Raw genomic sequence first — 72,089 nt, forward strand, 5'->3', positions numbered from 1 at the left:
AGAGGGTCGTGCTTTTATCCTGTCCTATCTTGTCCTGCCTGTCTATGTGCCCGTTGCCTGTTGATCTTTGATTGATTGAGTGTTTTATTTGAACATGTAAAAAAAAAAAGAAAAAAGAAAAAAAGAATAACAGGAAGAGAATATGTATGTACCTAAATCATAAATTCCTACATACTTACAATATAATTAAAAATGCCAAATAAAAAAAGAACATACACTTCTCTATACACACTTCCAAAATTATTATAAAGATTATTATAAAGAATTAAGTACTTCAAATAGAAATAACAAAACAATTTCACATGTTCAAAAAGGAGTAGGAAGAAGTTCGAAAAACTTTTCTAGTCCTACCCCCCCATCTCTATTTTTCCCTTAATTAACACAAATAGAATCGTTGCTTTACATATTTACATAAACATACACTATATATCTACTTCCAGTACTTATATTCACATATTTCACAGATGCATACATTCATAACTACAGTACGTATACACAATTCTATCATCTTCTTTTCCATTTATCTATATTACACCCAATAAAACCCATCCAAACTAGACTTTTTATATAATCCCAAAAACATACGGTCAGTATACGATACTAACATCTCAATTCCTTTTCATATCCCTTCAATAATTTAATTTTAAATATTCTCTTAAAATTACTCATTGTTGTACATGTTTTCATCTCTTCACTACAGTTATTCCATACATGAACTCCTTTGGTTGTAATACAGTGATTCTTAACATTTGTTCTTATAATTTTCCTTTGTAATACCAAATGTCCTCTCAGATTGTACTTGCTCTCTCTCATTTGAAACAACCCTTGGATACTTTTTGATAATTGTTGATTATATATTTTATACATAATTTGAGCAGTTTTAAGTTCTACCAAATCTCTGCATTTTAGTGCTTTTATTTAGATGAAAAGTGGGTTAGTTGGTGCTCTATAAGTAGTTTTATTTACAATTCTTAAGGCTCTCTTTTGAAGTATAAATATAGATTTAGTGTTCGTTTTGTATAAAGTACTGAGTAATAAAATCGCGAGTCCCAGTCACTCCGACCCCGCCTTCTTCCTTCCACACCCACACACAGTCAACGAACCGAATTACAATTACAATTAAAATTGATTTGTACATGTTATGCATGTAAAGCAAAATAATGAAACTACAAGGTTTAGAAAGACTTTAATGCTGATATTTGGCACCAGTTTTGACTGACAGCAGAAGTTCAGGAGTCTTTACTCCAATAATAGGCGGGATGTCCAGTAAATGACCTGATCGTCCAGTTAGGCTTTGTTTTGTGATAATGACCGGCTGACTGTGCATTAGATTTACTGTTGAATGACATGGTTCATGTTAGTTTATCATAGTATGATGATCAATTACTACAATACATTTGATCTTCTTGCTGTTCTTGTTGTCCTCATACACCTGAAAGAGAAAACAGATTTAGTTGATCTGCAGTGTGTGTCAGTCCGAGTGTTTGAGATTCACATCACCTTAATCACAGCAGTACAGGCGCACATCATTGAGAGCGGAGTCATCTCCTGCTCCCTGTTTCCCTTCTATCTTCGTGCTGAGGCCGCAGATTCCTGTTCCCTTACACGTTGGGCTCCAGTCGCCCCAGTAACCCCAGGATGTGCCGTCACCCTCTAGCGAAAAACCTGGACTGCATTTGAACCTGGAAAAAATTCAGATGTGACAATATTATGATGCAATATCTGATTGTGCTGTTGGATAGAATGTCAGTCACATGATCACAGCCCAGTCACATCCACGGACAGCAACTGAGACTTAGGCTGCGTCCGAAATCGCGTACTATCTGAGTAGGTACTACATTTGAATTTTAACGAACTTCGCAACCATTAAAAAATTATGTTCTATATAGTATGAATGAATGTAGTATGAATGTAATCCCGACATACTACAACCGTCATGTTGTCATGATCATGTGACCTACCAGCGTCAGTTGCGTCCCTTCACCTCCATTCATAAATCGTCTCCCGTGGCCTCATGGGATAGTAAAGTGTCCATCCTATGCGCACTTCAGAATCTCACCGGATGTAGTAGGTCATCCGGGTACTTTTCACATACTGTTTTTCGAATACTATGAATTCGGACATACTACTCTGTTGGTGTACTGTTTTTCGCATACTATATATTAGAGAAGTATTCGATTTCGGACGCAGCTTGAGAGTCTGATATTACAGTGTTTTACAATCACTAGGACACATTTCTCAATACTTGGGTCACTTTTTCAAAACTCTTCACACAGTTCTTCTAACACACTTTCAGCTTGGCACAACAGTTAATTTCACATTCAATATGCATTAAAACTACCAAAACACTTCATTCATGTCTCAAATCAACTCATTCTTCCAGAACACTAGCAAAGGTTTGACCAACAAACACACTTTAGCACTCATAAAACACAGACCTAATACACTAACATCAGATAGCATTAGGGTAAACGTACCTATGATTAAGCACACTACTATCTTTTAGCTCAGATTATAAAAAGAAAAACCCTAACTGCAACGTTCGTTGATCAATAGTTCTGTGTTGGTATTTTTTATATTTCTTTTTCTGTGGGCGGACATGCAGTAAGTTATGCTGCGTCCCAATTCGCCTACTTAGACTACGACCTAAAAGTATGTAGGCTACTCTTTTTGTGAAGAAAAAGTACATACTTTTTATACTACTTCGTCATCTATAACGGACTCTGTTGCTTAGTTACGTGAATCGCATCACCATTTAAACTGCCCTGTCAATCATCGTCACAGTTTAAAGTCCTTCAGCTGTCAACTGATCACCACCTGGTGGTGAGTTGGATCTGATAGTGGGGGAGGAAGCTGGACAGACTCGGCAGACCCAAATGTACTGTGAGGGTCTGTTGGGAACGTTTGGCCGAGCCCCCTGTCAGAGAGATCTTCAACTCCCACCTCCGGCGGAGCTTCGACCAGATCCCGAGGGAGTCTGACGATATTGAGTCCGAGTGGACCATGTTCTCCACCTCCAATGTCGATGCGGCCGCGCTGAGCTGTGGCCGTAAGGTCTGCCAATCTGAAGAAGGAGTCCTATCGGGCCTGGCGGGCTTGTGGGACTCCAGAGGCAGCTGACAGATACCGGCAGGCCAAGCGGACTGCAGCCCGGGTAGTCATGGAGGCAAAAAATCGGTTGGCCTCGAAGAGATTCTGGCAAACTGTTTGACGCCTCAGGAGGGGGAAGCAGTGCCCTACCAACACTGTTAAAAGTGGAGATGGGCACCTGTTAACCTCAACTGGGGATATCGTCAGGTGGTGGAAGGAATACTTCGAGAATCCCACCGACATGTCTTCCTAGAGGAAGCAGTGGCTGAGGACTCGGAGGAGGAGTCGTCCATCACCCGGGTTGAAGTCATCGAGGTAGTTAAAAAGCTCCTCGGTGGCAAGGCACCGGGGGTGGATGAGATCTGCCCTGAGTACCTCAAGTCTCTGGATTTTGTGGGGCTGTCTTGGCTGACACGCCTCTGCAGCATCGCATGGCGGTCGGGGACAGTGCCTCTGGGATGGCAGACCGGGGTGGTGGTTCCTCTTTTTAAGAAGGGGGACCGGAGGGTGTGTTCCAACTATAGGGGGATCACACTTCTCAGCCTCCCCGGGAAAGTCTATGCCAGGGTACTGGAGAGGAGAATCCGGCCGATAGTGGAACCTCGGATTCAGGAGGAACAGTGTGGTTTTCGTCCTGGTCGCGGAACACTGGACCAGCTCTATACCCTTTCCAGGGTGCTGGAGGGTTCATGGGAGTTTGCCCAACCAGTCCACATTGTGTTTTGTGGATTTGGAGAAGGCATTCGTTCCTCGTGGCATCCTGTGGAGGGTGCTCTGGGAGTTTGGGGTCGGCAGCCCCCTGCTTAGGGCTGTTCGGTCCCTGTACGACCGGAGTTAGAGTTTGGTTCGCATTGCCGGCAGTAAGTCAGACCTGTTCCCGGTGCATGTTGGACTCCGGCAGGGCTGCCCTTTGTCACCGGTTCTGTTCATAATTTTTATGGACAGAATTTCTAGGGGCAGCCAAGGGCCGGAGAGTGTCCGGTTTGGGGACCATACGATTTGGTCGCTGCTTTTTGCAGATGATGTTGTCGTGTTGGCCTCTTCAGACCAGGACCTTCAGCGTGCACTGGGACGGTTTGCAGCCGAGTGTGAAGTGGCTGGGATGCGAATCAGCACTTCATGAGTCTGAGGCCATGGTTCTCAGTCGGAAAAGGGTGGATTGCCCACTTCAGTTTGGTGGAGAGTTCCTGCCTCAAGTGGAGTTCAGGTATCTCGTGGTCTTGTTCACGAGTGAGGGAAGGATGGAACGGGAGATTGACAGACGGATCGGTGCAGCTTCTGCAGTAATGCAGTCGATGTACCAGTCTGTCGTGGTAAAGAAGGAGCTGAGTTGTAAGGCAAAGCTCTCGATTTACCGGTCGATCTACGTTCCTACTCTCACCTATGGTCATGATTTGTAGGTCATGACCGAAAGGACAAGATCCCGGATACAGGCTGCTGAAATTAGCTTTCTCCGCAGGGTGGCTGGGCGCTCCCTTACAGATAGAGCTCGGTCACTCGGGAGGAGCTCAGAGTAGAGCCGTTGCTCCTCCACATTGAGAGGAGCCAGCTGAGGTGGCTCGGGCATCTATTTCGGATGCCTCCTGGACGCCTTCCCAGGGAGGTGTTCTGGGCACGTCCCACTGGGAGGAGGCCCCGGGAAAGACCTAGGACACGCTGGAGGGATTATGTCTCCCGGCTGGCCTGGGAACGCCTCAGGGTTCCCCCGGAAGAGCTGGAGGAAGTGGCCTCTCTGTCTGGGCATCTCTGATTAGACTGTTGCCCCTGTGACCCGGCCCTGGATAAGCGGAAGATGATGGATGGATGGATGGATGGATGGATGGATATATTATAAATTTACAGATTATTGATGTTCTGTGGTTTTACACTGCTGTCATTTTTAAAGACTTAATATTATTGTAAGGTGAGCCTAAAGGGTCGCTACTATGAAAATCACAGCTTCAGTGTGACATCAATAAGAAAAGGTATTATTTGATAGATATTTTTAATAATAGCTGTTCATATTAAAACATGATCTTAATGGGAACAGGGGTGTGCTTAAAGGGTATATGTATCCATTAAGCACAGACTTTTTGCATTTAATGATGTACATCTTAATGTAAATGCTTTTTTCATTTAAAATAAAATAAAATATTATTGTGTGAAAGATTAATATTTTATTTTAACATAACTTCTTGTACTCAAACCAATACCCTGTGCACTAAAATGTCTCAATGTAGATTTTTTTGGTATATTTACCCTATACAATCATTTATTTTGTAAAATTTCTTTACAAATCCAGAATAACACTTTCCAGTGTTTATAATTCACTGCAGTTTATGTCACATGACCCATGTTTACATTACAGTACAAAATTATTCCCAAGTTTTCCTCTTTTGAATGGATGGTAATGAATTGAAAGACTAACATCTGTGTAGGTGTTCATCTAGTATCTTTGAAATTTCACATTTCTGTCTCATACATTTTTGTGTTTTGTTAGGTTTTGAACTTAAGTGTAAAAGTTTTGAGAAGAGTATGTAAACATGTGCACATTGCCCTGTAGGTTCATAAAGTTTTGGTGGTGTTTGTGTCTAAGTGAGAGAAGAACTCATGTAAATTGATCATTGAATGCATTTTGTGCCAAAGCAATGATAAATGAGCCACAGTTTATCCCTCACAGATTTCTGTTGTGATCCCTGTGTGAAGAGTTTTGAAAAAGTGAAGTATTGAGAAATGTGTCCTTGCGATTGTAAACTGTAACTGAACAGCTGATGGGGAAACTGAGTCTTTAAATAGCAAAATAAAACCAGGATGACTTATAGCACCACATGCTCACCTGATGTTGTTTGCGGCCGTGTCATCTCCAGCTCCTTGGGGAGATTCGACTCTCAGCTGGAAAGCGCTCAAATATCCAGAAGAACACCATTTGACATCTGTCCACTGACCCCAGCTGAAGAAAAGACACAAAGAGATTTCTCAGTCAAATCTATTATTTTCAAGAAAATCCTCAATTTACTTCTCTAGCTTAAAATGTAATGCAAGAATAGTTAATAATCTGAGTCCATTACTATCCGATGTCGGACTCAATCGAGGAGATGTAATTTGAGGGTGAAACTTCTCTGGACCGATCGGCACAGTAAAGACGAATCCCATTGAGCGCTGTATCATCACCAACAATAGATTTTTCCACCTTAAAAAAACAACAACAACATTGAGACAATCTTCCATTTGAAAGAGAGTCAACTCTAACCCAACCCATAGTAACATTTCTCTTCATGCTCTTTAGTTTTACACAGACACTTTAAATTTCAGGTGCAGTTTCCTGGAGATAATTAAATAACGAACAGCAACTCCACAGTTTTGAATCTTTGAAGCACTAAAACACCCCATATTAGCAAAATAGAGTCAATGCCCAACTTACCCTCAGACTAAACCCTGTGGTGTACGTTCCACTTGGACACATGCTCCTATACCTCCAAGTCCCCCAGCGCCCTCCATTCAGCACACTCAGCTCTGAACTGAATCCTCTGTTTATGATCTGCTCAGAACGACTCTCTGTGGTCTGCTGAACGCTCACATGCTGCCCAATAATGGCTAGCAGTGAAAACGCGATGAAAAAGAAGTGATGCATTGCTACAGCTCTGGCCTGATTGAGAGATGAATTTTCAGATTATCTGCAGCCTCAAAGCGATCAGTGATCAGTTGTAAACGGGCGGCTCAACCCCTGTGATGTGAGAGTGATCAGGCAGACTCAGAGACAGTGCAGTACCACAACACTCTCGAGTGAAGCCTCAGATTTATACACAAGATTGAGCTGAATCATCCATGATGGCCATCCAATCACAGTACTCAAAGATCAACCCGTTCCCTATATGGCATATTAATTTGTTTTGTCTTTGTTTAACAGTGTGTACTTTGATCTTTACACCTTTGACCATATTATTTATTATGCTCAGGTTAGGTAAAGTAAATCGGGTCAGGGACAATTTGGTCAGAAGACTTCTCTGTGGGATGTAATTGCTCAAAGCATTAAAACACTAAAAATCAAAGCCTCTGTAGTTTTAGTAATCAATTAAATTTATTTTTAATGGTTACTTTATTTACTTAAATGTATTTAATTATTAAAGAGTAAAATACAATAATAATGCTTTGAATCAAAGGTGTAGTCAGCTCTGGGCTTCTAGGCTTCGGGGGCCTCTGATTACTTTCATATGTTAAGTATGTTTGTTTAGTTATTCATTTCTTTTTCATTTGGGGATTGTAGGGGGAGGGTGCCATTTTTGTTTGTACTCCCTCTTTTTCTCCTGTTTATGGGTAGACAAGGAGAAAGGGAAGTTTCATGTCATTTATTTTGACATTTATTTCCTGTCCACGTTTAGAGTCCAGCGCCGTCTCCTGTCCATGTCCAGAGATGGCTCCAGGCCATGACCCCATAGCTCTGCCCAAGAAAAAAAAAGTGTGTGCAGTAGGTACCTGGATAAGGCCATGGAGGCCACGCCTCTGTGGTCCCTTGAACTTCCTGCATCGCCATGGCTTCCTGAACTTCCTGCACCGCCACGGTCCCCTGAACTTCCTGCACCGCCATGGCTTCCTGAACTTCCTGCACCTCCATGGTCCCCTAAACTTCCTGCACCGCCATGGTTTCCTGAACTTCCTGCACCGCCACGGTCACCTGAACTGCCTGCACCTTCATGGCTTCCTGAACTTCGAACTTCCTGCACCGCCTTGGCTTCCTGTACTTCCTGCACCGCCTCGGTCACCTCAACTTCCTGCACCACCATGGCTTCCTGAACTGCCTGCACCGCCACGGTCCCCTGAACTTCCTGCACCGCCATGGCATCCTGAACTTCCTGCACCTCCATGGCTTCCTGAGCTTCCTGCACCACCACGGTCCCCTGAACTTCCTGCACCGCCTCGGTCACCTCAACTTCCTGCACCTCCATGGCTTCCTGAACTGCCTGCACCGCCACGGTCCCCTGAACTTCCTGCACCGCCAGGGCTTCCTGAACTTCCTGCACCGCCAGGGCTTCCTGAACTTCCTGCACCTCCATGGCTTCCTGAACTTCCTGCACTGCCAGGGCTTCCTGAACTTCCTGCACCTCCATGGCTTCCTGAACTTCCTGCACCGCCACAGTCCCCTGAACTGCCTGCACCTCCACGGTCCCCTGAACGTCCTGCACAGCCATGGCTTCCTGATCTTCCTGCACCGCCACAGTCCCCTGAACTGCCTGCACCTCCACGGTCCCCTGAACGTCCTGCACTGCCATGGCTTCCTGAACTTCCTGCACCTCCATGGCTTCCTGAACTTCCTGCACCGCCACGGTCCCCTGAACTTCCTGCACCGCCATGACTTCCTGAACTTCCTGCACCGCCACGGTCCCCTGAACTTCCTGCACTGCCATGGCTTCCTGAACTTCCTGCACCTCCATGGCTTCCTGAACTTCCTGCACCGCCATGGCTTCCTGAACTTCCTGCACCTCCATGGCTTCCTGAACTTCCTGCATCGCCACGGTCCCCTGAACTTCCTGCACCGCCATGACTTCCTGAACTTCCTGCACCGCCATGGCTTCCTGAACTTCCTGCACCGCCACGGTCCCCTGAACTTCCTGCACCGCCACGGTCACCTGAACTTCCTGCACAGCCATGGCTTCCTGAACTTCCTGCACCGCCACAGTCCCCTGAACTGCCTGCACCTCCACGGTCCCCTGAACTTCCTGCACCGCCATGGCTTCCTGAACTTCCTGCACCACCACGGTCCGCTGAACTGCCTGCACCGCCATGGCTTCCTAAACTTCCTGCACCGCCACGGTCCCCTGAACTTCCTGCACCGCCATGGCTTCCTAAACTTCCTGCACCGCCACGGTCCCCTGAACTTCCTGCACCGCCATGGCTTCCTGAACTTCCTGCACCGCCACGGTCCCCTGAACTGCCTGCATCTCCACGGTCCCCTGAACTTCCTGCACCGCCATGGCTTCCTAAACTTCCTGCACCGCCACGGTCCCCTGAACTTCCTGCACCGCCATGGCTTCCTGAACTTCCTGCACCACCACGGTCCCCTGAACTTCCTGCACCGCCATGACTTCCTGAACTTCCTGCACCGCCATGATTTTCTGAACTTCCTGCATCGCCACGGTCCCCTGAACTTCCTGCACCGCCACAGTCCCCTGAACTTCCTGCACCGCCACGGTCCCCTGAACTTCCTGCACCGCCAAGGCTTCCTGAACTTCCTGCACCGCCACGGTCCCCTGAACTTCCTGCACCGCCACGGTCCCCTGAACTTCCTGCACCGCCACGGCTTCCTGAACTTCCTGCACCGCCACGGTCCCCTGAACTTCCTGCACCACCACGGCTTCCTGAACTTCCTGCACCGCCATGGCTTCCTGAACTTCCTGCACCGCCACGGTCCCCTGAACTTCCTGCACCACCACGGCTTCCTGAACTTCCTGCACCGCCATGGCTTCCTGAACTTCCTGCACCGCCACGGTCCCCTGAACTTCCTGCACAGCCATGGCTTCCTGATCTTCCTGCACCGCCATGGCTTCCTGAACTTCCTGCACCGCCATGGCTTCCTGAACTTCCTGCACAGCCATGGCTTCCTGAACTTCCTGCACCGCCACGGTCCCCTGAACTTCCTGCACAGCCATGGCTTCCTGATCTTCCTGCAACGCCATGGCTTCCTGAACTTCCTGCACTGCCATGGCTTCCTGAACTTCCTGCAAATCCAAGGCTTCCTGAACTTCCTGCACCTCCAAGGCTTCCTGAACTTCCTGCACCTCCAAGGCTTCCTGAACTGCCTGCACCTCCATGGCTTCCTGAACTGCCTGCACCGCCATGGCTTCCTGAACTTCCTGCACCGCCATGGCTTCCTGAACTGCCTGCACCGCCATGGCTTCCTGAACTGCCTGTACCTCCAGATTATCCGCATGACAGCGATCACGTGTGTTTCATGTTTATTTTATAAAACCTTCAGTTCCACTAATGCTCTCAAATCTGTTTTTTATAACAGTAAAAACTCCGTTCATGTGGTCGTGATGTTATATTGTCATGTTTATCAAAATAAAACTGATAAAAAATGTAGACCACACGTCATTGATAGTGTAGGCTTATATGTTGAACTTTATTCAAGCCAAGCCAAAGGCGACAGTGGCAAGGATCCAAAACTCCGTCAGGTGGCATAATGGAGAAAAATAAACCTTGGGAGAAACCAGGCTCAGTCGGGGTATCAGTTCTCCTCTGGCCATCATGCCCTGTCGGTGAGGCAATTATTAGATAGGAATATTTAAAAGATCAGAGTCCTCATGCTGGAGACGGTTTATTGAGGATGTCGTGTCAATAAGGCAATTTATTAGATTGTGTGTGTGTGTGAAGATCAATGTGGGACGTTGACCCTCTATTAAAAGCGTGATCTAAGTCAAACTTACACAGGAAATAGAACATCTAAATGTTATCATTGTAAATGATCAGTGGCTAAAGACCAGATTTGATAAATATTATGATACTATGGTTCCAGACAGTGACACACACGCACGCACGCACGCACGCACGCACGCACGCACATATGGCGCTCGGAATGTACCATTCGGCGACGAGACTGACAAGCACGACAGACAACACACGTGTATACGTGCGTGTACGTCTCCATTTGTTTTATATGGAGACGTACACGCAAATATTACGTCACGTACACACGTCAGCAACGTGTAGCAGTTGATCTATGCAGACGTCACGGCGGCGTCACGTTAGAAGTAAATGTGTGGATTACGTCTGAACGTCTGAACGTCACAACGATCTAAATTGACAAATGTGACTACGTGCGTGTGACATGCGTGTGGAGAACGTCTGCACGTCTGCCCGTCTGCACGTCTGCCCGTCTGCCCGTCTGCACGTCTGCCCGTCTGAACGTCTGCACGTCTGCCCGTCTGAACGTCTAATGCAAAATAAATTGTACGGGCCCCCCTAACCCCGCCCCACCAAGTAGGCTACATCGAGGCATTTATATTAATAAATATCAAGTAGCCATATAGCCTATTGCTTATTGTTCATTCATCATTAGGCCTAAGGTAAATGAAATCTTCTTGTAAAGTGTTACGCTTAAAAACAATGTTTTGCCTGATAGAGACAAATATATGGTTGATTAAAAAAAAAGATAATTGGTATTGAAGATAATTGTTTAGTAATCTTCTGTTTTATGACATTAACTAATTTAGCACACTTTATCCACTAAAACATTAATTCAGTTTTAACAAGTCAAGTTGGTTTCACAAGTCAAAAAAAGAAGAGAAAACCCACACAAATCTCTTTTCATTCATTCATTGTTAACGTGTCTGTTAAACAACAATAAAATAAATACTAAAGCTGCAAACGCGAAGGAAATAAATGATGATCGTATTTTAACAAGCTATTGTACTCCTGCCTTGAAAACGTGTACTTCATTAACTGCGATATTGCTAAGTGAATGCTCGTTTTTACTGTAATTTTTATATTTATGTAACAAACTTGTTTTATTCCCCTGATTTAAAGATTTAGTGTAGCATTTATGAGTGTTTTGCGTGTGCTTAAGAGCAGAGTAGAGCTATGTATCTGTAAAGGCCTAAATAGGTTTACAGGAACAGGACCGGCATGCAGACGATTACTAAAGTCATACTCTGACCATTTAAATCCATAATTTTGTTGTTGAGATATGCTACAAATGATAGGCTATTAGGCGACCAACTTTTTGTTTTTATTTAAAAAAAAATATATTTTTTTAATTTTCATTTGACTCATTTATCTTGTTATGGAATATAACTTTTCCCAAGATGCACTGAACAAATCTCTAAGGCATTTACAGCACTTCAGATATTTAAAAAAAATCAAATGTATATTGAACATTGCTCCTTTCAGAAACTGCTTATGCATTGTTGTATTCGGTACAGAATGAACAGAAATACATGACTGCTTCCTAGACATCAGGGAGTGGACATGCTAATGAGAAAATAACTGTGCCTCTGCAGCCATCTACTGATTATAGTCATTAAATAGTAATATATATATATATATAATCCTCCTGCTCAAACATAAATGCATCACTGGACATGCACCGCCATATCTACAGGAACTCCTCACTCTGAAATCCTCCACCAGCAGCCTCAGATCATCAGGCCACCTGCTTCTTCAACTTCCAGTACCATGACTGAGCTATACTCGGCTGGGGAACCGCCTCCCCAGAGCTGAGAGCAGGAGAGAGCTTGGACAATTCTAAAGCTGAACTGAAGATTTTTCTGTTCAGAAAGGCTTTTATGTGGTGATTATTTGTATTGGTCTATATTTTTAGTGTTTCATTTTTGTTATTTTTCCCTTTTTCCATTGTTGCACTTTGAGATTCGTTGGAATGAAAAGTGTGTTATAAAAAAAAATCCATTATTATTATTATAGTGGTAATTTCAGGTCATTTTAGTGTCAAGTGTTTTATTTCATGCAGGTGAAAACAATATGCATCTATTTGCACATCTTACTTTACTTATCTGGGATGTCAATTTCAGAGAACTGGCAGTTAAAACATTAAAATGTAACACACAAAAAAGGTGCTATATGACAATAAAAGTGGTTCTTGGCTTGTAATCATATGGGAACCTTTTTAAGTGCTGTAGCACTAATCTTGGTCTTCAGGGGTTCTTCAGTGATTCTTTGGCTGAGCTGATAGCACCACCATATACAGAACATGTGAAAATATGCTGCAATATAGACCCACAAGTGGTTCCCCTATGATTACGACCAAGAACCACTTTTAGTGCCTATAGCACTATTTTTTTTTTTTTTAGAGTGCATGTCATGGGAACCAACAACGTCACATATATTTAGGCTGTATTTCTTATATAAGAAATATATCCGCTTTACGTCATGCGGTTCTTTGCCTCTACGTCATGGCTAGCCGTGGATTATCCCTTACTTAACGCAGCCACTTTAAATTCACATAATGTTTCACTTCTTGGTAATAGAATTTGGAAAATATTTATATACATGAAACTTAACTGCCAATTGAGACAAAAGTTGAGGAAAAATATCAAGTAAAACACAAATTTGGAAATATTTATTTAATATGTGCAGTTTTTTGCTTATAAAAAATTAATCATTAGAAAACCAGAATGCCTGCAGATAAACTTTTAATGACTGTTAATTTCACACAATAGTCAATGAAAATATAGTTCCAAACAGCACCACAGCAGAAAACACTTGCACTTGTCTAAGAGGTGTAGTTGTGTGGGTGTTATTAAATATATATTTGTGTTTTTGAAAGAAGAGGTTGAACATTTTCCAGTAATCTTAATAGAACAGTTCATTGCTGCCATCTACTGGCGGTTTTAAATGTATTTTTCAAATGAGCTTTAAAGACGTTCATAAAACGATATCCACTATAGAGAGACTCTTTTTACCCATTATTGTATATTTCATAACCCCTAGTTCACACATAATTGATCATGTAAAATAATTTAAAGCTTTTTACTGTTGTGAGATTAGTTTTTTTTTAATCACAAACCTAAACAGTATTTTCTTGATATTCTTCAAGAATGTTAAATATATGGCTATGCACTATAATGTTATAGCTATGAATGTGCTTTTACTTAATCTAAATTACTACTTCATCTAAATTACTTAATCAATTTTTTTTTAATTCTCCAAAAAATATAATTTTAACATTTCAAAACATACAAATGTTTCACATAAAATTCTTTGAAAAATTCCATAACATCATGAAACAGTTATAAAATGTTTAACATCAGGTAAGATAACATTCAAATCAAGGATTTTGAACATTGAAGAAGAAGGGGTAAAAATAATAATAAAATAAAATAAGAATACCAACAACAACAAACAACAAAAAGAAGGGTATATTAGTGTACTCAAATTAAAGAAGAGGAGTTTAATTCTTTGTAAATCTCCATAGTTCTATTGCTTTGCGGTTTCAGAGTCCTTGTAACGTTTCAAAGTAATTCTTCAGATCAGCCTTGAAATGGGTAATATTGGGAATCCTACCAGACCATTTACATTTATGTATGTAGAACTTACCAAGTAATATTTAATCTATTTTAATAATAGCTTAATTATCGGGCATTTGACGTTCAGACGGGCAGACGTACAGACGTGCAGACGTTCAGACGGGCAGACGTGTAGACGTGCAGACGTTCAGACGGGCAGACGTACAGACGGGCAGACGTACAGACGGGCAGACGTACAGACGGGCAGACGTGTAGACGTGCAGACGGGCAGACGTTCAGACGTGTAGACGTTCTCCACACGCATGTCACACGCACGTTAACACGTCTTTAAGCGTGGTTATATGGCGTTCCGATGGGTTCTTTAATATGACTTTGCAACATGCACTCGTCTCAACGAACGTCTCACTCAACGTCTTAACTTTTTTTTTTATTCTGCTATTTATTCCATTCAATTTAAGACGCAGACGAGGCGTAGACGTGACGTAGACGTCACGCAGACGTCACGCAAATCACGTGTGGCAGTGAAGTGTCCACTCAGACGTTACGCGTCATTCACGTGTAGCAGTGAAGTTATAATTTAATTTTTTCGCTAACACGTAGTATAACACGCTACTCAACACGGCTCAGTGCAGTGTGTCAGCGAATGTACAATTTACTTTCACTTCACTCATTCCTCTCAATGAACGTGACATTTGCGTCTGTCTTATACCGTGACGTCTGCGTCTGTGATTTTATTTGAGTGTGTAAATGCGTGTGTGAATTCTTGTTTAATCCCACAAAGATAATACGTGGAGAAACGTTTTTGATAGCCTTTATAGGCCTATATATATATATATATATATATATATATATATATATATATATATATATATATATATATATATATATATATATATATATATATATATATATATATATATATATATTTGGGGTTGTTATTGTGTTTTTATCATGTATAATTTTAATGTAGCCTACTACAACACTAGTTGGACAACAGTGATCGCCAACTCGATCAGGATCGCATTTACTGGTAAATAAAGAATAGAATAGAATAGAATAGAATAGAATAGAATAGAATAGAATAGAATAGAATAGAATGTCTGATTTCCGAGATAATAGCCTGCAATAACTATTATTAACACAAAACAGTTTATGTCCTATATGCCTCGCTATTTTACTGTAGTTCGTCGATTATTTCTTTAGGCCTATTTCTTTATTTCATTTGATTTATTTAAACAGCAGCATAATTCATAATTCATAATCATAATGCAGTGTTTCGTTTCTAGAATGCTATATTGTTTAGTTATCAGCATATTTTTATTCCTAATGTTCAGCTTTACATAGGCCTATTAGTTATTGAACAGTTCATTTATTTAGCTTATTGTTCAATTGCAGTTACGAAGGTTTTACTATTATAATCAGACTTTTTATCATGCAAACAGTCCTGGCTCCCATGGCCCTGACCAATTTGCTGCCCTAGCCAAAATTTGACTTGGTGCCCCGTGTATCAAGGTTGAGCACTACATGTTATCAGTCTAAGTTGTATAAGTTGTATAAACTATAAAGTTGCATTAGTATTAATATAAAGTTAAGTCCTTTTTTACAGTCATTTTATGGTTTAGAATGTTTCCATAAACACTGATATCACCCTGTGCAGGTCTTAAATGCCTTAAAATAGATTTTTAGTATAGGTGATTAATAAATCATTTCGCATATTTTTAATGCCTAAAAATTAACGTTTCCATATCTTTTCATTTAATTGTTTATTCATGTATAGTAATGATTTATAAAAAGAAAACTAAAACCAGTGTGAAATAAATGTTAAAAGCAGGAATAAGAAATGAATTGTACAATTGTAATTTTCCTGCAGGTACTAAACATCTGCAATGTTTAGTGTCCACAAATGACAACGGACCTTTCGCAAAAACAGTAGTATGAAACAGAGCTTACAATTTTTTTTTTATTTTTTTTTTTTACATTTTAAGAAACCCAATCAATAAATAGACTCACTGTTTTGTGACTTTACTGTGTAGCCTATAGTCTCAGTTCAAGCAGTAGGCTATACGTGCACTGATCGATTTTCTCTTCTAGCACATGAATAGCCTATGTTAAGTGTGATAAAAACCAAGGCAGAATTGAAAGAGTATCCCTGGCTATAAAATGTTAATTCTCTGCTAAATTATATGCTAAATAATAATAATGAACTGCTCGTCTTTCTCTTTTACATTTACATGTATTCAATTTGCAGACTCTTTTCTCCAAAGTTTGAGGAATAAGGCATAGGGAGGGATTTGGAGGTGCAACTGTTTTTAAAATTTGGTATTTGGAATAAAAAAGCTATAGCTACACAAGCAAGGTAAAATCACTTAATTGCTAATAAAACATAATTGAAGATCAGCGGGGAAAAAATAATAAAGAATGAATTGTGTGGAATGTACTGGAAACCCGGCAAACGCAGACGTCACGTTCGGCAGACGCTGGCGAAACGCTCGGCAGACGCAGACGTCACGTTCGGCAGACGCAGACGAGACGTTCATTGAGACGAGTGCATGTTGCAAAGTCATATTAAAGAACCCATCGGAACGCCATATGGTTAGGAAAGAAATGACACAAAGCGAGCGCCATACGCACACACACACACACACACAGGGGCGTAAATTTCATCTAACAGTTGGGGGGGACAATAAACATGAAATTTCTCAAGAGCAATTTTTGAAGGGGACACAAATAATCCAGCCAAAATCGTACTTGTAAGGATATGTGTACAAAAAAAAAAAAAAAAAAAAAATATATATATATATATATATATATATATAGCCTATAGTACTTATTTGGCGTTTTGGTGTACTGAAAAATGATCTAATGTCCGTTTTTCTTTTATCTGTCATTTTATCTGACCAACAACTCAAAGCGATAGTTGTTTAAATACGATTAGGTTCACCACGCAGTCATATTATAATTATTAAATTATCTTGCGTCCTCCACATAGTATTTTATAGGCCTACTTGATATTCAGATATTTAGATATTCAACTGCAGCAAGCCCTCTGATCTGCCACTTATTATCATAGTGAGCAAAACCCTACAGCCGTGCGCATATACTTTCGGATTATAATTAGCGCCAATTTTTTGAATTTGGGGGCGGGTTGTTTGAATTTTGGGTTCATTAGCCTATTATTCGTAATGAAAAACACAACAACAAAACAGTACAATGACACAGTCCCTTAAATAGGCGCTTTTACATTTCGCTTTGAAAGCAAATCATCCGCGATCATCTTGTCTGTCAGCTGTTTGCTCGTTCGGCTCGTGCTGTATTGAGCAGACACGTTCAGTTTTTAATTGTAGTGTCTGTTCTCTAACTGAACTAAATTATTTTATAACTATAAAAACGAAAACGACGGTGGCCCGGGGCGGTGCCGCGGTGGGCAAGGGATGTTAACAGTGTTTTGCCTGATCTGTATTAAAGAGAAAAGAATCACTTCATCTGATGTTTAAAGTGAATAAAATAGCCTTGACAGCTACTTACTGGTGTTTCACAACTGCTATCTGAAGAGCTTTGTTCTCTCCCCAAACTTGTGTGGTAGTTTTACGGGTAACGTTAGTGCGCGGTGCGCGGTGGATCAAACCACTCTGGGGCTAGGGGGGACTCAAAATGTTTCTAAACTTAAAACGCATTTTTTTTGTCCCGTTTGCGTTTGTATTGTTTTAGCACGTACACATTTATTTTAAGTATATATTGTTATATTATTTACAATACTCAGCATGGTTTTTAGGGGGGGACAGCCCTCAGATTGGGGGGGTCCTGTCCCCCCCGTCCCCCCCGCGATTTACGCCCCTGCACACACACACACACACACACACACACACACACACACACACACACACACACACACACACACACACACACACACACACACACACACACACACACACACACACACACACACACACACACACACACACAGGGGGGGTTTTGTGAAATGTGGGGACTTCCATAGGCGTAATGGTTTTTATACCGTACAAACCATATTTTCTATCCCCCTACACTGCCCCTACCCCTAAACCTACCCATCACACACACACACACACACACACACACACACACACACACACACACACACACACACACACACACACACACACACACACACACACACACACACACACACACACACACACACACACACACACACACACACACACACACACACACACAAACTCACTCACTCACACACCAAATGAACAGAGAAAACACTTAGTTTGTTGCAGAGAGAAGCAATCGAACGACAGGGAAGACAGCAACTGTGTGAGTACTGTGTGGCGGAAGGGAATTTGCCACCACCTTGTGGGGGGAATGTTCAGCACTTAACTAAGGAAGACTGGAAGACTGAGTGAGCAACAGGATCCTAGTCCTCCCACCAAACACTTTTAGTCTTTTTACAACTCTGTGCTGTAATAGTATGTTGTGCCTATTGTGTTGCAATGTGTAAATGCTCAAGAGGCGGTGAGGTGGGCTCCAGGATTTACTCAATACACGGCAGCCACCTGAAGTGTGTGTGCAGAAAACTCAGTGGTAAGTGTTGTTGTCTGCAAAACCCACCATCCCTGTGTCTAACAAGATAGGTAAGACGCCCCCACTCCTTAGTATAAGTGACTCAAAGTTAGCATAGACAGTTTCAGCTTAACTAAAAAAAAAATGTATTTGTAATAAATGAATGGAGATTATCATTCCCTGTTTTAACAGGAGCAGATCAAATTCAAGTTCAGTCAAGTCAAAATTAAATAAAAATGTAGAAAACAATAAAAAGTGAAAATCAACTAATTTGTCTCAGTTTCAATTCCATCACCACAAAATAACAATCAGTGTCCTCTTTTCACAACACTGAAATATTTCACATATATATTCAAGTTATCTCAAGCTTCCAAATAAAGTTCACTTTGAAGTTCAAAGTGATCATAAAGCTCAGTCCAATTAAAAAATCCAGAAAAATAAATGGAAAAGTTAAACTCTGTCCATCATGAGTTTACAAAAAAATCCAAAAAGTTCAGGAATGTGCACAGAAGAAAGTATATGAATCCCTTTGCAGGAAAATTCACGAATCACAGTTCCATGAATGGCAACTGTATGATTTAACAGTTCAGTTCCGATCACTCACTGAAAGAAAACAGTTTGCTTACCAGTGTTCAGGAGAAAGAGAGGAAAATAGTGTACTTCACCACTCTTAGTTCGTGGACGAGGCACTGAATGATGAGCAACGGATGGCAGGGTAATGTCTCTTCACTCAATAACCCACAGCGATTGTCCCCGCGATCCTGGCGACAACGGCTTGATCCAACGAGGCTGCAATCTCAGCTGATGAAGGCGTATTGAGAAGACGAACAACACACGGCCCAAGTTCGTTTGAACAAATTAAACAAAAACTGTGTTTGAAAACCAAGCGGCAACCTCCCACAGTTTCTCTTGAAGCCAATACGGAAGTGACTTAAACTGCAATTCCTCGGCTGGCCTCGCTGGCCTCGCTAGGACTCCAGAAGGAGTAGAATCTCATTGAGCCTCATGTTAAAATGCCCAACTTTACAGCAGAAAAAAAACATGTTTACAGTCTTGTACAAATTGTGGTTTTGGTCTATACGGCTAATTTTGCCCTTCATGACAACTGTGAGGGGGATTAATTTTTTTATAACTCATTCGTTTACATTATATAAAGCCTTACATTTCTGCATAATTAAGGGCGTGGCCACTTTGAGTGACAGGTGGATAACCATTTATCTGCTGTCTGTTAGTCATCGCGTCACCTCACCTCCACCCACGTCCCGTCTCTTTGCCCATTTGCTGTTATCCGGGAGTGACGCGCTGCCAAGATGGCAATGGTCAGCGCGTCCCTACTTTACGCTTCAAACCGGCTCTTCAGAATCCTACGGGTTACGTCACGGACACTACGTCCATATTTTTTACAATCTATGTTGAAAACAAAGAAAACACAGGAGTGTTCCACTCCTATGGCAAATCACTTGCTTACTGCTAGCAGGCCTTCTACACAGCTGTACGCACACACACAGACACCGCGGTAAACTCGTCTGTCACGTTCAACAACTCCCCGGTCCTAGAAAAGCTTCGACAACACCACCTGTACCTCAAGCTGGAGAAATGTGAGTTCCATATCCCCTCTGTGCAATTCCTAGGTTATGTCATCGACCAACATGGAAGCCAGATGAACCAGAGGAAGGTGGAAGCTATCAGAGACTGGCCCTTACCGACGACCGTGAAGGAGCTCCAGAGTTTCCTGGGATTCGCCAACTTCTATCATCGCTTCGTGCTCAGCTTCAGTTTACTCAGTGCACCCCTCACTTCACTCCTCAGAGGTCGGCCCAAGTCCCTGTCCTGGAACCCAACTGCCCGAGAAGCATTCCATCAGCTCCGAGAAGCCTTCCAAACCTCCCCGATCCTTGTGCATCCCAATCCAGATCTCCCATTCATTGTCGAAGTGGATGCCTCGTCTACAGGAGTTGTGGCGGTACTGTCTCAGCGGCAGGGTGATCCTCCACGACTCCATCCATGTGCCTTCGTCTCTAAGAAGCTATCCCCGACATCGGGAACAGAGAGTTGCTAGCCATCAAGCTCGCTTTGGAAGAGTGGAGACACTGGCTGGAGGAGGCTAATCATCAGTTTGAGGTCATCACGGATCATCGCAATCTCGAGTACCTACGTGAGGCCAAAAGACGGAATCCCCGTCAAGCCCACTGGGCTCTATTCTTCATTACATTTCATGGTATCCTACCGGCCCGGAACCAAGAACTGCAAGGCCGACCTTATCCCGGCTGTACCAGCTCACTCCAGAAAGCTCCGATCCAGAACCAGTCCTCCCTCCAGCCATGATTGTGAGTCCCTTGCAATGGTCCCTGAATCAACGCATTACCCAAGACAACCGCACCGAACCTGCTCTGTCAGGAGGTCTTGAGGGGCTTCTCTATGTTCCACCTGCCCACCGTCAGCCCCTCATGGACTTAGCTCATACATCTCAAGGCTCTGGACACCCAGGCAGTGTAAGAACCCTCTCGCACCTACAACAGCAATACTGGTGGTCCTCCATGCCTCAGGATGTCTCCTGGTATGTCAAGGGATGCTCAGTTTGTGCCATTGCCAACACTCCTAAGAAGCTCCCCGAAGGAAAACTTGTGGACTTTATAACGGACTTACCATCCTCCAAAAACTTCACCTGTGTGTTCGTCATAGTAGATTGTTTCTCCAAGGCCTGAAAACTTTCCCTCAAAGGCCTACCTACTGCATTCGAAGCCGCAGAGACCCTGTTCCAACACGTGTTTCGTCACGTCAGGATTCCCGAGGATATCGTCTCAGACCGTGGACCACAGTTCATCTCCAGGGTATGGCAGGCCTTCTTTAAGCTCCTAGAAGTGTCGGTCAGTCTCTCATCCGGATACCACCCTCAGACCAATGGCCAAACTTAGAGGAAGATCCAGGAGATCGGGAGATATCTGAGGGCCTACTGTCATCAGAACCAGGACAGCTAGAGCCAATACCTCCCCTGGGCCGAGTATGCCCAGAACTTCCTCCGTCAGACCACCACTGGGCTCACCCCGTTTCAATGTATCCTGGGCTATCAACCTCCTCTTTTCTCTTGGTCGGGTGAGCCCTCGGAGGTTCTAGCTGTCAATCACTCGTTCCAACAGAGCGAGAGGGTGTGGGACTCAGCTCATGTCCATCTCCAGCAGGCAGTTCGGAGACACAAGACTCAAGCTGACACCCATAGAGGTCCAACTCCACAGTACCAGCCTGGCCAGAAGGTATGGCTCTCGACTCGAGACATCCGTCTCCGGCTGCCCTGCCCTCACCTACTGTCTCAACCTCCCAGCACAGTATCGCATCTCACCATCTTTCCATGTCTCCCTATTGAAACCTCACAGTGAATGTGAGGGACCGAACAGTCAAGGTAAGGACGGCAATGAAAGATATAGTTTCCCAAAAAATTATTTAATATAAATTCAGGCTTCTACACAAAGATTCAAAAAAGGAAAGTAAAGTCCAAATAAACAAATCAAATGTTTAGGCCTATAACTGAGGTCAAAACAAAACTCAAATAACTAAATACATTTGAGAACCAACCTAAAATGACCTACTAATGAAATATCAGGGACACATTTATACAAATGGACTAGTCCACATTAACACACAAGGGGACCCTTGTCTTCTCCCTCCACAGATCCTGGTGATGATGCGGTACCTCCTCCTCCTGTTGTCATCGAGGAGGAGACCATCTATTGGGTGTGGGCGATCCTGGACTCACGACGATGGGGTCCTAGGATCGAGTACCTCGTGGACTGGGAGAATTACGGTCTGGAGGAACGTTCCTGGGTCCATCGTAACGACATCCTTGATCCCGCACTCCTCACCCAGTTCCACGCAGAACATCCGGACCGCCCAGCTCCTCGGGTTGAGGTAGACCCCGTCATCGTCCCATCCAGTCGTCAGGAGCCGTCCGTGGAGGAGGGGGAACTGTCACAGAGTCACAGCCTCCACCCGCCAATGCACTGGCATCGTCAACAGATCTCCGCCCACTCGTTCATAATCCCTAGGGTACTGATCACCTGCACCTGCACCTCATCTATGACACTATAAGAGTAAACTCTCCCTGCACACCCTTGTCTGGTCTCGTCAATCTTACCTGCTGCTTACCTCGATCTCCCTTTGTCTCCAGTTCTGTGGTCCCCTTGTGTCTCCTTGTGTGTTCCATTCATCCAACCTCCCTCTACGTATCATCCAGCTAAGTGACTGTTAAGTGCTAGTGCTCATCATACCTGCTTCCTTTGTTTACCTGTGTCCGTGTCTCTGTTTATTAAATATTAACATTATCCTCTGCCTCCGTCTGTATCCTGACACTAACCACACATCATACACCATATTAAAGTCACCCCCCAATATAATAAAATTAGTATAATACTTTGATTTAATTTCCTCTAATATCAGTGAAATTTCTGAAATGAAAAGTTTGTTTTGGGATAGATTGTTATAACCATATACATTGCCTAAGATAATGTAACAATGTTCAGTTTTTTGAACACAAAATAACCAATGTCCATCCAAGCTAGATCTTGACTCCAGACGTTTTCCACGGAAATTGTTGAAAAGAAAAGCAACTCCTCCTGAGCGATGTGCCATGAGGAAATAAAATTGGTTCACCACATTGATTAGACCAAAAAGAACAATCACTGCCACTTGAATGAGTTTCCTGCAAAAGAACATACTGAGCTTTTCTTTCTTTACAAAACAAAAGTATACTTTTTGTACTGTCTCTTAGACCCCTAGCGTTTAGTGAAAGAAAAGAAATGCAACTGTAAATAAAACATGATAAACAATCCCTATTGAGGATAAAATAACACTGGTTATTTGAATTTAACACAAACCCAAAACTAAATAATATGAATTGATGCTCTGGCAGATGAGTTTCATATTCAGTTCTCACTACTCAGCCTCTTCTTAGTGTCATGGCAGTTTTCAACCCACACTTTGATTTGTAAATCATTGTGATAAAAACTGCCTAAAATGACAGAAACTATCTTTAGGAAACAATTATTTGAAGTGTAATAAAACATTTTGTGTGTCTCGCGTCCATTCTAATACATGGAGAGGAGGGATTTATGAGCTCTATTGGGACCAACCTCGGGTCTCAGTTTCTGAGAGGAGAGCCGCAGGCTTGGTTAAGGGCGTTTTCACACCTAGCTTGGTTGGTCCGGATTTTCGGACTTTTCAGTTTGGTCTGAATCAAAATTACAGATGTGAAACCTCCCCCTGACCACGGTCCTGACCAAACAGACGAATTTTGGTCCGACGAAAAGAGTAACTTTTATGTAACTTAATGTAACTTTTTTTTAAATCATCCTTGCGACCTGCACTGTAAAAAAAATTCAAATCTCCAATTGAAAATTTTCTAGTGACCGATCACATCTAAATTGTTCAGTTGGCCAAATTGAATTTCTGTGAATTGATGCAATTAAATTCACAGACATTCAACTTGGCTAAATGAAAAATTTAGATGTGATCAGTCACTAAAAAAAATTCAATTGGAGGCCTGATTTTTTTTTACAGTGTGCCCTAGACTGTTGCGCTCGCATCTCTTCCATACTTTTGCAAAGTTTGTGCACGACGCTGCTTTATAAACGCAGCACTCGTTTAAAAAAGAAAAGAACAGCATTAAAAAAACCCGGTTCTCTACACCTGCATGTCGCGTGTGAATGGCCCTAAACCGATGAAAATATAAACAGCGCATTTTTATTTCAGTGCTGTTATTTAAACAGTCAGCTTGCCTCCTAGCCTACATTCAGTTTACAGCATCAACAGCAAGCCAAAGAGGGCAAGGTTTCAACTGAACTATGCATTTGCATTAAACACTTAGCTACATTATGTTCTAGCTCTGTCCAGGGCCGTTTCTAGCCATTTTGACGCCCTAGGCGAAATCCTTATTGGCACCCCCCAGCCAAATCTTAAAGCTACACTGTGTAACTTTTTTTGTTTATTCTTAGCTAAAAACACTTAGTTCTTTCAAAAATGTATGTGCTCATTAATGTATATTTACTTCTTTCAAGTAATAAAGTATTCTCGTAAGTTTATAATATGCCATTGAAAATACATACGGGTGAGGGTTCGAATGCGGGTCGCCATGTTGCCCCTCCATCTTGAAAGTACATTAGCCAAAGAGGGACATACCCGTGAATTCAAGCTTTGCCTTTCGCGTTTTAACACTCGATGGCACCGTGTCGAATGTGGACGAGGTCGAACTGGAAGCCATATTAATCTTGGACTAAATCGGCCACCGTAGGAGTTAAAACGAAATCGGAATTGAGAGGAAGAGAAACTAATATTCACTGGATGGTCATATACCTTTTAACCACTAGATGGGGGAAAATATCACACAGTGTAGCTTTAAAAAGCAACATGGTATTATTGGTATTAATTTTAATCCTTATTAACAAAAACATACATACATACATACCATTTTGGAACTGTAATCCTTATTAACAAATATATATAAATACAATTTGGAAACTAGGCCTACGTATAAAAGCTGTTCCAGTCACATGAAAGTAACAAGAATAAATATTGATTCAGTGCGGTCTTTGTTTCTCATTGACGCTTGAACTTCTCCTTTAAATAACGCAACGCTATGTCCTGTACGACACTACTGAATGAATCGATTCAGCTTCAACACCACCTGTAAAGATGCATTAAATTCGACAAAGCGGTGTAATAAAGGATAATAAATATTGTGAATTAGCACATTTTATTATACTATTTTTAAATTGGCTATTGAAGTTTTATATGGGACAATTACACACTGATCCTTTAACAATGCATCAGTGCAAAAACACACACCTTTTGGAGGTGCAAGAGAAGAAAGCTTAGAGTCTAAATATGATATCATGAAATGCTAAAGTGAGTGTGGTTAGCTACATCTTGCCTCTATAATACACACCGAGCAATATAACACTATCTGCCCATTTCACTGCGTGATTTCTCGACTGCCAAAAATACGGCCCTAACAAAATACAGATTTGTGCACTTTTTATTGTACCTTTTTTTAATTGGCCTTTGAATTTAGCTTTATTGTGTGGTTAAAAAAAACGTTACCTTGCCAAAGCTTTGACCGAGCTCTTTGATATAATGGTGTTGAGCGCTCCAAATGCAAACTTTACAAAGAAACATTCAGACAGTAATTGACAGGACTCTGATCCAATAGTGTTAGGGGAACCATTGGGGGCGGCAATCATATTTCAGGGTGGCCTTGACACCCTTTACACACACCCCTGATATGCGCATCTTCAGCTGATGGCGCCCTAGGCGACCGCCTTTGCCTATGCCTAAAAACGGCCCTGGCTCTGTCCATGCAATAAATGCATGGTCTAAAATGAGTTTAAGCTAATTTCAACTTGGCATGAATAAAAAAATCAAAAAAATCAAATCAGAGCTGCATATTTATATTTACAAGATACATATTCGCGAATACAACATCTCATAATACTTTAACGCAAATATTCTGCCCGTTTTCATTCGTGTGACTGCACCCTCTGCTTTAGACTGAAACGCTGCGCCGTTCTTTTAGAGACAAATTAAAGTAATTAATAAATTAAAAAAATATTTATTTAAGAGGAAATTTCTGGCGTTATTTTTCTGATTGTTTGGGGCATTCTATTAGCCTGGCTCCGCCCTCCTAAGTACTTCCGTTCAATTTTCATTTTCCTTCAGTACTACGTCTGAGACAGAGCCGTTTAAAAACAGAGTTACGACACTCCCATAGACCTCCATAGGAACTGAGGAATGCGGAAGTAAAGCGTGTCACGGAGAGACCAATAGTTCCAAACAACCAATAGTTCCAGCATCGAACCCCATTCATTTCAGATTTTCGCGCGTGTCTCAGCTGTTGAATTCTACAATGATCGTGCTTTAGGTCTCGGCGTAGTTCTCAAAATGGGGCTAAAGTGTGCATTTCATGGATTCCCGAACGCCGGATCTGCTCATATTCTCACGCATGCGTCGTGGAGACACACACGGAAGACAAGAACAAGTTGGATAAAGGTGTTATTTTGATTTTTTTTTGCGCACAAAAACTATTGTCGTCGCATCGTAAAATTATTGTAGAGTCACTGTGGTGAGATGGAGTTTGTAACGACGTTTTTAGTGCCTTTTCTGGGTCTTGTGAGTGGTGAAGGAGTTGGCTGAAGCAGTTAGTCTCCCACCACCCGCGAGAAAAACCCCCAGGCTGAATTACCAACTGCTTTTGACAAACACCAATGTCGTGTGGTAATGTAATTGCTCTCCGAATCCACATCTGAGTTTAATATATCACTTCAAAATTCACTGTTTATAACCTTTTTAGACCCCTACAGAGCACTGTGCGGTTGTGTGAGCTGTAATTTGCATTTCTAGACTTGCATTTCTTTAAATGCTGGCAATTGTTTACAAGAGCAAAATATTGAATCACCGCTCAAAATAAAAAGCATGTAAACATTTGAATTGGGCTGTTATTCACGGCAGCATTTATTCTCATCATACCAAGCATATGACATTTTATTTACTGCATATACAATCATGTTATGATTGCATGAGATATGCACCACGAGAACAGCGCGTTCTGATCACAAAACTCTCCTCTCCACCGTTAAATCGCAATCCGATTCCGAATGCACAAGGTTATCACTGACACTGAGGTGGTGTGACTGCACGGTTAATGTGAGAAAGGAAAACGGCGCGTGACATACGTCACGACCAAACGTTAACAAATGGTTAGGCAGATCCAGAGTGACTCTTGGCAGATCCAATAGTTTTAAACTTCAGAGTTCCCGCCTTCAAGGAAGTAAACGCTTGTCAATGGAGAGTGGCCAGACTCTGTGTACAAATGAAATGTACGAGAGTCTGGTAAAACCAGGCTAGCATTCCCCTTCATCAAAACTTTTAACACAGAGCCCATGTCAAATGGTTTTAATTAATGCACAAATAGTAACAACAAATGAACACCATCAGTTCCTAAATTCTGATTGGGTGGGCAAGGCAGGCGTTTGGGTGGGCCCATGACTAGAACCGGCCCCTGTTTGACAGTAAGCCCCGCCTTCTTTGATCTGATTGGCCATCTCGATCACTTTGACGAGCGCTGTTAGACCAGTGAGGTAGAGCAGCATAATTTTAACATGGTCATCCTAAAAACAATCAGCTCTACTCATTCTACATTAAAAGGGAAGATAAGACAAAACGAGAATATTAATTGTATTTTTTATTCATAACTCAGTAAGAAACGGGGGCGCCCCCGTAAAAGCCCCCCCCCCCTCCTTGCTGAAAACAGCAGTACATGAGCACGTCATTGAGAGCGGTGTCATCTCCATCTACTTGTGGCTCTTCTATCTTCGTCTTAAGGCCGCAGATTCCTTTCCCCCCACACGTTGGACTCCAGTTGCCCCAGTCACCCCAAGGTGTGCCATCACCCTCCAGCTCAGAACCACCACTGCATTTGAACCTGGATGAAAAAATTAAATGTGACATTAAGATATGCAATTGTGCTGTTGGATAGAATGTCAGTCATGTGATCGCCTGCAGCCTCTTGCATTCATTTATAAAAAAAAAAAACGAACAAACCGCATGATGGGAGAATCCTTAAATAGCTAAATAAAACCAGGATGACTTCTAGCACCACATGCTCACCTGATGTTGTTTGCAGCTGTGTCATCTCCAGCTCCTTGGTAAGATTCGACTCTCAGCTTGAAAGCTGACAAGAACCCAGAAGGACACAATTTCATACGTTTCCACTGACCCCAGCTGAAGAAAAGACAGGTTTCTCGATCAAATCAAAATCCTCAATTTACTTAGCTTAAACACTTAATGCAAGAAGTGTTCATACAAGTCCATTACTATCCTATGCCGGACTCAATCGAAGTGATGTCAGAGGAGGAATAAACTTCTTTGGACCGATCGGCACAGTGAAGACGAATCCCATTGAGCGCTGTATCATCACCATTAATAGGATCTTCCACCTTAAAACATTGAGACAATCTTACAGTTGAAAGAGTTAACTCTAACCCAACCCATAGTAACATTTACAGGGTTTCTGTAGGTTTTATGAAAGTATATTTTAAGTTTAAATTTAAAATGTAAGGAATAAATTGAAGGGAACACAACACGTCAATATATCAATATACAATATAATGCATTAGTGACGTCCATAACTTTAATTTTACAAAAAAAAAAAAAAAACAGCTTAAAGTTTGAGATAAGAAGTCTCTGGAAGTCTTGTGAAAGTGATTTTATGAATAACAGGTGTGCCAGTGGGTTCTTACCTTAATTCCAAAAGAAGTCTAAAAACCACTTAATTGTGTTCAATATTTCAGAAAACAAGACTTAATGTCTTCATTTTGCATGTCAAGTAAATGTGTCTTGATTTAGAGATTTGTACTGGAACAAAAATCCTGAGGAAGAACATTTTTATTGCAGTGCATTAAATGTAGGGTCCTATGAAATCTGTTTGTTTTTTTTATTTGTTTTTATAGTTTAGTCTGTTTTATTTTTTCTGGACTCTGCTTTTATGGCAAATTAAATTTTGCAGACCCTCTCATCTTCAGAACACAAATGAATAGATTTGAATTAAATCGGAAAGAGAGCAACTACTTTGATGCCAGAGATCGTAATAGGAATCAAGTGGTTAATTCCGATTTTACTGAAGGGACTCAATCGCTTTATATGATGAACGAAAGTCTTACGGGTTCAGAACGACATTAGGGCGAGAAAATGAAGACAGAATTTAACTTTTGGGTGAACTGTCCCTTCAAGTGTTCTGACCTACTTTTGATTTATTCATCCAAAATTGTATTTGTGAAGGTCATATTAAAGGGGCTATATGCAACTTTTTCCCCAAAATAAACGTAACAATAGCCTTTTTATTTTACCATTTATGACTCAAACATCTCCTGATGAGCATACTGACACCTTGTCCGCTCACAGTGGGTGCACCTATAAGCCTGTAACCTATTTTTCCTATTTTCTGGCGGGTCGTTTTTTTCCCGCGCTGTCTGCGGATGGGACGTCACCACCGCTGCGAGAGCGAGCAGAAAATAAGAGCAGTTCTGTTTTTTGGCCACAGGTGTCAGTCACGAGTTTAAATTTCAGAAAAACGCATATAGCCCCTTTTATGCTGCGTTCACACCAAATGCGAATAGAGCGTCTGGCGCGAGTGATTTCAATGTTAAGTCAATGGAAAGACGCGTTGACGCGCGTCTGGAGGTCTTGCGGCGCGGAAGGCGCATTTTGCGGGGCGCGAAAGACGCGAATCCGCCTCATTCGTGCGTCCAGTGCGCGCGAATGGCGCGAATTGAGCGTCTTGCGCGATACGCGCGTTACACGCGAATGGTGCTTTTGTGCATTCATGCGTTTGAAGCGAATTCGCGTCTGACGCCCGAGTTGAAAATTTTTAAATTTGGCGTCAATTCGCGCCGCGTTAACCAATCAGGAGCCTGCTTGCTGCTGTCACGTGGTAAAGTGACGTGTATGAGAAACCCTGCATAAATTAAAAATTGTACTATTGTGTCACAAAATGTAGTTTTAAGACTTTTTCAGGTGGGAATGTAGTTGTTTAAAGCTCAAATCTGTGGTTTATTTATAAAGAGAGCGCCTATTTAAAAAAATAATCTTGTGTTTTTGGAGTTGTGAGATCCAGGCGATCACCGGGCAATCACTGCTCATAACCCCGGCGAAGGCAGCCTTTCCTCGGCCAGTCCTTCTGGCGTCTGCCGCTGGCTCTGATGTCCTGTAGTGGTTCGTTTTTTGTAGATCTAACGGCCGAGCTTTGCTCTCATGAATCTATAATTTGTTGTCTGCCAAATCGTTTTGACTGAGGGCAAAGAGAAGTTTCATAACTTTATATTTTAAGGATATTTAAATATACATGTAGTGAAGATAATGTAGGAGTTGCCTGGACCACATTTGTGTGGCTATTAATGTTTAATATATATGTTTAATGAAAATGAAAAGAGGCAGAGTGGTGTTTTATGACATTTCTCCTGGAGTGCCTTGAACGCGCGTCAATTTCTCTTCATGCTCTTTAGACATGCTCTAACACATACACTTTAAAAATCAGGTGCAGTTTCCTGGAGATAATTAAATAACGAACAGCAACTCCACAGTTAATGAACATTTGAAGCACTAAAACACCCCATATTAGCAAAATAGAGTACATGCCCAAACTTACCCTCAGACTAAACCCTACGGCGTACGTCCCACTGGGACACATGCTCGTAGTCCTCCAAGTTCCCCAGCGCTCTCCATTCGGCACAGTCAGCTCTGAGATTAAACTCCGCTCAACACGTCTCTCTGTGGTCTGAACGCTCACATGCTGCCCAATAATGGCTAGCATTGAAAACGCAATGGAAAAGAAGTGATGCATTGCTACAGCTCTGACCTGATTGAGAGATGAATCTTCAGATTGTGAGAATGATCAGGCAGACTCAGAGACAGTGCAGAACCACAACACTCTCAAGTTTATTAAGGAATAATCATCATGTTTATACACAAGATTGAGCTGATCAATGAAGTCCAGGCCATCCAATCACAGCACTCAAAGATCAACCCCTACCATATATGGCATCTTAACAAATCACAGGTAGTCAGTTCTAACAGGTGTTCTGAAATACTCGGAGATTTTCTGTGAAACTGGGCGGAGCTAACATGAATATTCACGAGTTTCCTGTTTCGTGTTAAAGCGCCACTGAAAATATTAGTTTCAGCGACCAATGAAGTTAAGCTTCTTTTATTGATAGCCTAACTGTTTAAGTGCTCAATAGTTTGTACACAGCAAAATAATTGAATGATTACAGACAGTGATTTGTCAGTGGCCTGTCGTTTAGTAAATGAGTTTTGTTGGAGCTATTTTCTTGTTTTGTAATTAAGTTAATAATTAAATTACTTTATTTTTGTTTTACTTTAACTAATTTGCATGATTATTTTATGGATGTAGATACAGAACGTTAATGTTATTATTTTCATTAATTTGAGCTATTTTTTATGTTTTATTTTGATAGTACTGACTGAGCACCTGTTTGTATGTATATATTGGTGATTACACTTAGGACGAGCAGGCACTGGGAAAGGTTGTTGGTTTTTACCAGGGAAAGAAAGGCTGCAGACACCATTTGTTTGTATGCTTGCTCAAATGGAAATAAACCGCATAAACGATATGGTTGCCTGGATATTGGTTTTATTGTATCCTGCGTAAGATACTATCTTTAAGTGCCTCAGTGGCCGTTTGATTATTTGTTTGATTTAAGTTAAGGACAAATCGCCACAACACAAAGTAAAAACCTCACCTTAATCTGGACATTCATGTCAATGGACTTCATGGAAAGAGGATTGAGGAGTATGTTGTTGAAAAACACGTTGTTGTCTGGAAAGCAGTGGTCTACGGACATCACAGGAAGCCATTCAACAGTCGGTATGTGAAAAATGTTTACTTTGAAGCTGTATTGGAAGACGGCTTAGCTATTGGAGCATTTGGATTCATTTTTGGAGGTTGAATATTGGAAGTCTTAAAGAGTTTGAGGGACTTTGGAGGATGTAGCGGTTGCGCAATACCTCCACAGGGACCTCCACGTCATTCATTCATAGGAAAGCTTTGTCATTGAAGCGACTTAATGCAAAAAATGATGTTTTCTCGCTCTATGGCAAACAAATTGTGTGAAAATTGAACAAAAAAAGAAAAAAAAAAAGAAAAGAGGGAAAAACAATGTCGCAACAATCTTACACATCAAAAGCCAAGAGTGACGTTGTGTCCACGCACTCGGTAAAAAGAAGTTTCAAGTTCACAGAAAAAGGATTGGCATTTTTTGCAAAAACGTGTCAAGAAAAGAGGTCTTTGAAATGCAAGCAGGCTAAGAGGTACATGGAACAAATTGGTGCCTTGATGGAGTCCACTGACAATGTGAGCTCGGTGCAATCTCAGTTGGGAAAATGTATTAAGTGTTATGAGGAAGCTAATGACACGCATGAATCCTTCTTGAATTTGAATATGCCCGAGAGTGAAGTTCAAAGACAAAATAATTATTTTCATGCAAAAATGACCATGTTCCGTGATTTCACTGAGGAAGTAAAGAGCTGGTTGTCTAAGGCTGCTCACCCATATGTACAATCCGTTGATACTGAGGCCAACCATCCTGATAACCAAAGTGTAACTTCTGATGGTATTAGACCTGAAGACAGTGCATCTAACATCTCATTGGTAAAGGAGAATAAATCCAGATTACACTCTCAAATATCAAGAGTATCCTCAACTTCATCTACAAGGATAAAAGCAGAAGCTGATAAAGCAGCACTTATGGAACGCATGACTGCATTAAAAAGAAAACATTTGTTAGAAGCCAAAGAAGAGGAATTAAGGAAGGAAAAGGAAAAATTGGCTCTGGAAACTGACCTGGCGGCCGCCAATGCTAAGCTCCGTGTGCTGGAAATTAATTCAAAATGTGGCTCTAAAGGATCTGACGGAATGAATTCCTATTTTGAAAGGAACAAGCAAAGTACAGGCCGCCTGAATCCGCACGCTGACCATTTTACTCCAGAAAAAATTGACATAAAGAATATTCACAGTGAATCTCATTCTGAGTCACAGGCTCAGATTGTCAGGTCTAAAAAGGTGGAAATGAAACAATCAGACACCAGACTTGCAACAGGTGATATACAAACACAAAGGACACAAACGGTTCATGATGCTCAGCAAATAGGACATCTATCCTATCTTAACTCAGCCTGCAATGATAAATCTCAGAAGGATATTGTGAGCATTATGCAACGACAGAATGATATTACCACACTGTTGGTTCAGCAAAATTTAGCCTCTGCTCTGCCAATGAGAAATATTCCTGTGTTTGATGGTGATCCTCTTCAGTTTCTAACCTTTATTAGAGCTTTTGAAAACTGTGTAGAAGAAAAGACGGATAATACAAAGGATTGCTTGAACTTTTTGGAACAGTACACCAGGGGTCAGCCAAGAGACCTGGTGAAAAGTTGTCAGCACTTGCCTCCTCAGCAGGGATACCAAAGAGCTAAATCCCTTCTCGCAGAACATTTTGGCAATGAGCACAAAGTTGCCTCGGCTTATATGGACAAGATTCTCACATGGCCTCTCATTAAGCCAGAGGACGTGAACGCACTGCAATCATTTTCTCTGTTTCTTAGAGGTTGTTCCAATTTAACACAACAAGTCATGTATATGAAGGAGTTGGACATGCCATCCAACCTCAGAAGCCTGGTGATGAAATTGCCTTATAAACTAAGAGAAAAGTGGAGAAACGTTGCATGCGATCTGCAGGAGCAAAGTGGAAACAGGGCTGTATTTACTGACCTTGTGACCTTTGTTGAAAGACAAGTAAGAATTATCTCTGACCCTTTGTTTGGTAATATACAGGATTGTCAACCTACCAGCTATACTAAAACCTCCAACGCTGGCCATGCAAAGCAGAGAAGAACTGGAAGCACTTTTGCAACCAGTGTCAGTTCAGTAAAGGAAGGAGATAACGTCTACAGTGATGATAAGATCAAGTCCTTGTTTGCCCAAAGTAATCTTAAATGTCTCCTCTGCCAACAGAACAATCACGCTCTGGATAAATGCTCACGGTTTAAGTTAAAGATGCACCGGGACAAGATAAATTTCATAAAGGAAAATGGAATTTGTTTTGGTTGCTTAAAGATTGGTCACATGAGCAAAGACTGTAAGAGTCATTTGGTTTGTAGTGTGTGTCACCAGAAGCACCCATCAGTCCTTCACATTGAGGCAAGGGGTACCTCAGTCAAAGAAGCACAGGAATCTGGGAGCCTTCCACTAAAAGTGTCAACTGGACAACAGACATGTGGTCATTTAGGGGCTGGTGAAGAGGATGATGCTGTCTTCTCAATTGTTGCAGTTCAGGTTAAAAGCCACATGAGTAATACAGTTGTGCAGACCTACGCATTTCTGGATCCTGGGAGTTCAGGTACTTTCTGTACTGTTGATTTGGCAAGGAGACTAGGCCTAAGAGGAAAGCCAACAAACATTTTATTAAGGACAATGGGTCAGAAGAAGATTGTGAGTACTAATGGTCTGACTGGCTAACGGATCTTCAAAAGATGATTGGATTCCAGGTTGATCGCTGCATTAAACCTTCTGATTTTGGAACATCCGTAACAGCACAAATTCATAACTTTTCAGATGCCAGTCAAGCTGGATACGGTACAGTATCTTACCTGAGATTGAAAGATGATCATAAAATACATGTTTCATTTCTGGTGGGAAAGACTAGAGTTACGCCTCTGAAGCAAGTTACCATTCCTCGTCTGGAGCTCACAGCAGCAGTTCTAGCCGTCCGAATGGATCGAATGCTTCAGAAAGAGTTACAGTGGCCGCTGGAGAGGTCAGTGTTTTGGACAGATAGCACAACTGTCCTTAAGTATATCTGCAATGAAACTAGACGTTTCCATACCTTCGTTGCAAATAGGGTTTCGGTTATTAGAGAAGCCACAGAGGTTGACCAGTGGAAATATGTGGGCTCTAAAATCAATCCTGCCTGTAAAGTATGGAATAGGGGTTCGTTTTAGGATGGGAGCACTACAGAAAGATTCCGGCCAGAGAATCCTTTATCAGCTTTATTTCAAGATCAGGATGCCAATATACAAGTTCAAGTGTATGTGGTCTAAACAGGGAGAAAGAAAAAGAAATAATGCAATGGTAATAATAACTGATTAATAAACAAATAAAGGAATACTATACTATGCTCATTGTCATCACTCACAACAGTACAGTACATAAATTAATAATTTACGTTAATACAGTGCAACAAAATATGTCACTATATGCCCTTTAATATCTGTACTGCTGCACCTTTAAGTGGCTATGCAGACTGACACTGTATCACTATAACACTCGATGCAGGTAGCACAAATAAACAGTAAATGCACTGTACTCGAACACAGAAGCATATTTCTAAATAACTAACATGAATAAGGTCTAAATCGACATATAGAGGGCTAATTATTGCATACAGCAAACATGTTGCGCGATCAACAACACGATCTGACATCATGACTACACTAATTAGTCACGCAGTTCAACAAATAAAACTAGTTCGCGTGAACATACATACATTTCACAATATTCATCACAACGCAGTACAAACATGCAACAGTAGTAGGAACTTACTTGCTTTTCATAGAACGCACACTAATTAAAGAAAAGGGTCTCTGAATCTTCTCTCATCATCCCTGAACACAAACCGTCTGAGCAGCGCGCTGTATTTCCTGTCCAGGCGCAGTTCACGTGATGGAGCGTTCAAACGCACTTAGAAAACCTCAGCGCTGAACAAATAGGCTTTCAGACTCTGCCGATGCAGCGTCCCGTGGTCTGAAAGCAGAGGAATTTCTCACACACCAGAAGTGGATTAAAGGTCCAGAGTTCCTCTCTTTGCCAGAGAAGGAGTGGCCAATCACTGATGTGGATTTAGCTGTGATTCCCTCTGAGGACCCAGAGGTCAAAAGAGAAGTAGCTGTGAATGCTATTGTTAAGCACTCAGAAGATCCCACAGACTATCTCATTAATTATTTCTCATCTTGGAGGAAGCTTAAAACATCTGTTGCCTGGTTTATCCAGCTTAAAAGAGTTATTTTGCTCCAGAGCCAAAAGAGAGAAGAGTTTAAATCTACTGCAAGTGACAGAGACGTAGGAGGCAAAGGGGTTGTTGAACAGAAACTTCAGAGCTTCAAAGCCACTCTTGGAGGGAAATCTTTAACTCCAGAAAGTTATGATGAAGCAGAAAAGGCAATACTTTGTTTTGCTCAAAACCGTAGGTTTAAGAGTGAAATTGCCACCCTGAAGAAAGGTTTGGTTAGTGTCTCTAAGGACAGTGCATTGTACAAGTTGGATCCTATATTGGAAGGCGATCTTCTCAGAGTCGGGGGTCTCTTACACAAGTCTGCATTGCCATCAGAGATTAAACATCCTGTTATCCTTTCCAAAGATTTGCATGTTTCCCAACTGATTTTACGTCACCTCCATCAACAGCAAGGACATGCGGGTAGAAACCACATGTTGAATAAGCTCAGACAGAGATATTGGATAATTAATGCCAACTCTGCTGCAAGAAGAATATTTTCAGAATGTACAACTTGTAGACGTTACAGAGGAAGAATTGGAGAGCAGAAGATGGCAGACTTACCTGAAGAGAGGGTTATGCCAGATAAGGCTCCTTTTACAGATGTGGGAGTTGATTATTTCGGGCCCATAGAAATTAAAAGAGGAAGAAGCTCTCTAAAAAGGTATGGAGTGCTTTTCACTTGTTTGACCAGTCGGGCAATACACCTGGAAGTGGCATACTCTTTGGATACGGATTCCTGCATTAATGCTTTGCGGAGATTCATTTGTAGAAGAGGTCCGGTGTTTAGCCTAAGGTCAGACAATGGCACGAATTTCATTGGAGCAAACAAAGAGTTAAAACAAAGTCTGGCCGCTTTAAATAATGCAAAGATCCAAGGTGCTTTGATGCAAGATGGGATTAAGTGGAGCTTTAATACACCTACAGCCTCACATCAAGGCGGTGTTTGGGAGCGCCTGATCCGCTCAGTAAGAAGCATACTCACTTCAGTTTTTGGGCAGCAGGTTTTGGGTGATGAAGGCCTGCAGACACTGTTTTGTGAGGTAGAGGCAATACTAAACGACAGACCCATTACAAAGGTCTCTGATGACCCTAATGACCTTGAGGCCCTCACACCAAACCATATTCTTCTGCTAAAAGGAAAGCCCATCCTTCCACCAGGACTCTTTGCACCAAGTGACTTGTATATCAGGAGAAGATGGAAGCAAGTACAGTACATTGCCGAACTTTTCTGGAAAAGATGGACGTTTGAATACTTACTTCTAATGCAGGAAAGATAAAAATGGGCTGTACCAAGAAGAAGTTTCTCTCCTGGGGATATTGTCATCATTGCTGTAGCCACGGCACCGAGAGGGTCCTGGATGATGGGTCGAGTTCTGAGTGTTAAGTCTGACTCCAAAGGATTGGTTCGCTCTGTGCTCCTCCAAACTAAGACCAGCGTCTTGGAGAGACCTATAACGAAGATCTGTCTGCTTCTGGAGGCCATAGTGTAGCATCATGGACATATATTCTTTCTTTTCTTTCTTCTCTTCTATTCTTCTTCTGTTTTGTTTCTTTTCTAGATAGCCACGGGAAGAAGATCAGAAGAATTTATGTATTATAGTTAGAGCTAAGCTAGATAGTAGCTCCGTTACAGGAAAAAAGTAATTGTGGGTTTACACAGTTCACAATTAGGGGCTGGAATGTTGGAGCTATTTTCTTGTTTTGTAATTAAGTTAATAATTAAATTACTTTATTTTTGTTTTACTTTAACTAATTTGCATGATTATTTTATGGATGTAGATACAGAACGTTAATGTTATTATTTTCATTAATTTGAGCTATTTTTTATGTTTTATTTTGATAGTACTGACTGAGCACCTGTTTGTATGTATATATTGGTGATTACACTTAGGACGAGCAGGCACTGGGAAAGGTTGTTGGTTTTTACCAGGGAAAGAAAGGCTGCAGACACCATTTGTTTGTGTGCTTGCTCAAATGGAAATAAACCGCATAAACGATATGGTTGCCTGGATATTGGTTTTATTGTATCCTGCGTAAGATACTATCTTTAAGTGCCTCAGTGGCCGTTTGATTATTTGTTTGATTTAAGTTAAGGACAAATCGCCACAACAAGTTTGTTTGTTTTAATTATAGGCTACTTCTGTTTTACTTTAATGGTGTTTTAATTACACTGATAACTTGTGTGAATGTGTCAGTGGTGGCATGATAAATTTTCAGTTGTGATTATTTTGTAATTCCCTATATATTGCTTTCTCATAGCCTGCATAATTCCATCAAACATTAGTATTAAAACACAATGAGAAATGTTTATGACATGCATGAATTAATGCTTGTAAACCTTCATCTTTTCCCACAAAACACACAATGCTCTATATGGTTAGAACCATGGGGAGATTGTGAAATTAGCAGCACTTTCACAAGAGTTTAGTTCAGTTCTACAAGTTTATAATGTTCAAAATAACTGTTGTTATTGATCAACCACAAAGATAAAAGTTACTCATGTTTTTTTTTTATATGTGTAAATGGAGAAGACATAATTGGCAAAATTATGAGGATTATTAATATGGGGAAATTTGACATATACACACTGCTGTGATTGTTCTTTCATTTTTTAATTGCTTGCTCATTTGAGGCTAAACAATATCGAAGAGTCTTTATTAAATCCTAAAGTGAAGTGTTATTTTTTCATTAATAGCATTATGAAAATGGCCACAAAAATGATGCATTTCGTACACAAAATGACAAAACATGCCTTAAAATCCCTTTGAGCACTTGCACTGACAGGATTCGGTTTTACACAGTGCTGATATGGAACTACTGAAGCTGACATTAGCAAATCTGCAGCGCATTCACAATGAAATGTTTTAGTTCTACAAGCTTTCCATAACAATTAAAATAATGACACTTATTTAGTGGCTGAAATAATTGTTACAAAACTACGTGTATCAAAACTCACGAAGGAGAACTTGGAACAGGAATCTTTAATAAACGAACTCACAGGGAACACTCAGCAACACCATTTAACATGACCAGGACAAACACTGAAGAAACACGGAGAACTATACACACTTGTCGTCTCGCACTTGCAGCATATCCCTATTAATCAAACACACCTGGGCGGCTTTTAGGGTCATTAGGCTAGGCATGACCTTGGATGTTTAAAACGCGTTTTCGTTTTAGAATCCTTCCTACCCTCATAATTCAGCGCATTTCCCAGCAGGTCATTGTGAGATTGCTGGTTGAGAGGATGACAGCTCGACTGTTCTGTTCGTTGATTGTTGTTTTATTGGTTCCCTCTGTATGCTGGAGCGTAAAAGTCGCTCGAGAACGATTCACAGGTAAGGTCTTTTAACTTCATTACACCGCACAAGAAAGTGTAAATAAGTACTTAATACAAAATATGACTTACCAGCAAGCAATTTTGCGTCTAAAAGACGTCTAATAGCCGTCAAAACACAGCCCAGACGTCTAGGCTAAAACAAGGCTAAATTTGGGCTGTCAGTGAAAATCTAATAGACGTTTAATCATAGCCCAAGTTTAGACGGCTATTGAACGACTACATATATACGTCTAATAGACAGCAAATATGGGTCTAGGCTAAAACAAGGCTGAATTTGGGCTGTCAGTGAAAATCTAATAGACGTCTAATCATAGCCCAAGAATAGACTAGTCATCAATTAGTACATATACATCTAAAAGACAACAACATGGCTAAAGGATTCTTTTCACTCAAATATAACAGGTTTTCATAAATAACAATCCATCCAAATTAAATATAAAGTTTTATTTAGAAAAAGAACATAAACAACATAGACAACTTAAGATAATACAAAAAGATCAAAACATAAAAATGACCAAATAAAATGTTAAAAATACAATTAAATATAAAATTAGGATAAGAAATATGGAATATTAACAACGTAAAATAATACAAAAAAATATAAAGAATGACAAAATATAAAGTTAACCCTTTTGTTGGTTTATAAACATCATTGTTGGCTTTATTGCATTCCTTAACCCAAACTCTGTTGCCGCTGGGAAGTCGGTCATCACGGCATCTGCAAAATATTGCACAAGAAAAGCGTTGTTGACATCATAATGTTTTACTTTATTTACAGTAATTGTGACGAAGTCATTCTCTTTAGATACATGTGTGTGGCATGTTTAAAGAGAGAGCCATCCTTTTCTCACCCCAAGTTGTTTAAAACCTGCATGGGTTTCTTTCCTCTGTTGAACACGCACAAATATATATATATATTTTGAAGAATGTTGGTAACCAGACATTTGATAGCCATTGACTTTCATAGTAGGAAAATAAATACGTTTGATTACCCACATTCTTCAAAATATATTTTGTGTTCAACAGACGAAAGAAACAACTTGAAGGTGAGTAAATGACAGAATTTTCATTTTTGGGTTTAAAACATGTTTTAGCCACCAAGTTGCATTAACACAACGAGATAGACAATTGGGAAAGCTGATTTTATTGCTGTGTGTGTGCAATGTGCTGTGCATGTCAGTGTTCTGTATATTTATTGTTGTGCTTTGTTGACTGATTGCTGGATAATTTTCAATCAACCTATTGTCTTTAAATCCAAGAAAGTGGATCACATCACTCTAGTTCTGAGGTTTTTACACTGGCTTCCAGTCTGTCAAAGAATTTATTTTAAAATACTATTGCTGGTTTTTAAAGCATTGAATGGTTTAAGGTCAAAGTACATTTCTGATCTTCGGCTGCATTATGAACCATCCTCTCAGGTCATCTGGAACAGGTCTGCTTTCTGTCCCCAGAGTCAAAACTAAACATGGAGAAGCAGAATTTTTTTTTTTTGCACAATTTATCTGGAACAAACTCACAGAAAACTGCAGTGCTGCAGCAACTCTTAATTATTTAAAATAAAGGTTTAAGACTTTACTGTTTGCCGCTGCCTTTTATTAACTGGAAAAGGAATAATGATGATACATTTCTTACACTCCACTGTAACGTTTACTCTCCTATTTTATCATGTTTTTATTTTCTATTGAACTATTTTAAAGTGTTAAAATGTCTTCTTATATTGTTTTTTTACATTACCCAATGTTGATTTTATGTTTTATGTAAAGCACTTTTGGCTTGTTGAAATGTGCTATACAAATTTGCCTTGCCAAGTTAAAAACACAAATTTTCATATAATGATCCAAAGAGTAAAAGTATATTTGTAGCTTTCATAACAAATTATAATAGGTTGCACATGTTTCATGTTTATCCCCTTGGAGGTAGGCTACCTACAGGTACATGTAGCATGTTAAGCTAACCACGACATGGCTTATATACTACAATTACTAGCTAAAATCTCACGGTTCCTACACATGATAACAAATAATGTACTCAATGAACACGTCAAAACGAGAAAAAAAAACCATACTTACAAGGCCAAAGAATGTCCTTTAACGTTTGCTGTTGCCCGTTGTTGTTCTCCTCCTTCTTTGGTGTAAAAAAACCCCCATCAAACTGACACGACAGAAATGTTTTTCGCGATAGCTGCCGTTTGCCAGTAGTACAGGATACGGTTGCCATCTAGCGGTTGAGAGTTGTAATTGCATTTTTTATTTAACTTAAAATGGTAGAGAGACCAGTAATATATACGATATTATTTGTCTGTCTTACAATTTAAGTGAATGTTATGCGGGACAGCAAAGCTAATACTAATTCAAATGTTTACAAATGGGTGGGCTAAAAGCAGACTACACGTAGCTCGTCCAATTCAGAGCTAAATCGTGGCTACAGATAGACCATGTCATGAAATGACACATCTTGCAGATATTATTGACATTGCGAACATGATGGGATATCAACAATATCATGCGCTACATTGCCAAAAACTACAATTAATCAGTTTTGTCTTTTGACTAAAAGTGGGCTACAAATATCCGGTCTGTATAGGGGCTAAATCGTGGCTACGCACAGCCTACGCATAGAACATGTTAAAGAAATGAAACCAAACACATTGTAATCATGGTTGAGTTTGCTTACATGATGGAATATCATACATCTCACAAGTTATTTGGGCAAAAATTACATGTAAGCAAATTCAAGGTTATTTTGGCTAAAAGTGGGCTACTCATAGCCGGACTATATCGGGTCTATAGTTAGCCTAGACGGTGAAATGACGGCTATTGCTTGCTGGGTTTGCACTCTCCGGACATAATTTTATAAATGTACAGTACAGACATCCAGTTAAAGTTGAACAACTTCTGTATATCTGTTTGTGACCGTTTTCTTTTTTTTATGCACCGTTCAGATGCTGAAGGAGTAGAAACAGGTGAGATCTCTTAATTTCTTTACCCAGCGCAAAGAAATATGTAAATGAGTAGCCTACCTATACAAAATAGGCTATGACTTTATTGTATAGACGTCCATTTTAAAAGGTTAAACTTATGTTGGTAGTGAAGTTATGCGTTTATATCTTCCTTTACGTGTGCATTTGGAAAGTATTTACAGTACTGTGAATACTTTCTGGATGCACTATATACATACACACTATTTATTTTCATCAAGAGGAGCATCTTTTTTTTTTTTGGTCAAGATCATGTATTGACAATGTCTAGCACTCTGTAAAGTCTCCTGCTGCACATCCCCAAAGACTTCCAATGAATTTATGATAATGGTCTGGACTCGAGGTGCCAATTCATGTGTGAAAATGGTTCTTCATGCTCCCTCACAAACATTCTTTAACCGTTTGAGCTGATGAATCTTTACCTTGTCATCCTGGAATATTGCCATGGTGGTTTTAGAAATTAAAAGCCACACACTCCATCAGTTACTGTGGGAAGAACTATTGCGAAACGTATGCTAGAAGCATAATCTTGTTTGTGCGTGTGTCCATCAAAATGAAGTGACTTGTTTTATTAATATATTTTTTTTAATGGTGAATGATGCATTCAGTGACTTATGGTTTTTCTGTTGTGTTTGTGTATATCAGTAAAGCCAGGAGTGTGTCCTAGAGACCACATTACAGTAGCAGTGTTAAGCAGGTGTGTCGAGTTGTGTGCTCATGACGGTGACTGTCCAAACGATGAGAAATGTTGCAGCAATGGATGTGGACAGCAGTGTATGCCTCCTTATAAAGGTATTTATATTTTATTTGAATGTGTGGGTCAGGTTTATTTTGAATGCAGGGAGTCATTCAGTGATCTGGTTTCTGTCATGTTTGTGTAACAGGAAAGCCAGGAGTGTGTAAAACCAAAAACCTTGGACTAGGACTGTGTGTTGAGTTGTGTTCCCTGGACAGTGACTGTCTGAACGATGAGAAATGCTGCAGCAATGGATGTGGACATCAGTGTATGCCTCCATATATAGGTATTTAATTTATTATACGTATTCACACCAAGTGCAAATAGCGTGCCTTGTTGGCAAGTTCTATTCGCACTAGCTCCGCCTTACAATGCCTGGTTGGGCCAAACAAGATTTAACAAACCACTCAAATTTCAACGTCTTCAGTGGCGCAATCAGTAAAGCATATGGCTAATGGATCTTGATTTTGACTGGGTTCGAATCTGCCGTTTGCAGAGTTTGTTCTCATCACAAATCACACCAGAAATGCACTTACTTTCAATAAAAATTAAGAAAATGTTCTAAATGTGGAAATGAAGTGCCTAACGATAATAATAATAATAATAATAATAATAATAATAAAAATGTATTGTCCCATTAAGGTGGCATTCATTTAATAAATATAATCTTTACACTTGGCTATTGCATCCTGCTAATGTACAACAATACTGAGGTGCAAATAGTATGCATCTGTCAAAATAAAGTATAAATTGCATGTAATTACTGTTTACACATTGCAACCAACTGCTACTTTTATATGGTGTAAATAGAATATATCAACTTGCCTTGGTATGCTATTTCACTTAGTAAATAGCATCTACAGCTATTTGCACTGTAAATATCATCTATCACTAAGAATGTTATTTTCACTGAGTGTAAACAGAATATAGTTGATATTAACACTTGGTGTTAATTGCTATTTGAACTTAGTGAGAAAAGCCGCTGCCTTTTGTTATAATGAGATGTGTATATGAGACACACACACCATTATAATATATTTAATATAATGTGTATATACATTTATTTATTAGCATGGGTCTTCAACTGGGGGCCCGCAGCGGTACTGCAGGGCGTCTGCCAATTAATGTTTGATCACAATTTTTGATGATAAAAGTCAAATTAAATTATAAGCACCCTAAAATGAAAGCAGAGCACACTCTGATGCTGTAATATTATGTTATTGGAGAAACAGATTTGATCAAACATTGCATTTGATTTTGCACTCTGGAGTACGTGAAACATTCCTATTCACAGCGTGTTTTGCAGCGGTGAGAAATGTAGCCAATCATAGACATGCTTGCTGATCTCTAGAACACAATGGCCAATCAGAGGTGTTAAGTTAGAATCCACTCACCGCTCAAAATTAGTTTTTATATTTAGTGCTGAGTTCTGCTCACTCTCATAAATTCTCTCAGTAGAAAAGACACGATGTAAGTGAGCGATTTCATTATTTACTGTAGACAACTTTACTGATTTTGATGGAAAGCTGTGAGATCCTGAACTGAGATGAGTGACGGCTAAAGGGATAGTTCACCCTGAAATGAAAATAAAGCCCTCTTTACTCACCCTGCTGTTGTTCCAAAGCCCCATGTCCTATCTTTTTCGGACCTCAAAAGCAGAAATTTAAAAAATAGTCCTGCGCGCGCTCCTTCCTATAATGGCAGTGAATAGTGCCCAGGCTAAAACATTACGAAAATGATACAAAAGTATCACGCAATGATACAGTAAGACGCATGCCATATATGGAAAGTGTTCAGGAGGCATACTATAAGGTTTTGGCACAACCAGAAAATTTAGGGGCGCTCACCGTAAATCAACATGCTAACCAAATCTACTAATGTCCACTGTATTACTAATAGGGATGGGTATCGTTAAGGTTTTAACGGTATTACTACTCTTACCGATACTGCTTATCAATCCGCTACTTTAACGGTATTCTTATTGGTTCTTTTTATCTTTTTTTTTTAATAATAAAAAAAAAAAAAAAAAACGAATTACGAACATAATTAACATGCCTTTATAATCTGAAAAGTAAAATATCTATAGCAAAAGAAACAGCAAAAAATATAACATATGTAAATGGACCAGTGTGCAGACATTTTTTTTGTTTTATATGCATAAGATAAGATGCAACATAAGAACAAAGAAACAACACATATTAAATAAATACACAATAAAACAAAGACACAAATGAAATAAACATTGCTTTAATTTCAGGAAGGTCTGCTAACACTAATATTACTTAGAAAGAACAGACCTAAAAAAGAAATCTAATAATAGCCTAATGAAATGTAAAATAACACTGCATAGTTCTCACTGTATAAAAGTATAGACTAATGCTTATAAAAGCTAAAGTTATTCATTCAAGAGATGTGAATATTTGCCTTTTGATTCGAATGAATGGCTCAATCGTCTGCAGGTTTATTAGACGCTGCTTTTTTAAGACCGAATGCAGAACTAATAATATCATTCTCCTAACTATTTATGCCCATTTAAGATATAAATTGTTAAAGTAACTACTCTCCAATCCGGTCATTTTGACACAGGCTATTTGTTGTTTATTTGATGGTTTAGACGCGCACACGAAGCCTAAAATATAAAGTGCAAGTCGGTCCATTTCGCAGCACACACATAAGCCGCCTTGAAGTTGGAAACAGCGTCTCTTGTGCATTTAATAGCTCTTTATTATCAAACACATCCCGCAGTTTAGCAACAGTAGAGACTGCAGTTTACAACAATCACTGATTCTGACGTTAAGTTTAGGTTTAGGGAGAAATGACAGCGCAGCTGTGAAGGGAAGGATGAGCTCGACGAACACGGCTATAGGAATAGTTTTACCTCTCATCATCTTTTTATAATTCTTGGAAGCTGAAATCGAAAATAAAATAAGTTTAATATCACAGCACATCCCTAAAGTTTAAGCAGACTAAACTTTTGTGTAGTTCTCTTGGCCATCGTCACTCATTAAGCTGACTGTAGTGTTGTGTTCTCTCTCTGATTGCGAATAGCAAAAATGCATCACGGACAAATGGTTCAATATTATCTCATATAGAAAACGGCTGGCAAAGATAGAATTTGCCATATAACGTCTATCAATTATAAATAGTAAGTGTATTTTCTTTAGTCGCAAAATGCGACCATTTGGTCGCAGTCTGGACTAGTGCTGGGCGGTATACCGGTTCATACCGAATACCGGTATTAATTTTCTTTATGATATAAATTTTGATGATACCGCAATACCGGTATATGTCGCTTAAACAACGCTCGGAACGCGGCGCAGCGCGTCATTATTTGAGAGGGGACCCATTTCATTGATGCACTGTAGTAAGGAGCAGTCAGAGCACAGTTGAGATCGCATTAACAGCACAGCCTCTCATTCATTATTCCTCATGTTATCACTTTATTTGAAGGAGTGAATGAAAACGTGCGTGAAGTTGTGTGTACATCGGCTGTACACTCGTTATTGGGGTGCAATGGGATAGAATGAGTGCACTCAATAACGTCCACTAAGGTTTCGGACACCACTACAAAGCGCTGCCCCCTCCAAATAAAGCTATATTTGAGGTTATGGGGGCGATGTCGGATTCAGCCCTTGATTATAGTTGAGAATTCAAACTACACGTGGCGCGCGTGAGCGCGGTTTCTGCACGGAGCGCTGCGATGAGTTTTACAACGCTCACCACATGGATCATATAGCACTGATATAGACCAGAGCGAGTGCGTTTAAATTTTTTATGGACATATTTCATATACTATAGTGCTCTAGACATGAACCAGAAGCGTGTATGCGCGCATATTTCATCACGTCTTATTAAAATGAAATGTATGCACTGATTAACTTACACTGATAACCTATGTCTGATCACGAACGCGCTGACACGATGGATTATTCAAAAGACGATGTAAGTTAATAAATAAACTGACAATTCAAAGAAGAATGGGCCAAAAAGTAACTGCTTTATTCTTTCTGTGTTAAACTGATGTGTGTCATTCGTTCAGAGAGTCCTGTTAAATGTATTGCTACTATCCTCGTTTCTCCTCGTTTGGGCAGTTTGTTGTTATATAGGGTTAGATTTTTAAAATGCTTAAGGTGCCCTCAACTCAACTTTTAATATTCAGGTGTCTGTAAGTATGACTCTGAGCTTGTTGCAGGTCTGTGTTTTATTGTTTGTTGTCTCTCCAGAGCATCATTTTGTTAACCTGTAGACCTATCAACTCTAGTGTGGAATTTTTCTACAATATTCTCTCATCATGACAGTAAAACAGGGTATTCTAGTCAATCTCCTGCAGTATTTCCTCTCTTAATCAGTAGAAAATGTGATTAACACCCTGTCATGCATAGGGGAAAAAATACTGTGAAACCGATATAATTTAGAAAAATACCGTGATATACATTTTTGGTCATACCGCCCAGCACTAGTCTGGACCCCTGAATGGGTACCATGACAACAGTGCCAGTTATAGCATGAGCACTGCCGCCTGCTGACGGCTCGCACGCACTCACAGGGTAGAGTAACTAGACGCGCAGAGTAACGGTCGAGCTCCGTGTTTTGGCTGAATAATACGGTTTCTTTCTCGCAAAACCTTATAGTATGTCTCCTGAACACTTTCCATATATGGTGTGTATCTCGCTGTATCGTTGTGTGATACTTTTGTATAATTTTGTAATTTTTTAGCCTGGTCACTATTTACTGACATTATAGGAAGGAGCCCAAGCAGGACTAAAATTTCTGCTTTTGCGGTCTGAAAAAGATGGATGGACATGGGGCATTGAAACAACAGCAGGGTGAGTAAAAGATGGCTTTTTTCATTTCAGGGTCAATTGTCCCTTTTAACGTGAATTGCGATTTGTAAAGGGAGTTCTCTTTTGTGCTTTTGAGGCTATAATGATCTAGCATGCTGCTAAGAGGAAATGCGTCCAATTACACGCTGCAAAGTTGTTAAATTGTATATATGTTAGGGCTGTGCGATATTGACGAAATATGCGATATCCTTGTTAAATTATGACAGACAGTAGACAGCACGAGACTGCAAGGAGTTGTTTTTTGCAAGTTATTGCATTTAATAACTCTTTTAACGTCAAGCAAGTCACATGAGTAACAGTCGTGTGCCCAGTCTTTTCTCTGCTATATGTCAACCTAAAACGTAGACTTTTCACAATGTTGAAGTAGCCTATTAAAATCATTCAGATATTGCGTACCCTTGCGATTATGTACATTTGTGATATTTCGATATATTGCGCAGCCCTAGTATGTGATTTGATTCTTAAGTATCACCACAATTAAAATGTTTTTAGTAAACTTAAAGTTCAGGTAAATGTTTAATTGTCCATCTGATTAAAATGTATGTCTGCAAATCAATTATTTACTACAACTAATGAATAATGATTTATATCGTAGCATGTTGTTCATTTTAACAATGGCAAGTAATATACAGACCGCGATCCATGTGCATAGTTATGTGGTCCGTTCTTCGTACCTTGCTTAATACATCTGAGATGATTTGACAGATCCCAGATCTTTTAATCATGATAACTGATTTCTGGCTAATTTGGTTCTTCAAACGAATTTGTGGTTTGGATTAAAATATCTGGATTAAGTTATCCAAGATTACTGGGCGTTCTTGTGTTCCCTGAAGAGGGCAAATGCATCGCAACTCATCCGTGATTGGCTGATTAATAGAAGTTCCCCTAGCCTGTATATGGTCCACAAGTGGCTAGAAATTTTGATGGGTGTAAACCGAGTTCTGGCTGTCCTGCTCTGCCTTTGAAAAAATTAAAGCTCAGAGCCATGCTTCACTAACAAGCTGCGCATTTTTAAAAAAATCCCAGCCTTTGCCAAATCACGTGCAGTTTGCCCTACAGTGAGTTATTCAGGATTCAGTGATATGTTATTCTACAAATGCATAACAGAGAAACCAAAGCCAGGAGTGTGTCCAAGCAAAACCCTTCGACCAGGAGTGTGCGCCGAGTCTTGTTTGAATGACAGCGACTGTCCGAACAATGAGAAATGCTGCAGCAATGGATGTGGACATGCATGTACAGCTCCATATAAAGGTATGTTATACTGATGTATGGGTCAGTAACCCCACTATATAATATATAATATCTCATGCTGGCAAAAAGTTGGCCTGCGCACAGGATAATTTCGAGCTACAGGCCCAAAACACAGAATTGCAGTACTTCAAAATATCTGGCTTGGCGAGTAGTCATGCAAACATCATCTGTTGTGGAAAAACATCTGATGTGTAACATTTATTTTCGGTCCATGCGGTACAGTAGGTCTTAATATATAGGCTCTGTTTCATTAATGTTAATCAAACAACTGTGTATCTGGAGAAAAGTTGAATAAATATTGTCCTATGGATATTTAGACTTAACACCCAATTTGGCACAAATGATTACCAGGGATTAAGGTATGGTTGCTCTATTTTGAAGGGTTTTTAATAGACTGTGAAAACAACAATTTTAGCTTGTTGTGACTCATTTTGCCAGCACGGGACACATGTATGTTTTAAACATAGACCGTAAAAAAATATGGACGACGCGACTTCATTGACTTCCGCTTACGGGAGTTGAAGCTTTCGTAGGCCCGCACTCGGCGCTGACATCTCGGGACGGGAGTTGCGCAGTAGAGAGCACGAAGTAGAGGCGCGATTATCAAAAGCCCGCCCACACTCACAGATGAAGAACAATTCATTATGTTGGTGTGAAATAAACAGTTATAGAAATGTAGAAATTAAAGCTAAAGTTCCAATCTCCTCCCCAAAATCCTGAAAAAAGTCTGTTAGTGCCTCAGTGACGACTTCACTCAGAGCAGCCGTCAATCTCAGCTGTCAATCATGACGTCACACCCCCCGTTTTTATAGTATTAAATAACAAACTAAAACTTGAAATTAAATCATCGTAATAAAAGCTGCCTAAAATGACAGAAACCATCTTTAGGAAACAATTATTTGAAGTGTAATTGAATTTTTTAGTGTCTCACGTCCATTCTAATACATGGAGGGGTGGGGTTTAGGAGCTATACTGGGATCAACCACCGGGGGGCGATCGAGGCTCGTAGGCTTCAGTTTCTGAGAGGAGTGCCGCAGGCTTGGTTTAAAATGCAGAGTCATTCAGCAATATGCTGTTATACAAACGCATAACCAGTGTTGGGCACGTTACTTTAAAGTAATTATAATTACAAATTACTACTTATAATGATGTAACTCAGTTACTATTTGTAAAATGAACTAATTACCAGGGAAAGTAACTACTGTTTCTTCAAATGTTCAAATATGTCAAATAACTTGGATGCCCCCAATATTAGATATGTTAAATGAATGAATTGGACACTAAATAGAATAAATTACTATTATAAAACATTGTACATTAATGTACACTATTGTAATGTTGCTGTGGGACAACGTGAGAGACACCTATGAAATTCAATACATTATTGTAAATATTATCAGTTGACCTACTATAGTGTAAATATCATCAGTACTATACTACTCCTTTCAGGGCCGGCCCAAGCCTTTATGGGGCCCTAAGTAGATTTTTATTTGGGGGCCCCTCTGTGCCACCAATACGATTGACTATTGTTAATTCTTGATAATTCACACATCTATTATCAATGTCTGCCTGTCACGTTTTTACCCTTGTACGGTTTTTAATTGTAACAGTAGCAAACCCACATGTGGTCAGGTGTTAATATTCAAAGCCTTACTACAGTTCAGACTGGGATATGTAGCCTACTTTTTTTTTTAAGTGGTCTCATACTCCATATGCTCACTTTTCCCTAGGACTCTTTGATGAATAGAAGGTTCAAAAGAACAGCATTTATCTGAAATAGAATCCGGACTTTTTTTTTTTTTTTACACTACTGTTTTCAACACTGATAATAATCATAAATGTTTGTTGAGCATCAGATCCAGATATCAGAATGATTTGTGAAGGATCATGTGACACTGAAGACTGGAGTAATGGTGATTTAAATTCAGTTTTGATCACAGGAATAGATTACATTTTACTATATATTCACATAAAAAACAGCTGCTTTACACTGGAGTAATATTTCACAATATTACATTTTTTACTGTATTTTTGATCAAATAAATGCAGCCTTGGTGAGCATAAGAGACTTCTTTTAAAAACAAGAAATGTTGATTTCTTTCAATTATTAAACAAAGCTTTTATTTTGGCAGGAAGACCTTTTTAGATTTATAAATTATTCTCATTATGAATTTGGGAAGATGTTTGACGCATGTTACGTTCCCAAATGTTAATTGCAAGCGACTCAAATTATAGCAGAAAAAAAAAAAAAAAACATTTAAAGGGTTAGTTCACCCAAAAATTAAATTTCTTCCATTAATGACTGACCCCAGTGTTGTTCCAAACCCGTAAGACCTCCGATCCTCGGAACACAGTTTAAGATATTTTAGATTTAGTCCGAGGGCTTTCAGTCCTGTGAATGTAAGTCTATGCACACTTTGCGGTCCACGTCCAGAAAGGTAATGAAAACATCATCAAAGTAGTCCATATGTGACATAATTTGGTTAGTTAGACTCTTTTGAAGCGTCGACAATACGTTTTAGTCCAAAAATAACAAAAACTAAGACTTTATTAAGCATTGTCTTCTCTTCCGGTTTTGTTTGAATCCGCGTTCACGAGGCCACAGTGACGCTGCAGACGTAAGACGCTGTGACGTGTTCTCTGCTGCGACAGAGCTTCGTTTGTAGTCTGAGAGAGAGAGAGACTCAGTACAGCGTGCGTCTCCCTCAGACTGCAAACGAAGCTCAGCGTCTTACGTCTGCAGCGTCACTGTGGCCTCGTGAACGCGGATTCCAAGATAACGGAAGAGAAGACAATGCTTCATAAAGTCTTAGTTTTTGATATTTTTGGACCAAAATGTATTGTCGACGCTTCAAAAGAGTCTAACTAACCAAATGATGTCACATATGGACTACTTTGATGTTTTCATTACCTTTCTGGACGTGGACCGCAAAGTGTGCACAGACTTACATTCACAGGACTGAAAGCCCTCGGACTAAATCTAAAATATCTTGAACTGTGTTCTGAGGATCAACGGAGGTCTTACGGGTTTGGAACAACATTGGGGTGAGTCATTAATGGAAGAAATTTCATTTTTGGGTGAACCCCCCCCCCCCCCCCCCCCCCCCATTACAGAGAATGAGGCATTCAGTTATCTGGTTTATCTGTGTGTTTGTATAACAGCAAAACCAGGAGTGTGTCCAAACAAAATTCTTGGACGTGGAGTGTGTGCAGAGTTGTGTGTCGATGACAGTGACTGTCCGAAAACTGAGAAATGCTGCAGCAATGGATGTGGACATCAGTGTAAAGCTCCAAATAAAGGTATTTGTTATATTGACGGACACACATGGACATCCCTGTGCGCCCCTCCGGATCTAGGGAGACAGACTTGATAATGGCGTGTAATTTTTCTCATTCAAATCACTGCCGCTTCTGATTGCTTTTAGAGGGGAAAAACTGCTGGTCTAGGACCTGTTTATAATTCTATATTAGTGAAAAAGAGTAGGCAAAAGATCCAGTGTGTATCTGTGTGCGCTTATCAAATGGTTCAATTTCCAGCGTGTTTTCCCTTCGGTGAGTAATGTAGCCTATCACAGACATGTTTGTTGATTTCTTGGACGCAATGGCCAATCACAGGTGTTAAAGTTAGAATCAACTCACCGCTCGAGTGTTTGTCCCAGTTCTGCATGTGCTCTAATCCACTCTAAGTGTAGACATGATGTAAATGAGAGATTCACGGTGTTGTCAGCTTCACTGATTTATATACCGGGACTTTGAGATCACGCTCATTGAATAAGTGACAGCTTTTAGAGATTATAAAGGGAGCTCTCCTTGTGCTGTCTAGGTGATTTGTATAAAAAAGTAAGCCTATAATATATTCAGAATTTGAATAACTTGTTTTCCATTCTTGACAAGCGGCCCCACGCTCTAATACATAGACCCATATCTGTGTATACATGTGGGATTCACTCTCAAAACGGATATAAGTGTAATATTTACAATCAGGCTCATAAATGTCAGAACATGATTCCTGCCTTTCAATATCCATGGATCACTGGATCTTTGGTAAGTTGTAAAGAACACTGTATCGAGCCCAACTTTTAGTTTAAACTGATAACCGTTTGTTTTCCTCTATTAAATCTAGTCACGTAGCAGCTCTTCTGCCACTCAATCCAGGGGGGCATGTTCCGGCGGGAAAATGGCGTTGATGCATACCCTCTATAATACTTGGAATACAATTCGCTCAATGCAAAATGTTCTCTGTATCTGAGATTGAATTCCGCTATATGTACAGACTAAACCTGTGTCACGGTCTTCCTGCAGTGAAGCCTGGGGACTGTCTCAAACCAATTGTGTGCCGAGAACTGTTTTGATGATGGCCAATGTCCTGCCGGACAGAATTGTTGCCCTGGACAATGCATGCAGTTAACAGTGCTGATTTAACAATCAGAAAACTCAATCTCCTGAGGACTCTTTGCTCGCCATACTTGAGGTCTTAATTTCACCAAATAAATTGCATAATTTATCTTGTGTGGTGTTTTCTTCAATACTTGTGTAGTTTATATCTAGCTATACAATGGACATGTATTTATTATTATTTTTTTTAAATAAAATTAGTCTCTTTGTGGAAGTATATGTAGGCTACTATAATAAAATGCACTAATATAGTGGCTTTTCAACTGGTCATGCATTCAATCATGTCTGGCAACTTGACAAATATTTTGTCACTAAGATTAAATAAGTATGGTAACTCTTCAGGGGGAACACATGTACAATTAACTACAACTTTTGCCTCAATCCTAATTTACTGCTTATTAATAGTTGTTGTATCATTTGAGTTTTGATATTGGGTAGAATTAAGGGGTGTAGAATATGGTCATATACATAGTGGGTATGGAAAGTATTCAGACCCCCTTAAATTTTTCTGTTATATTGCAGCCATTTGCTAAAATCATTTAAGTAAAAAATGTTTCTCATTAATTTACACACAGCACCCCGTATTGACTGAAAAGCACAGACTTGATGACATTTTTGCAGATTTATTAAAAAAGAACTGAAATATCACATGGTCCTAAGTATTCAGACCCTTTGCTCAGTATTTAGTAGAAGCACACTTTTGATCTAATACAGAGTCTTTGGGAAAGATGCAACAAATCACACCTGGATTTGGGGATCCTCTGCCATTCCTCCTTGCAGATCCTTTCCAGTTCCATCAGGTTGGATGGTAAACGTTGGTGGACAGCCATTTTCAGGTCTTTCCAGAAATGCTCAATTGGGTTTAAGTCAGGGCTCTGGCTGGGCCATTCTAGAACAGTCACGGAGTTGTTGTGAAGCCACTCCATTATTTTAGCTGTGTGCTTGGGGTCATTGTCTAGTTGGAAGGTGAACCTTCGGCCCAGTCTGAGGTCTAGAGCACTCTGGTGAAGGTTTTCGTCCAGGATATCCTTGTACTTGGCCACATTCATCTTTCCCTCGATTGCAACCAGTCGTCCTGTCCCTGCAGCAGAAAAACACCCCCACAGCATGATGCTGCCACCACCATGCTTCGCTGTTGGGACCGTATTGGACAGGTGATGAGCAGTGCCACACATACCGCTTAGAATTAAGGCCAAAAAGTTATATCTTGGTCTCGTCAGAGCAGAGAATCTTATTTCTCACCATCTTGGAGTCCTTCAGGTGTTTTTTTTTTTGCAAACTCCATGCGGGCTTTCATGTGTCTTGCACTGAGGAGAGGCTTCCCTTGGGCCACTCTGCCATAAAGCCCTGACTGGTGGAGGGCTGCAGTGATGGTTTACTTTCTACAACTTTCTCCCATCTCCCGACTGCATCTCTGGAGCTCAGCCAAAGTGATCTTTTGGTTCTTCTTTACCTCGCTCGCCAAGGCTCTTCTCCCTCGATAGCTCAGTTTGGCCAGACGGCCAGCTTTTCTGGTCATCCCAAACGTCTTCCATTTAAGGATTATGGAAGCCTCTGTGCTCTCAGGAACCTTAAATGCAGCAGAATTTTTTTGTAACCTTGGCCAGATCTGTGCCTTGCCAAAATTCTGTCTCTGAGCTCTTCAGGCAGTTCCTTTGACCTCATGATTCTCATTTGCTCTGACATGCACTGCAAGCTTTAAGGTCTTATATAGACAGGTGTGTGGCTTTCCTAATCAAGTCCAATCAGTATAATTAAACACACCTGGACTCAAATTACAGGGGTGTCCAACCCTGGTCCTGGAGAACTACCACCCTGCAGATTTTAGCTCGAACCTCGATCAAACACACCTGAACCAGCTAATCATGGTGTTCAGGGTGCCAGATAATTACAGAGAGGTGTGTTGGAGCAGGGTTGGAACTGAAATCTACAGTATGGTAGCTCTCCAGGACCAGGGTTGGACACCCCTGGTGTTGAACCATCTCAAGGATGATCAGAAGAAATGGACAGCACCTGAGTTAAATATGTGAGGGTCACAGCAAAGGGTCTGAATACTTAGGACCATGTGATATTTCATTTTTTCTTTTTTAATAAATCTGCAAAAATGTCAACAATTCTGTGTTTTTCTGTCAATATGGGGTGCTGTGTGTACATTAATGAGAAGAGGGGAAAAAAAGAACTTAAATGATTTTAGCAAATGGCTGCAATATAACGAAGAGTGAAAAATGTAAGGGGGTCTGAATACTTTCCGTATCCACTGTATACTAATAAACAGCCAATATGCAAGCTAATAAGCAACTAGTTAAAAGTGAGACTTGTTCCCCATACTAAAGTGTTACCATAAGTATTTTGGTAATCAGCTTTTGCAAATTTATTGTGGTTTATTAAACTCAATCTAATTAATGTAAGTTGCGGATGTTTTTTTTTTTTTTTGCAGAGTGATTTACTATTATTATTATTATTATTAATTAAACCTTTTCTTATTACTGACAATATACCCATATCACACTCAAATTTAGTGATGAACCGATCTGATGATTTTACATGGCCGATTCCGATTTTTTTTTTCAAGAAAACTGGCCGATTCCGATACCGATTTTCTTTTTTACACAATAAAAGAACAAAAGTATACATGAACAAGATGTTTATTTGGTATTTAAAAGGTTAAATTAACTTTTGGCTAATGCAAACAAGTCCGCAATCTGAAATGAATGGGAAATTGAATTGGAAATGAAAAGGCTGAAAGGTGAAATTAAAGGCAACAACTGCATATTCTGCAATCCAAACAAAGATGTTACTTAAATCAGCATTTGTTTTTAAATTCAGTGTAAAGAAAAGTCTTTACCAGTGAAATTAAATAAAACCAAGTATATAATTGTTCCAAAATGTTAAATCAAATAATGTTTAGTGCAACGAAAAAAACTAAGATGCTACAGCAGGTGCTTTTTAAATCAAATTAAGTCAATGTAATTTTAAGGTAAAATAAAAATGATCATCCTATAGGCTACAGAACTGATAGCATTTCATTTCAAAAGTGCATGCATGTTCTTCTTTAGGCTACAAAAATAAGTATTTCGGCTTTGTCACAAGTTGGTCTGTTTCGTTCTCATCCGATCCAACACGTGAGAAGCTGAGCTGAACAAACGCCCACTATCTGCTCGTGCAGGGCGCGGAGAGGTAAGCTCGCGCAACTTCAGCTCGCGCAGGAAAGCGGCTCTTCATTCCCGGCTTCAGCGGATTTCGTCTCTTCCCTCCGTTCTCCAGTTTCCGTTTGTAACACACAAGTGACCTGTTCGCGAATGATTGGAATATAGGCGTATGTGCATGCGGGCGCACTTTCGAAAAATCGGCAGAAAACCGGCCGATTGCCGATCGCACGCTAGAAGCAAAAACCGGCCGGTTCCGGTTTTTGGCCGGTCAACCTGTGCATCCCTACTCAAATTCACTGATTTGTGGTCCCTTATTTCATGCTTTAACGCTTGCATTTTCTACTTTTAACTAAGCAGTAGATACATTATATCACTTGTTAAATGGTTATGTAACCTCATGAGTGCCACTGTCCCAAACAAGGACATTATATTTTAATGAATTTCTCTGACACCATACATGTCACAGTTTTAAATCTGGAAGTCATGTAAGAGCACATTCAGGGCTTTTCAGAGATACCATTTGTTTTGAGGTTTCACCAGAAACTTCTCCTTGGTCCTTGAAAATGAATGAATGATCAAATACTCTTATGGGATTATTATAGTTGACAAATTTTCAAATTGTTATAAGTCAACATGTATAAAATATGACTGACCACTGTAGAGGACTCCAGGACTTAAAGAAATTACATATCAATGTTCCTTCTAAAAAAAATATATTACATTACATGTTGCTCCAAGAACACATTCATATGCAAATTAGGTAGTGTATAGATGCATTGCATTGAATGGGAAAACCCATGTAGCCTATGGCCATTTTATCCACACTTTACATAAAGTAAAATGACATCTCAGTCTGTTATATCTTTCATAACATAGTTAAGCATCATCTTTAAACAAAGTTTGGTTTAAAAAAAAAAACTGTTGTTTTTGCCTTTAGGCCTACATGTCATTGTATTTTTTAAACAGTCCTGCTGTCCTTACGAGAATATTAATAAAATATAGTTAAAAAAAAAAGACCTGTGTTCACAATAACATGAAACCAAAAAATCAACCGTTTGTTCTCCTGGGTTTTAGGAGGTTAAAATGCAAAGTATTGAAAATAAAAAAGCTCTGTAACAACACGTGTCCCGGGTAATCAACACTTCACACCGACTTGAACACTTGGGCCAAATACAGGAAACAGGAGTGCTCAATAGTAAATAGTCAAGTGCAAAGACAGCAAGTGTTTGGACAGGGCACATGTGAGTAGGGAGCAGTGAACACTGCATAGGGACCAGTGCTGCGTTCCACTCCAGTTTTAGACACGCACTTGCTTCACTAAGCACTTCCCTCGGGGGAATCCCCGCCGCCATTTTCAAGTGCGTTCCACTTCGTGAAGTGGACAAGGGAAGTTTATATGGACAGACCCTTGCTCCCTCGATTTTGACCTTCAGGCAGCTTCATATACCACAATGCAACACGGTTGTGACGTCACCACAAATCACGTTTAATTTACCCCACCACAAACAACTCTTATGATATTTTTATTATTTTTAAAAACATTTAAAACAACCCAAATACACATATATACATATAGAATTCTGCATTAAACAATTTCGTAAAGGAAAAAAAAATAAAATAAATCAACTCCATTGGATTCGAAGTGATCAAGGGCTTAGGACGTTCCAGTTCAGTCCATTGCAAATGTTACTCCAGTAGTGGACACTCATGCAACGTAAGCAATGACGCACATCCGAGTGAACGAGACGGAGGGAAGTTAACGTGTGAAGGGCATAGTAGTGGGAAGTTCGGATCATTTTACTGACTCGGATCTTTGAGTCTCGTTCAGCAAAATGAACGAATCTTTTTTCGAATCTCATTTCAGCAAAATATAATTAAAATGACATGTTAAATAGCCCAACCCATCTAGTACTTATGAAAATGTTGATTACATTTGTAAAACTAAATAAAAACAAACTATAGGGTACTGCAACCAAAGCCAAATGATAAGAAACTGAAACGTTTAATTAATTGATTAGTTGTTGGGTCAGGCTATTGCAGTCTAACTCTGTTAGTTCACCTCACCTCCTGATCCGAGACATTCTTTCTTTTGCAACTTCATATTTATCATGTTTGTTCTCCGCCTCTCGTGTCTTCGAACTCCTCGAGATGTTAGTTGTCGAGTCGTCTGTGTCTGACTCTGATGGGGCTGGGCCGGGCCATGTGACACAGGTCCGGAAACAAAAATGATTAGTTCATCTTTCGAGTCTCGAGTCTCGGGTTTGAGTCTTTCCTTCTTCCTGTCAGTCCCATAGAGTCTATGCTGTCAGTAGCGGAAACAGAAAAGATGAGTTCTTACGAGTCTTTCGGGTTTGACGTTTGAGTCATTCGTTCTTTTGCCACGTGACTTGTCACCATATTGAACACTAGTTCACAACCTTTTTACTAACAAGCACGTAGTTATTTTTTTATTTTATTTTTTATATATATAATTCTCAGTTAATATCAGACATATACAAATATGGGAAATATATTCACTATTGAAGTCTAACATCACAAATTCAAGTCAATTAGACTATTACTCATTTTGAATCCTATAGCACAAACACACACACACATACATACAATATATATATATACACTGCATGAAAAGTGGGATTTTCGACCCCGTAAACGCCTGTATACTCCTGGAAATCTCCCTAATTTTCGGCAGTTTTCGACAATTTAGAGGCAGCGAACGTCGCGTTTGTCTGTGCCACAAATTGTCGTAAACGAACCATGACGTAGGTGGAGAGCCCCCCGCTGAGAGAGCCCGCGGAGGTGCGACGCCTCTAATTTGCATATGAATAGCAGCGAAACCAGAGAGTCAACGGCCAGACTTGAATTTACTCACTCACTATTGGCTGAAGCCACTACATTTAAAAAAGAAAAATCCCTCGTGATTGGTTGGCAGATCACTGCAAACCAATCATTATTGGTCCCCCTGGCTCATTATAAATGTAAACCCCAATAATAATAATAAATATATAATTTATGTTGTAATAATTTGTTTCATATTAATGTTATTGTGCTATGAAGTATTCATACCATCAAGGAATATATGGGAAAATTATACGGACCGTGCCGTTTATTCAAAGAAAGAGCTTCATTTATAAGCATACAGCTGTTCATTCAAAGAAAGGGCTTAATTTATAAAACACAGCGGTTTACTCAAAGAAATAGCTTTATTGTTAAACACACAACTATGTACAGTGCAGCAGTAATGTCTCGTAATGTAATGTAAAGTTCGTCGAGCTCCAGGCTGCGAGAGGGCGGTGGCCGCACAATCCATCCAGACACCCCGTCAACAAAGCCGTCTTCCTCATCAGACATGAGTTCAATGGTTGCGGACTTCCAAACGTCCACCTCATCCAGCACACTCTCGCTTCCAGCAACTGTAATACAATCCATAAAGACAATAAGCAACCTGAAAAATACTCACATTGACAAAAAACGGATCTAATATAATAAATCTTACCCTTTTTCTTCTTGATCGACTCCGAGCTAAACTTCGCAGTTTCCGCCTGCGATGTAAGTTCAGGTTGTTTGTATCTGAAGCTCCGGCGTGTCGATTCATAATACGTCTTACAGGCAGCTGGAAAACAATTACATGAGACTGGTATTAATAAAAACAGTCACGGTAAAATTAAACAAGGAATGAGAAACACATTAGAAGTTACTTACACACAATTTCGTCTTGATCAGCGGTTAAATCTGGACTCGCGGAAATCGCTCCAAGCAGATAAGAGCTCACGGCTTCGTTATGAGGCGAGGATAGTCTGTGTAAACAAAATGTGCAGTTTTAAGCTCGGATCTATTAACGCATCCATTTCCTTATACAGCTGAATAAAAGCATATTCTTTAAATCGTAACGTTACATTACCCATGCTCTGGTTCATAGCGCCTGCAGTTTGCCTCAGAGTTATGAAGACGAAGACAGCCTCCTGAAAATGAGTCCAAAAAGTTCGTCGCGTCCATGCAGAGATTGTGTTGAAGACGGTGTCCTGTCATTGTTGATCACGAAAAAGGAAAGCAGCAAAAAACATAAAAAAAAGTTTAAAGCTCGTCTTCTACGCGTCATGGCCATGACCTCGACCTCGCACCTCATTGGAGTAGGGCTCTAATATGGAACGCGCCCTGGGTATGTGTGAAAACACTTATACATAAATTGATCACTTAGAAATCAAAACTAAGGTTTGAGAAAGAAAGAATATGCATACAACAAAATATATTGTTTCATAGCAGCTTCAGTAACAAGTTCAAAACAAATTCTGCTGTAAACCGGCTCTAACAAGCCAATATAGTGTCAATATTCAGCTCAAGTGACTTCAGTGTTGATTCAGTTCAGTTGATTTCAGTTCAACTGTAAATTCTTCAGTTGTGCATATTTGTGTGTAGTTAGATATATGCAAAAACAACATTTTTGGAAATAGTTAAAATAGTTTTGCACAAAGTGTTGCTTTTGCAAGAGATGTCTGATGTTTTGTGTGTAGAGTTACAAGAAATGGAGCCATGTTTTCAGAAATTGTGTGTAAGCAATTAGATAAAACTGTAAATGAATCCAGTTTATTTTAGTTCAGGACTCATAGTCCAGGTGTTAGTAATCTGTGCTTAATCTTTGTTCCAGGCAACAATTTTTTAACTCACGATTAACTAGATTAAGGCCTACTCTTGGCATAATTTAAACCCTGTCCAGGAAACCACCTCTTGAAAATCTGCATTGATAATTCATCAAATGTGGTGTGAGCTCAATTTAAATGACAATTACAGAAAAACACAATCTGACTTAACTATAAACAAACAAACTTGTACTTTTCACATTTATGATTAATAGCCATTTAAAAAATCATTCACAGTGCAGGGTGGAAAAATTAATGTTGGTATGTAAACTGTATGCTTTACTTGATTTATTTGTGTGCTTTGGTTCATTGTCTTGTTGCATCACATAACCTCTCTAAAGGTTGAAGACATGAACTGCTGTCCTGTATTTTTTTATTTTTTTTACATAACATTGGTTATTGCTAATGACATACAGAGTAATTAATCTACACTGTGAGCCCGGACAAGTTGAATCTACTTAAAAAATTGGAGCAAACTGGTTGCCCTAAAAATTTAGTAATGTGAACTAAAACGAGTACATTTAACTTAAATTTAAGTTAACATTTTAACTTAAACTTTAAACTTGTTTTAGTCAAAAAAATTCAGAACCTAGATAAAACTCCCCCTGCTGCTACTCTGATTTGCATTTGTGTAGCTCACAGCTGTTCATTTACATGATAAAGCCTCCCCTAGAATTAAGGGGAGGGGGGGTCATGGGGGGACAACTGCCAAGCAAGGCCCACGTCAATTTCTGACAATTTACGGCAGTTTTCGGTGTTGCGTGCAAATTGCCGTGCACAGTCGTAAACCTGAAGTTTCACGGCAATCTACAGTGTCACATACTGACGAAAATCCCACTTTTCATGCAGTGTGAAAAGGTCTTAAAACTACATTTTCTGAAACATTAACAATAGTATTTTTTAATTACGCAGGGTTTCTCATCCGCTATTGACGTTCGCTGGTTGGTGCATTCTGGGATAGCGGTCTGTCTGAAGTCCACAAGCCTCCTCTCGATGCATCCTCGATAAAAGGGGCGGATCAAGGACACATCCGGGGATTTGAACTGTACTTGGCTAGATGTGAACTTTGAATTGGAACAGTACTTGGGCAGCAACAGATGATGTTTCACAATTGACGACTGATGGCGATTCCTCCCGTCCTCTGGAGTTCCTTCTCCCGAGTCGAACTTGCAAGTCTAAACTACCAAGGACGCAAGTCAGAAGTTCGTGTACTTGATATTGAGAAACGGCCCAGGTCTTGCAGTCTCTGCTAATGAGCTCATAAGTTGAATCAGGTGTGATAGATGGGGGAGACATACAAACTGCAGTGCTGGTGGTTCTCCAGGACAGGTTTGAGAACCACTAGCAAAATAGAGTAAATGCCCAACTTACCCTCAGACTAAACCCTATGGCATACGTTTCATCGGGACACATGCTCCTAGTCCTCCAAGTCCCCCAGGGCCCTCCATTCGGCACAGTCATCTCTGAGCTTGAGCTACCAATAATGGCTAGCAGTGAAAACGCAATGGAAAAGAAGTGATGCATTGCTACAGCTCTGGCCTGATTGAGAGATGAATCTTCAGATTGTGAGAATGATCAGACAGACTCAGAGACAGTGCAGTACCACAACACTCTCGAGTTTATTAAGGAACAATCCTCATGTTTATACACAAGATTGAGCTGATCAACGAAGTCCAGGCCATCCAATCACAGCACTCAAAGATCAACCCCTACCATATATGGCATATTAACAAATCAAAGGTAGTCAGTTCTAACAGGTGTTCTGAAATAGGCGGAGATTTTCTGTGACACTGGGCGGAGCTTACATGAATATTCACGAGTTTCCTATTTCGTGTTAAAGCGCCACTAAAAATATTAGTTTCAGCTTCCAATGAAGTTAAGCTTCTTTTATTGATAGCCTAACTGTTTATGTGCTCAATAGTTTGCACACAACAATATCATTTAATGATTACAGACAATGATTTGTCAGTGGCCTATCGTTAGTAAATGAGTTTGTTTGTTTTAATTATAGGCTACTTCTGTTTTGCTTTAATGCTCTTTTAATTACTCTGATAACTTGTGTGAATGTGTCAGTGGTGGCATGATAAAGTTTCAGTTGTGATGATTTTGTCATTCCATAAAAAAATTAATTAAAAAATTAAAAATAAAAGTGTCTGTTTTGTCTGGTGTACAGGGATATTTACTGGCACAAGTCTAATATATAGACTTATTTAAATAATCAGGATTATATAGACACTGGTTATCGCGATTAATCATGGCCCATTAAGACGATACAAATATTTAAAGTACATTAACTTGTGTTCATGCTTGTGGGCAATTTTGGAAACGAGACATTCAAGTCTACCCAGATTAGAAGAGCTTCTGCAAAAGATGAAATTTCACTGCAACCTTAACCACAGGAGTTTATAATTAATATTATTATATACATTTCGGCAAATTTATAAAACGATCCACTTTAAAGACTCTCAAGGTAAAACAGAAACATAAAAATACTTAAAGGCGATTGGCTCGTTTAGCTCAACGACACCTCTGGCAAATCATTGGCTGAAATCATATCAAACAGCTACAAACCACATGACATAACACAATATATATATATAAATATTGTGCATAAATAAGTCAGAATATGAGCTTTACTTCGTTTAACGCTGACTAATTATCTTCATTCAAGCCGAGGAGCGTGCATTAATGTTTTTAGTGGCAAAACAGGAAACTCGTGAATATTCATGAAATTAATTACTTTCAAACGAATGATTATTGTTTTGTTCGTTATTAGCCTATTTTTAATGAAAATACAACAACAATAAAATAGAACAATAAAAAAAAAGTTTATTAAAAAACAAATAGGCTAAAACGGATGACATAAAATAGCCGCATTATAAAAAATAGATACACAATAGGCTATATTTAAAAAATCCCCTTTAAAACGATGCTCATCTTGTGGTTCTCTATTATTTGATTGAAAACAAAGACAAACTATTATATTAAATACAAACTTTTTTTTAATTAACAAGTTATCTTGCCTTTTGCCTCCGCTATCGTCCTGTCCATAATCCTAATAGCCCAGATTCGTGTAGGTTTTTAGCGAGTAATTTTGACTGTTGATTCAAAAAGATCCTGCAGGAGGCGCAAGCACATCACTAAACCCATCATCATGTCTGACATGTTGACATTTCAACGTTGCTTCAACATTAATTGAGTGTGAACATCAACATTTCAATGTTATTTCTACATACATTAGCCTATACTATAGAAACTCACCATTTGCGAACGAATTCGCGCCCATTCGAGTTCAAATCTTTGCCAACTGTCATTCTGACTGACATCACGTGACTAGTCAACCGACAACCGTGATAGAGATATTCACCTCAGAGAACCAAACTATCTTATGTCTTGCCTAATTTCGTTAAAACTTTATCAAGTGCGAGAGGTAATCTTTATAAGTTTTGCTCTTTTGTGATTAGGAAAAAAGAATAAAGGTCATATGGCTCAAGAACAATGCAGGGTCAGTAAAACATGACTGAATTAAAATTTTTATAGTAGGACTATAATAATTTACACTAAACCCTAGAAGTCTACTATTTCTACCACATAAGAAAAACTCGAGAGAGCTCTTTGGTAAAATAAACACAAGATGTTGGTAATGGTAAACATTTTGATTTTGGTAAACATTTGGTAAATTGTAATTATGACATACTAAGTCATATAATTACAACATAAAATGTGAAGTTATGACTTAAAAGATGCATAGAATATAATAATTACTCTAATTTCGACTATTTAATCTCATCTCGTAACTAACTTGTATGTCCTATTTTCGAATGTCTGTCATAATTTAGACGCAAGTCCTTAATATATCAAGTTGGGACTTAGTATGTCACAATTAATATTTTCCAAAGCACGATTTTCCTTTTCTTATGTGGCGGAAATGGGCTTTCATACATTACTTTAAGAACTGACCCATGAAGAAACACTCCACATACTTTATTTATATTTTTAATGTCCATTTACAGACTCACATGTAGAAACTTCATAGAAATGTATTTCCTAGATTGATGACCAGTACAAACGTGAGGAAACGTAAGTAAATTCTTCAGTATGTTCAAGATCTTTCAATATTGGATGTTGCTGCTGTTCTCATTGTCGTCATTGTTGTCCATTAAATGTGAAGGGGGAAAAATCTGCTTAATTCATTCTGCCCTAAACTAGTTATGCACTACTTGAAGATATGGTTTACTGATGATGTATTTAAAAATTCCACCAAATGATTGGTTCCTAAACCAATGAGTTCAATCACAGCAGAACATGTGCACATCATTGAGGGCCGTGTCATCTCCGACTCCCTGCGGTGGCTCCACCCTCGTCTTGATGCCACAGATTCCTTTTCCTCCACATATCTCACTCCAGTCGCCCCAAACGCCCCACGACGTCCCAGATCCCTCCAGTGTTTTGGCATTCCCACTGCAGTTAAACCTGGTGAAAATTCAGCATAAAGGTTTTTTATTGGCATCCATGGCTCCATGAAGAGCCTTTAACATCAATGGAACCTTTACATTGCAGAGAAGGTCATTTATAATGGGGAAAAATGGTTATTTTAAGAGATGTCGACAGAAAAGTTATTTGGAGAACCCAAAATGGTTCTTCTATTACAAAACCTTTATTTTTAGAGTGATATTTTGGTGTTAAAAAACTCCGTTTGACCAGGTCACTTGATATCGTACTTGGTTACTGAGGTAACCTCGGTTCCCTGAGATAATGTAACGTGTATTGCGTCGAAGACACTTTGGGAAAAGTCCTTTTCTCTGAAATACTGAAGCCTTTTATGAAGTAACGCAGCGCTTACCAGTGATGCGTGGGTTGATCCAAAATGAGCGGGTGCCCGCGGGTTACGAGTCATCCAAAAATATTTTTAATGATATCATGGTCACTGTTACGGAACGCTCGACAACGCCTCCTCCTGGTTTCACCAGATCTCTCTCTCCTGCGTATTAAGACTGCATTTCCCTTCCTTGCTCCTCTGCCTATTATTAGTTCATTATTATCACCTGTGGACCCTCAGCTCACCTTTATCTGGACTGCTCTGCTCATTGTTCATTTGTGAAGTCTTGATTTACCCTTACTCTGCCTCTGGCTTATTTCTTGTGTTTGAACTTTATGACAGCCTTTCTCTGTTGGCTTACCTGTGTGAATAAAGTCTTGCAAATGGATCCGAACGCTTCAGCCTCTTCATCACAGAAGACTTCACCAAAACAGGATCCAGCAGATTTTCATCGACTGGCCTCCGAGGTATCCTCTCAAGCTGAGGTGCTGCTCACTCATCAACGACAGCTGGTGAAATTAACAGCTCTCACCGAGGAGCTCGTGAGATCGGTCCGAGCCCTTACCCCGCCGAGCGCGGCTGAGAATCCATCTGCACCTGCAGCCGTTCCCCCCGCCGTGAGTAACAATTCAAACCATCCAAAATTATCCCTTCCCGAGAAATTTGATGGCTCACCTTCTGCCTGTAAGGGATTTCTGTTGCAGTGCAGCTTGTATTTCAACCAGCAGACGCAGTCCTATTCCACTGATGCGAGCCGCGTTTCCTTCATATGTTCCCTACTCACCGGTCGGGCTCTGGAATGGGCTACTGCGCTCTGGTCTGGAGGTCAGCTCTCTTTTCCCTCTTATAATGAGTTTTTGACCCAATTTCGAGAAGTATTTGAACACTCAGCAGGAGGAGAGGATCCAGGAGAACTTTTGCTTACGTTACGGCAGGGAAGGTCTACCGCAGCAGACTACACACTCTCTTTTCGGACCCTGGCAGCCCAAACTGGATGGGAGGAGGAACCTCTAAAGCTCCTGTATCGCAAGGGATTGAACCCGGATCTCCAGGGAGAGCTGGCATGCCGCGACGACGGTAAATCCTCTCATCTCAAACCAGCTGGACTGTTACAACCTCTGCCAGTACCACAGCGTCCCTGGTCGCACATCGCAGTGGATTTTGTGACTGATCTACCTCCTTCCCAGGGGTTTACAACTATTCTCTCCGTGGTGGATCGTTTCTCTAAGTCCTGTCGTTTCATTCCTCTGACCGGTTTGCCCACGGCTTTACAGACAGCCGAGGCTCTTTTCAACCAGGTGTTCCGTCTCTTTGGTCTGCCCGAGGACATTGTCTCTGACCGCGGTCCTCAGTTTACCTCCCGTGTCTGGAGAGAATTGTGCTGCAAACTAAATATCAATGTCAGTTTAACTTCTGGTTACCATCCTCAGGCCAACGGGCAGGTTGAACGTCTAAACCAGGATTTGATTCGATTCCTGAGAACTTACTGCTACCAGAATCAGCAGGACTGGAGTCGCTTCCTGGCCTGGGCTGAGTATGCCCAGAATTCTTTGTTAAAACCTGCCACTGGTCTAACCCCTTTCAAATGTGTTTTAGGGTTCCAACCTCCCCTCTTCCCGTGGGCTGGGGAGCCATCCGACCTCCCAGCAGTAGATGCGTGGCTTCAGCGCAGTGAGGCCACCTGGGATGCTGCTCCCGTCCACTTGCAGCACGCCATACGCCGTTTCCAGCATCATGCAGATCGAAAGATCTCACCTACATTTCATGTGTCCCTTTTCAGACCCGCTGTCGCTCCCAGGAGAGAGAGGAGCCGGGAGGAGGTCGCTCCTGTGCAGACTCCTCCCATTGAAGTGGACGGTTCGGAGGCTTTCCGGGTGCGAGAGATCCTGAACTCCAGGCGTCACGGCGGGGTGTTGCAATACCTTATCGACTGGGAGGGGTACGGTCCCGAGGAACGCTCCTGGGTCAGGTCTCATGATATCCTGGATCCTACATTAACTGCTGCTTTTCACCGACACCACCCAGATCGACCGGCTCCAAGACCCCGTGGTAGACCCCGCCGTCGACCAGGTCCTCGCTTCCGGAGCCGCTCGCAGGGGAGGGGCTCTGTTACGGAACGCTCGACAACGCCTCCTCCTGGTTTCACCAGATCTCTCTCTCCTGCGTATTAAGACTGCATTTCCCTTCCTTGCTCCTCTGCCTATTATTAGTTCATTATTATCACCTGTGGACCCTCAGCTCACCTTTATCTGGACTGCTCTGCTCATTGTTCATTTGTGAAGTCTTGATTTACCCTTACTCTGCCTCTGGCTTATTTCTTGTGTTTGAACTTTATGACAGCCTTTCTCTGTTGGCTTACCTGTGTGAATAAAGTCTTGCAAATGGATCCGAACGCTTCAGCCTCTTCATCACAGTCACGGTCGGTCGGGTCGTCAATAAATCGTCTCAGGTTACGTATGTAACCATGGTTCCCTGAGAGGGAACGAGACGCTGCGTCAAAACGCTTTTGAGAACGCTTCTGCGTGATTGCGTCTTGAAGCACTTGTGGAATCAGTCCAATGGACAGACGGAACGTCATAGACGGGTGACGTCATAGACCGGAAACTATAAAGCACCCGTGAACACAAACAGAAACTAGCTTCTGAAAAAGCCTGAAAGAAGTCGCTCACGGGCACACAGGGAATATGGCAGGGCGACGCAGCGTCTCGTTCCCTCTCAGGGAACCATGGTTACATACGTAACCTGAGACGTTCCCTTTCAAGGGAACTCGCGCTGCGTCAAAACGCTTTTGAGAACGCAATACCAACGCCGCCATAAGAGCATGTGACCGTATGTGTGAAATCAAAAGTGCACACTACTACGATAGCACCTGCACCCCAGGAGTGGTCAAAGCAGATTAGTTTCCCTTGGTCTGACGCCGAGGAGGACAAAGGCCAGCAGTACTATAGGTATTATAATGCTAGTAGAATTTTTTCCCCAGCAACATAGCCTGGCCTAGGATGAAGAGAACTTTCCCTATGCCGGGCGCAAACCCTTGACTGCAGATCTAAGCCTCAAATAAGCCACAAAGGAAACAAGTAACTAGCAGGTTTCTCCTCAAAGAAACCTCACCCAAAAGGAGCGTGGAAAGCAGCTAAGGCTGCCACATACACCTTCAATGTGGCTAGAATACAGTTTCCTTGTGGACGGAGCTCTGGAGTGATATATGGTCTCAACAGCCTCGGCTGAGAGACCTGAACTTATGGGCTGGGCCCCCTCGGAGGCCAGGCCCAGTTTCACCCTCCTGGCAGGGGTGATGATCAAACTTCTCACTTGAGAGTGAAATTCCCTACTGAACGGAATCTCCAGCAGAGAGCCATCCAGAAGAGAAATTAGGTCTGAGCCCTACTCGGGCCCGCCAGTACGGAGCTATTAACATCAGACGAGCCACGTCTTGGCGAATTCTCTCCAGAACTCCTAGAAGCAGAGCAATCGGGTAAAGGTGTACAGGGGTGGCCTCGGCCATTCCCGTATCATGGTGTCCAGTCCCGGAGGAGCTGGATACCCACAAAAGCTCCGCCACCTCGGTGTGGAGTCTAAATTTACCCGGGCCTCAGCCCCTGCCTCAGCAGGATCACTCATGATCGCTCCCCCAGCCCGCAAAGGAAGACTCTGTCGTTAGCGTAACGCGACGAACATGAGTCCCCAATACCGGCCTTTAGGACGTAAACCAAGGATCTTTCCACATAACTAGAGCACGAAGGCATCGCCGCGTGACTTCAATCATGCGGAGCAGGTATCCCCTCAGGGAAACCCCTTGGTTTTGAGCTACCACTGTCATGGTCTCATGCTCAGCAGGCCAAAAAGGTATCCCCGTTGGACGCAACTGCCATGAAACCTAACAGATTCTGCCATGGTGCCAGTCCCTCAAGACTGACCTCTGACATACTGCGAACAGCAAGCGCAGTGCCCTGAAGCACGAAGGCGCAGGAAACAACTGGCCTGACTGCTCTAGGACCCTCCTCGGAGGGGGCGCACATCCCAGGTCCACTACGTTTCCGGGTAGAACCTGAGATATGTGCTCGTCAGGGACCACTGCGCCCCGAAACACACAAGGTGGCGGGGTTGGCAGAATGGTCCCCCCAGACATGATATTGATATCGTCGGAAATATTAGAGATACCAGTCTCTCGAGACTGGCCTCTGGTGTACCACAAGCAGCAAGCGCAGTGCCCTGAAGCACAAAGGCGCAGGGAACAACTGGCCTGACTGCTCTAGGACCCTCCTCGGAGGGGGCGCACATCCCAGGGCCACTACGTTTCCGGGTGGAACCAGAGATATGTGCTCGTTAGGGACCACTGCGCCCTGAAACACACGAGGTGGCAGGGTTGACAGAATGGTCCCCCTGAGGGCACCGAAGGGAGACGGGCACCGTATAATGAGGTAGAGACCGCCTTCCTATGGAGGGGACCCTCAGAGACATTATATTGATATTGTCAGAAATATTATAGATACCAGTCTCTCAAGAGTGGCCTCTGGTGTACCACGAGCAGCAAGCACAGTGCCCTGAAGCGGCGAACCGGCAGGGAACAACTGGCCTAACTGCTCTAGAAACCTCCTCGGAGGGGCGCACATCCCAGGGCCACTACGCTTCTGGGTGGAACCTGAGATATGTGCTTCTTTCTTCTTCTTTCTTTTTTCAGACTCTAGAGAGTGATCACTCATGATTTCTACCCCCAGCCCGCAAAGGAAAACTCTGTCGTTAGCGTAACGCGACGAACATGAGTCCCCAATACCAGCCTTTAGGGCATAAACCAAGGATCTTTCCACATAACTAAAGGACGAAAGCATCGCCGCGTGACTTCAATCATGCGGAGCAGGTATCCCCTCAGGGAAACCCCTTGGTTATGAGCCACCACTGTCACGGTCTCATGCTCAGCAGGCCGAAAAGGTATCCCGTCGGACGCAGCTGCCATGAAACCTAACAGATTCTGCCATGATGCCAGTCCCTCAAGACTGACCTCTGACATACCGCGAACAGCAAGCACAGTGCCCTGAAGCACGAAGGCGCAGGAAACAACTGGCCTGACTGCTCTAGGACCCTCCTCGGAGGGGGCGTGCATTCCAGGACCACTACGTTTCCGGGTGGACCCTGAGATATGTGTTCGCCAGAGACCACTGCGCCCCGAAACACACGAAATGGCGAGGTTGGCAGAATGGTCCCCTTGAGGGCCCCGAAGGGAGACGGGCACCGTATAGTGTGGTGAACACCGCCTTCCTACGGAGGGTTTCCCTCAGAAACCTGACATTGATGGCGTCAGGAGTTTTACTTTGACAAAGCCCTCTTTATGACAATAACTGTCTTTCAATACCGCCTTGCCTTAAGAGAACTTCACTCTGCTTCCACATTTTGGAATTAGAAAGGGCACGAAGCACTCAGCGCATGCTCTTACCATAACCATGGATTTTTAGAAATATGTATATATATTTTCCATATATAAAAAATTCTCAAGCCACAAAGAAATATGATTTAATTTGTCAAAATGAAATGCATTCAAAACCACTCAGATGTTCACTCTTTTGGCTGAATATTCATTGCATGAAAAATGCAAAGAGGAGTCAAACATAGGAACAGAGAAAAAGGGCTTCTTTTTCTTTTCCTCTTCCTTCTTTCCCCCATTTATAAATGCATTGTGGCAACATGATCTACGTGTTGCCTCGGCAAACACGAGATCCATTGATTTCTCTTATATTTCAG

General features: G+C 40.9%; 2 protein-coding genes and 1 long non-coding RNA gene across 3 annotated transcripts in view; all 3 read right to left on the reverse strand.

Annotated features, from left to right (window-relative positions):
* Nucleotides 1-1,501: 1,501 nt before the first annotated feature.
* LOC307137135 (vitelline membrane outer layer protein 1 homolog) lies at nucleotides 1,502-30,825 on the reverse strand (the record flags this gene model as incomplete). Its single annotated transcript, XM_079834617.1, has 4 exons — nucleotides 1,502-1,682; nucleotides 5,906-6,019; nucleotides 6,138-6,259; nucleotides 30,784-30,825. 4 exons carry the CDS (start codon nucleotides 30,823-30,825, stop codon nucleotides 1,502-1,504), a joined length of 459 nt encoding a protein of 152 aa, XP_079690743.1.
* Nucleotides 30,826-39,613: 8,788 nt separating this feature from the next.
* LOC307137036 lies at nucleotides 39,614-41,763 on the reverse strand. Its single transcript, XR_013817864.1, has 3 exons — nucleotides 41,615-41,763; nucleotides 40,925-41,004; nucleotides 39,614-40,263 (listed from the first exon to the last, which is right to left on the reverse strand). It is a non-coding gene; the product is annotated as an uncharacterized lncRNA (long non-coding RNA).
* A 22,582-nt stretch (nucleotides 41,764-64,345) lies between these two features.
* The window catches only part of LOC307137885 (vitelline membrane outer layer protein 1-like), a 21,520-nt gene continuing 13,776 nt past the window's right edge, over nucleotides 64,346-72,089 (reverse strand). The window contains exon 4 of the mRNA XM_079835890.1: nucleotides 64,346-66,007. Within this exon, the coding sequence (XP_079692016.1) occupies nucleotides 65,824-66,007 (184 nt within the window). The 3' untranslated portion in view covers nucleotides 64,346-65,823. The remainder of the gene's footprint in view (nucleotides 66,008-72,089) is intronic.

Source organism: Gobio gobio (assembly GCF_949357685.1).
Source record: "Gobio gobio genome assembly, chromosome: 14".
Classification (NCBI taxonomy): domain Eukaryota; kingdom Metazoa; phylum Chordata; class Actinopteri; order Cypriniformes; family Gobionidae; genus Gobio; species Gobio gobio.